Source organism: Talpa europaea, assembly GCF_964194135.1.
Source record: "Talpa europaea genome assembly, chromosome: 1".
NCBI classification, from domain to species: Eukaryota; Metazoa; Chordata; class Mammalia; order Eulipotyphla; family Talpidae; genus Talpa; species Talpa europaea.
The window spans coordinates 92,118,417-92,190,505 of record NC_140073.1 but is presented as its reverse complement, the minus strand read 5'-3'; the positions used below and the strand labels follow the sequence as shown (position 1 = coordinate 92,190,505).

The 72,089-nt window shown below is 43.3% G+C and overlaps 1 protein-coding gene and 1 pseudogene across 2 annotated transcripts; one reads left to right on the top strand and one right to left on the bottom strand.

Annotated features, from left to right (window-relative positions):
• Positions 1-29,549: 29,549 nt before the first annotated feature.
• Positions 29,550-29,974, bottom strand: LOC311185238 (immunoglobulin alpha Fc receptor-like; the record flags this gene model as incomplete). Its single annotated transcript, XM_084255782.1, is given in 3 exon segments — positions 29,550-29,640; positions 29,827-29,950; positions 29,953-29,974. Coding segments are annotated over 3 exon segments (237 nt in total).
• A 7,454-nt stretch (positions 29,975-37,428) lies between these two features.
• LOC311185161 (methylmalonic aciduria and homocystinuria type D homolog, mitochondrial-like) lies at positions 37,429-46,798 on the top strand (annotated as a pseudogene). Its single transcript has 5 exons — positions 37,429-37,509; positions 39,983-40,088; positions 41,109-41,239; positions 45,339-45,425; positions 46,606-46,798. The product of its transcript is annotated as a methylmalonic aciduria and homocystinuria type D homolog, mitochondrial-like (transcript).
• The last annotated feature ends 25,291 nt before the right edge of the window (positions 46,799-72,089 follow it).

Sequence of the window (72,089 nt, the reverse complement as noted above, 5' to 3'; positions counted from 1 at the left end):
GGGCCCTGAGGGCGCACCCGGGTCGGGGGTCCCCTCTGTCCCGCGGGCTGTTTTCACTCCCACGGGTTTAGGGTGGAGTTTGGGGTGCACCGTTGTAAATTTTGCGGGCCAGGAAAGGGCAGAGCCGTGCCCGGCTGTGTGCAGCTGCGGGGGATAGGGAGGGGGGTCCTGCTTCCGCCCCAAGGGGAAGCCCCACTTCACACCAGTGTGACTGAAGGCCGGAGCGCAGGTGCCCCCGAGCATATAAGGATATCGCGGGCGGCGCCTCCTCGGCCCGCTGCCCCCAAGTGATGTTCAGGGGTCCGTGTCTTTGGGGAGCATCTCCCCTTACTCCCTCTGTCAGGTGTTAGGCCTGCAGAGTCCTGTCTCCTGTAATCTCCCCCTGTCGGGGAGCCCCAGACGGCAGCAGGTTCCCCTCTAGCTTAAGCCTCCAAAGAAAGGGCTGGAGAAACAGCCGCTCCAGCTCCCAAGGCCACACGGTTGTGAGTGCCCTGGGGGTGGGAGTTGGGGGGCAGAGCGGAGCTACAAAGGCGGTCACAGGCCTGGAGGACCCCCTGGCATCTGCGCCTTCACACAAGGCCTGCCGGCCCCATCTTTCAAGGCCCTCCCTGCACATTTCACTTCTGCGCTGCTTCTCCCCCTCCTCCCCGCTGCCCTCACTGCACCCCCAAGGCCCTCCCTGTCCCCTGCTCTTTCCTTTCCCTATCCCCAATGTCACAAACTGAAAGTGCAGCTGATTCGCAAGCCCCACTTCCAAGTGGGGACCCTCCTATCATTGGATGTCTCCGCTGGCGCGGCTCCTCTCCCCAACAGTGCAGACAACTCGCTGACTTCATGATTTTGGGGGCCTGGAGGCCTTGGTGGAAATGATGGTGGGTACCTGAGGCTGCTGGTACCCAAAACTCAGCCCTGACCCTGAGCACAGCATCGCCCTCCTCTCTGGGAGCTCTGTCCTGTACTCCCCCAGGTGTGTCAACCACTCTTTCCTGCACGCCCCGTCCCAATAGCTCTGTGAGTGCTCCCTGAGTCCAGAGCTGCCCCAACTCTGATTCCAGACCCCGCCCGGGCAGGAGGGAGCCTCTAGCTGGGAGCCGAGACTTTCGCGCAGGGGAGCAGCTCCCTTTGGCAGAAGCTGCACAGCCGCAGAGCAGTGAATCTGAGAGCCCCGCGTGCCAGGTCATGCTGGGTGAGAGCGGGAAGGGGAACCGGGCCTGCAGAATTCCTGAGGTGCAGCATCAGGTCACTGGGAAGAGACACGGAGTGGCCCCAAAGCAGGACGGCAGGAGATCTGTAGAATTGTTGTGATCTCTATAAAAACCTCTTCCTAAGAGAAATACTCTGTACCTCCAGCTGGAGCCATTTCTCTTTTGCCTAAAAACACTCATATAATCGATCTGTTACATATTTTCTGTTTCAGGCTAATTAACAGCGCCCCTTATGTTCACCAAACTCAGGGTGACCAGGAAGCTCGGGTAAGTGACACTCAGATGTGAGAGCTTTGATTAGGACACATAAATGGAAAATGAATCTCTCTGTGTTAATAAAAACTATGATCAATGTTGTCATCACCTCTAAAGACAATCTAATTCCTGGCTCCACTACACAAGTATTGCTTTCTCATTTTGAGCTGGCAGCAAAATATTTTATCACAAAACTGCAATGAAATAAAATAAAGTGCATACAGGAAGTGAGTCCCACCTGGATGTGTTACTTTTTCCTGTTATGGAACATTCATAAAACAGGGCATTAAAAAAAAAAACACCTTGGTGTTATTTTTCTAAAAAGACACATTAGATGTGTTTGGGGAAGATGAAGAAAGAATATTCCAGAGATAAAGCCTGCTTATCATGTTATAGAGAACAAGTTGTTATAAGGCCACTGTGGAGCTACCACAAAAGGTCACGAAAGTGTGTTAATGCCCCCATCTTTCCTACTGCCTGTGGGGTCTCCACTGAAAGAACCAGGGTTTGACCTCTGGGTGAGACAGAAAGTGAAAGCCACAGTTGAACTATCAACTATGATCTTTGCCAGAACACTGAATTTATACTGACCTGTGACAGCTTGAGCTGGACATGGGAATGTCATTCTATTCTGTTCCATTCTTTTTTTTTTTCTTTTTCTTTTTGTAAAGGCAAGGAACTAGTCACAGGGAGGAGCTTTCAGTTATATAAAATTTTGTTTTATGAAATATCCTGGCCCCATTCATTATTTTATCCTTCTCCTCCCGTAGGTGTAGACAACTTTCTTGTTTCTGGAAGCTGGAAGGGCCCAGACATTGAAGTAGTGTTTTGTTTTCACTGTTTTATTTTTAATTGAAGCTGTGGATTAAACAGAATAAATTTCTAAATTTAAAAATGAAGAAAAGGGGGAAAAGTTGTTTATTTGGGTTTAAAAGCTAGCCAGAGCACAGGTTCAGGCTAGAAACCCAAACCCCCTCACTGAAGAAAAATGAGGTGACCTTAATTAACGTTACCTCCAAACACTGCTGCTCTGCCCTTGCCTGATTGACTAGCAGGAGGCCATGTTTCATCCTAAAATGTTTTTCTATAACCACATGGAATTCTTAAGACTTTTTAAAAATTACTTTTCCCTGCCAAGGAACACGGAGGTAATTTTACCAATGGAGTTTTCATCAGCTTCTGTTACTGGTCCTGATAATGACAGGGAGTTGTGTATAGTATAGAAAATGTGAAGAGTAGAATAAAATAGAATGAACAGTATCAAAAAGTACTCTTATGACTTAGCACGTTTCCTTCCTAGTTTTTTCCCCAATATTTGCAATTGTGAAATACAATGCCTGTGTAGAAGGTAGGTAGTAGCTTGAGAATTATAAAATGAGCTTCCATTAAATAGGTCAAGGAATGTAAAGTCACATCATAGCATGATCTTCATAAGGAAGCCGCTATATGGCTGTCACTAAATTTTTTCTTTGCTCTTCACTACATATCTTAGGTATGTATCACTGCATGTATCATTAAAATATTATTTTAATTTTGTCTGATATTTAGTATTTAAATTAATCATGTTCTGTTTCTGTCTTGGATGTCACTCAACAGTGTGAAGGCAAGGCTAGTCCACATTTTGGATGCAGCTAGACTGTTTATTTACACTGCTGTATAATAGTCCACGTAATGCAGTTGTTTACATTGTGTTCTACTCACACGTAAGGGGTAAGCAGAGGATGTTTCATTAATATTGTCCTTCCTTGGAGGTACATCATTGAAAGAATTTTCCACTTTCAACATTTAACACTAATATAAGTACTTTCCACATCATTAAAAACTATTCAGTGTTATTGTATCTACTTTTTACATTTAATTTTGTATAGGGGGTTATTTTTATTTAGATAGTTTCAAATCATTTCACTGTAAAAAAAAAGTGTTAGTGAACATTTTTATACATAAAGATTTTTTATCTGAATTCGAAAGCATTTCCTTAGGTCATTTCCCAAAATAAAATTTCCATTAAAAACGTATTTTAAATTGAAAGTTCCCTGCAGAGGGGTTGTGAACTTATTTCTCAGGAATAATGAGGACAGATTTCCTCTGCTGCCATCATTTGTTCTGTCCCGCTTTCCTGGTCAAGCCTCCCACCCTCCCCCTGCTTCGCAGCACGGTCCTCACTTGTCTCAGCTCCCGCCATTGTCCAGCACGGCCTTCGGTGCTTTCAGTCCTCCAGCAGGTCCTTTATCAGCCTTTTGCTGTATTGGCCCTTTAAGGGCGCGCTCGCAGTTATGTCATCACTCTGAAACTCCCAGGATGCACCAGGCAGAACGTGAAAGGGTGCTCCAAGAGCGGCTCCCAGTGGCAAAATAAAGGAACAAGGCAAGCGAGTTTCGCCGCCTTGTGGACCGGGGTGGTATCGTGGGAAAATAGAGTCCAGAAACTCGAGCCAGACCGGAAGTGGCCGCGCCAAGAGCGGCTCCCTGCGGCGAAACAAAGGAGCGAGGCGAGCGAGTGTCGCTGCCTTGTGGACCGGGGTGGTATCGTGGGAAAAATCGAGTCCAGAATCGCAAGTGGGACCAGAAGTGTCCGCTCCAAGAGAGGCTCCCGGCGGCGAAATAAAGGAACAAGTCAAGCTAGTGTCGCCGCCTTGTGGACCGGGGTGGTATCGTGGGAAAATCGAGTCCAGAAACACAAGTCGGACCAGAAGTGGCCGCGCCAAGAGCGGCTCCCTATGGAGAAATAAAGGTGCGAGGCGAGCGAGTGTCGCCGCCTTGTGGACGGGGGTGGTATTGTGGGAAAATCGTGGCCCAAAATGTGAGTGGAACTGATAGCTCCCCGCGGCAAAATAAAGGGGCTAAAATAGTGAGTGTCGCCGCCTTGTGGGCCACAGTGGTATCGTGGGAAAATTGCAGCGCAAAACTGGAGCAGGACTGGAAGGGGCCACACCAAAAGCGGCTCCTGGTGGTGAAATAAAGGAGCGGGGCAAGCGAGTGCCGCCGCCTGGTGGACAGGGGTGGTATCGTGGGAAAATCGCGGCCTGAAATGCCGAGTGAGACCAGAAGTGGCCGCGCCAAGAGCGACTCCCAGTGGCGTCATGAAGACGCGGGTGTCGCCGCCTTGTGGCCCGCAGGGATAATGTGGGGGAAAACGCCGAATGATGACAGTGGGATGGGTAAGGTAAAGCGCCAGGAGGGGTGAGAAAGGTGGGAAATGGGAGGAGGAAGGAGGTAAAGGGGCAAAGCACAGACTAATGTACGGGGTGGACTGTGAATAAGATGCAGAAAAGTGTTTCAGGGCAATGGAAACAAAAGTGTTTCAGGGCCGCGAGGACCATGTGAAAAATAACAGTGGACAGCGCCACCTGGTGGCCATCAGTAGCGAGACAGCAAATCCCTGACAATTGGCCAAATGGGAGGATGGAAAGGCCCAGGTGGCCAAGCTCGGGTACCACGAGGGGGGTCTATGGGACAGAGTCAAGTGGGAACAACCATGACAGCCACGGGGAAGGAGAGGGCCCAGTGCAGAGGCAGGAGCAGCAGAGCGTGGTGAGAATTAGTGTCCAAAGCCTTGAAGAGCAAAACTGGACAAACTAAAATGTTAGACTAGGAAAAGCTGCCCTCACTATTCCTGAGAAATAAGTTCAAAACCCCTCTGCAGGGAACTTTGAATCTAAAATACTTGTATTTTTAATGGAAATAGTAATTACATTTTGGAAATGACCTAAGGAAATGTTTTCAAATTCAGATAAAAATCTTTATGTGTCAAAATGTTCACCAACACTTTATTTACAGTACAATGATTTGAAACTATCTAAATAAAAACACCCAATACATACAAAATTAAATGTAAAAACTAGATACAGTAACACTGAATAGTTTTTAATGATGTGAAGAGTACTTATATTGCAGTAAATGATGAAGTAGAATATAAAATTTTAGTGATGATGTAAGCATACTCTCCTTAACCCTTATGTGTGAGTAGAAAACAAAGTAAACAACTGTACATCGAGTGGAATATTATACAGCAGTGAAAATAAGTCTCAAGCTGCATCCAAAATGTGGACTAGTCTTGCCTTCATACTGTTGAGTGACATCCAAGACAGAAACAGAACATGATTAATTTAAATACTCATTATCAGACAAAATTAATATTTTAATGATACATGCAGTGATACATACCTAAGATATGTAGTGAAGAGCAAAAAAAAAATTTAGTGACAGCTATATAGCGGCTTCCTTATGGAGGAAGATCATGCTATGATGTGACTTTACATTCCTTGACCTATTTAATGGAAGCTCATTTTATAATTCTCAAGCTACTACCTACCTTCTACACAGGCATTGTATTTCACAATTGCAAATATTGGGGAAAAAACTAGGAAGGAAACGTGCTAAGTCATAAGAGTACTTTTTGATACTGTTCATTCTATTTTATTCTACTCTTCACATTTTCTATACTATACACAACTCCCTGTCATTATCAGGACCAGTAACAGAAGCTGATGAAAACTCCATTGGTAAAATTACCTCCTTGCTCCTTGGCAGGGAAAAGTAATTTTTAAAAAGTCTTAAGAATTCCATGTGGTTACAGAAAAACATTTTAGGATGAAACATGGCCTCCTGCTAGTCAAGCAGGCAAGGGCAGAGCAGCAGCATTGGGAATTAATGTCAAGGTCACCTCATTTTTCTTCAGTGAGGGGGTTTGGGTTTCTAGCCTGAACCTGTGCTCTGGCTAGCTTTTAAACCCAAATAAACAACTTTTGCCCCTTTTCTTCATTTTTAAATTAGAAATTTATTCTGTTTAATCCACAGCTGTATATAGCTTCAATTAAAAATAAAACAGTAAAAACAAAACACTACTTCAATGTCTGGGCCCTTTCAGCTTCCAGAAACAAGAAAGTTGTCTACACCTATGGGAGGAGCAGGACAAAATAATGAATGGGGCCAGGATATTTCATAAAACAAAATTTTATATAACTGAAAGCTCCTCCCTGTGACTAGTTCCTTGCCTTTACAAAAAGAAAAAAAAATAGAACAGAGAGGCCTCCCTGGTGGTGCAAGTAGTGAAGACGCTGCACTATAAAGCTATCACCAGCCACTCCAGCATGAGTTCAATCCTCATCTTAGGAGCTAACCCACATGGTGCCGCAGACCTCTCCTGTCTCCCCGCTGCTCCCCTTAGCAGTGTTTTTCAATCAGTCTGCCTGTTCTTTTTTTTTTTTTAAGATTTATTTATGCATACAAGAATGGGGGTACAGGCCAGAGATGTGGGGGTGAGAGGATTCACCAGAGACAGAGTGGGGAACAGAACAGGCAGATTACTGAAATACACTGCTGAGGGGAGTGCTGGGCCAGTCAGGAGAGGTCTGCTGCACCATGTGGGAAGCTCCCTTTCTGGGGAATGAACTCACACTGCAGCAACTGCAGACAGCTTTATAGGTTGTGACTTAACCCATTGCGCCACCAGGGAGGCCCCTAAATAAATAAATTAAAAAAAAAAAAAGAATAGAACAGAATAGAATGAAATTCCTGTGTCCAGCTCATGCTGTCACAGGTCAGTATAAATCCAGTGTCCTGGCAAACAAGAGCACAGTTGATTGTTCCACTGTGGCTTTCACTTTCTATCTAACCTAGAGCTCAAACCCTGGTTCATGCAGCAGAGACCCCACTGGCAGCAGGGAAGACGGTGGCATAAACACACTCATGTGCACTTGTGCAGCAGCTCCACAGTGGCGTTACTTTAGGGCAAGCTTGCAAACCATCCAAGGTCAGGAACATCAAGAAAGAAAGAAAAAGTCCCCTCTGGGAATAGCCAGGGGCATTTGAAGGAACCATACATACAAAGGCCAACAATATTTAAATCCCCATTTTAAAAAGGTTTTTTTTTTCCCCCCTCATTTCACTCTAAATGAATTTGTCAGCTGTCAAGGAAAGAATGTGCCTCATACACCGCGGACACCTTCGCAGTGTCTGCCCTCCCCTCAACACCCCCTTTTTTCACATGGTGAATTTCAACCGAGCAATTACAATAAATGTTAAGTCTAAGGCTCAACACATTTCAGCAATTTTGAAACCAAATGAACCAAATAAAATTTATATCATCACAAACATTTCCACTGAGACTGTGGGGACTCGTGAGCCTTCCACATGGACCTCAGAATTGTTAGGTTAACTGTTTTTCGAGAGGACATGGAATATGTTTGCCTCCATTTCCTGTTGAATTTCCATAATGTCACCAGGGCCTGCAAGGGCTGTGGCGGAGAAGCTTGAGCTGCCTCTCTCTTCCCGGTAAGGGGTCCCTGACACGCACCTGGGGGGTCGGGCAGGGCTACCTGGAAGCAGCTGAGACTGACCCTCGGGAGAGTCAGGCAGGCAGACGGGGGCGCGAGGAGAGCGCGCCCAGCGAGGCGCACACGGGCAGGATGAAGACAGGGGGCCAGCCCGGCCCAGGCAGAGGCGACGCGCCCTGGCTCGTGCCAGCCAGTGACCCGGCGGACACCGCCTCGGCGAGCACAGCCCCGGACCAGCGAGCCTGGCCTGGCGCGCAGCGGCGGGTGACCGGCCACGGAGGCTGCGGGCGTCGCAGACACGTGACCAGGCCTGGGCTGCCACCCGGCTCCACCTTTATTGCCCATTTCACGTTTCGACCTAAATCCCACCTCCGCCTCCTGCGCGCCCGCGCAGGGCTGTGCGGGGATGTCAGCGCCACTCAAGGGCCAGCGGACCCGCCCGAGGCGCGCGGGAGGAGCGCCCTGCTCGAGGCCGGTGAGGGCCGCTGGGGCAGCTCCCGGCGTCATAACAATGTGATAAACACGCTTCATTGCAGGGACAGCCTTCCATCTTCCCCAACACAGCTAGTGTGTCCTTTCAGAAAAATAACACCGCAGTGGTTTTTTTGATGCTTTTTCCACAATAGGGAAAAGTAACACGTCCAGGGGGGACTCGCTCCCTGTATGCAATTTATTTTATTTCATTGCAGTTTGGGGATAAAGTATTTCTCTCAAAATGAGAAGATACTTGTGTGGTGGAGCCAGGAATTAGATTATCTTCAGAGGCGATGACAACATTGATCACGGTTTTTATTAACACGGATTCTTTTTTTCATTTATGCGTCGTAATCAAAGCTCTCGCATCTGAGTGTCACTTACCCGAGCTTCCTGGTCACCCTGAGCTTCGTGAACATCAAGGGCGCTGTTAATTAGCCTGAAACAGAACATACGTCACGGAATCGATTATACGAGCGTTTTCAGGCAAAAGAGAAATGGCTCCAGCTGGAGGTACAGAGTTTTTCTCTTAGAAAAAGGTTTTTATAAAGATCACAACAATTCTACAGATCTCCCCCCCGTCCTGCTTGGGGGCCACTCCGTGTCTCTTCCCAGTGACCTGACGCTGCACCTCAGGAATCCTGCAGGCCCGGTTCCCCTTCCCACTCTCACCCAGCACGACCTGGCACGCGGGGCTCTCAGATTCGCTGCTCTCAGTTGTGCAGCTTCTGCCAAAGGGAGCTGCTCCCCTGCGCGAAAGTCTCGGCTCCCGGCTAGAGGCTCCCTCCTGCCCGGGCGGGGTCTGGAATCAGAGTTGGGGCAGCTCTGGACTCAGGGAGCACTCACAGAGCTACTGGGACGGGGCGTGCAGGAAACAGTGGTTGACACACCTGGGGGAGTACAGGACAGAGCTCCCAGAGAGGAGGGCGATGCTGTGCTCGGGGTCAGAGCTGAGTTTTGGGTACCAGCAGCCTCAGGTACCATCGTCTCTACCAAGGTCCCCAGGCCCCCAAAGTCATAAAGTCAGCGAGTTGTCTGCACTGTCGGGGCAAGGAGCCGCGCCAGCGAGCCGCGCCAGCTGAGACGTCCAAAAATAAAAGGGTCCCTGCTTGGAATTGGGGCCCGCAAATCAGCTGCACTTTCAGTTCATGACATTGGGGACAGAGAAAGAAAAGAGCAGGGGACAGGGAGGGCCTTGGGGGTGCAGTGAGGGCAGCAGGGAAGAGGGGGTGGAGAACAGCAGGAGTGAAGTGTGCAGGGAGGGCCTTGAAAGATGGGGCCGGCGGGCAGGCCTTGCATGAAGGTGGCGACACCAGTGGGGTCCTCCGGGCCTGAGACCACCAAACAACTGGAAACAGGTATTGAAGCTCCAATTTGCACACATCTATTTACAGCGGGGCCACAGTGGGGCGAAGTGGGGTGAAGTGGGACTTCCTCTCGGGGCGGAGGCGGGGACCCCCCCACCGCCGCAAGCTGCGCACTCCCGGGCACCGGCTCTGCCCTTCCGCGGCTGGGCCTGGGGCGGGAGGGGGCTCAGCCCGGAAAGTTTACAACGTGCGCCCCAAACTCCACCCTAAACCCGCGGGAGTGAAAACAGCCCACGGGACAGAGGGGAGCCCCGACCCGGGTGCGCCCTCAGGGCCAAATGAGCCCCAGAGCCCCCGGTGTCGGCGTCCAGCCCTCCCCGCGCCGGCCCGGCGGCCCCTGCGCACCGCGCCGCGGCCTGGCCTCGCCCGCCCCGTCCTGCTCGCCCGCCCCCGCCGCGAAGCCCCGGGCCAGGGCGCACAGGGCGCCTCCCCACCGGACGCTGGGGACCGGTCCCCGCCGCGACTTCACCCCAAGTCCTCCGAAGCTGGCGCGGCAGGAGCGAGGGGCGGCGGGCGCATGCGCAGCAGAGGGGCGCAGGTGCGCGCAGGTGCGGTGGGCGGGGCGAGCGCGGAGCCTCTCCCGGTGGCCACGCCCCCGCGGCCAGGCTGGACACTCGCGCTGGGGCGGGGCGGGGCGCCGTGGCTGCCGAGAGGCCTGTCCACCGACGCCGGGGCGGTAAGGGCGGGACGCGCCTGCTTGGATGTAAAACTTCAGGGCGCGTGAGCTCAGCCCGGAAACCCAAACCCCGCACTAAAAAGCGAGGCCACCTGGGCACTGAGGCTCCAGGTGCCGCTGCTCCGGGAGCCTGGGGGCGCCGGGAAGCCCATGCTGCCGCCCGGACCCCCGCGGAGTTCTCCGGGCGTAGAAACCTCAGCGGCTGCTTTTCATGGATACGGGCGGGCAGGGGGCAGGGCGTTCGGCCAGGGTTTTTCAGGAGCTTTAGCTGACCGGTTCTGGTCATAAAAGAGCGTGTGTACATTATAGAAAATTTGAAAAGTAGTAAAAGCCACAGTGAACAGTATTCGATTATGATTCTTCCATCAAAAGATACTTTCATGAGCTAGCTTATTTTATTCCCAGTATTTCCCAACACTTTAAATTGTGAGATATAGCACCTGTGTATAAGTGTAGATGGTACAAACGCAGAGTCTGAGAATTACAAAATGAACTCCCATTAACCAGGTCGAGAAATATCAAATCACATCATATCATAATCTTCTTCCTCCATAAGGAAGCACCAATATGACTTTCATTAAAATTATTTCCTTTGCTCTTCATTTTAATATATCATCTAAGTATGTATCACTAAATGCATAATTAAAACATGATTTCATTTTTGTCTAGTATTTAGAATTGAAATAAATCAAATCATGTTTACTGTATATCTTGACTCTTTTACTAAACAATATGTGGGCAAGATTAGTCCACATCATTGGATATTGCTAGAACTTAATTATTTTCACTGCTGTATAATATCCCACGTGATGCAATATAATTTTTCCATTTTATTCTACACACAAAAGGGTTCACGACATCATATTTCATTGATACTTTCCTTCTTTGGTGATATTACATTATCTCTAGAATTTTATATTGTACCTTCATTTAACGTTATACCAGAAGTATTTTTCACATCATTAAAAACTTCAGAATAATGGGCCTCCCCTGGTGGCACAGTGGTTGAGCGCTGGGCTGCGAAGCTGCCCGCAGCCTCTGCAGCGCCGGTTCGATCCCCGGCCACCAGGCGAGGGTCCCACATGGCGCGCAGACCTCTCCTGCCACCCGCTGCTCCCCTCAGCAGTGTCCTTTGGTCCTTCTGCCTGCTCTGCTCCCCGCTCTGGCTCTGGTGAATTCTCTCACCCTCCCGTGCTCCTGACTGTACCCAGTGCTTGTATAAATAAATAAATCTTAAAAAAAAAAAAAACTTCAGAATCTTGGTATCAATTGTTACATTTCTTTTGTGTATATACCGTAATTTATTTAACCAGAACCTAGGGTTTTCATTTCCATTTCCAATTATTTGCTACTATAAAGAAAATGCTGGTGAATGTTTTTATACATAAAGGTTTTTATCTGTATTTCCAAGCATTTCCTTAGGCCATGTCCCCCAAATAGAAAGATTTATCAAGCAGTATAAATATACTAAATTCACAGTTCTCTGCAGAAGAGATACTAATTCAATTTTTCTCAGGAACAAATGAGACTACTTATTTCACCTCATCCTTGCCAACATTTTATTATATATATATATATATATATATATATATATATATGCAGGCAGAGGCAGGAGCAGTGGTTACGCAGCAGTTGGATGCAGAAATTAGAGGCAAGGGAGGTTCTGGGAGGTCTACAGTCTGGTAGTTCTTTCCAGGATGTCTGCACACATCTTCCCAATGACTGTCTGCCAAGACTTGCCAAGAAAAGGTCTCCATGAGTCTGGGTCTCTAGATGTATGGAGCCTCAATTACATTCCTGGCCTTTTAAGCCTGATGCTTCCATTTTACAATTTCAGCTGTCTAACTGGAGCTGGTCAAATGCCAACCAGATTCTTCCATTTTATGATTCTTAATCATCTCAAAAGCAACCCCCAGCCTCTGCTGAGGTCAGGAGGCCTTGCTGGTGGTGGACCCAGGGGAGCCACAGCCAGTGCTGACTTTAGCAGGGCCTGGCGCTTGTCCTAGCAGGCGACACGGCTGGAGGTTGGGGCTGGCCTGCAGGCTTCAGGCCACTGGTCCTTAACCCGCCCATGCCCTGTGCTAGCAGCAGCCCCGGGGCTTCTGTTTCAGGGCCATTTGTCATGTGCTCTACTACTTCCTGCTCCGCCCCAGCCCAGGTCTGCGGTTCCTAACACACGGGACCGACCAACAATCACCCTTGGACAGGGGATGGATAAAGGAACCGCAGAATATATAATCAAGGGGCTGCTGCTCGGCCAAGAGAACTATGAAGTGATATCTTTGGGAAAAACATAGATGGGACTTCAGCTGATTCTGCTAAGTGAGATAAGTCAGAAAGTGAAAGACAATTACTGGGGAGTTTCACTTATTTGTGGAATAAAAATAAGCAAACAAACTAGTAAAACACACCAAAAATAACTTGAAGACTGAAAAACATGGCAGTTACCAGAGGGGAGGGAGAGAGGGATGGCTCCTGGCCCCAGAGCAGCTGTGGAGGGTTGTGATGACTGACAGATGAATGACATTTAGGGGGAAACCCAGGAAAAGGAAGGGGCGAGTGTTCTTTCTCTTTTCAAGAAGGTCGCAAACTCCTATTAACCTGCCCCAACTGACCTTTCCACTGTGATGTTCTTGCAAAGTTTGCTGACATGGTCCCAGCTGCACAGCCCCAGGGAGGGTGACCAGCTTCTCCACAGCTGCCCAATGTCCTGGGCTGACATGAGCATTTAAGGGGGCAATGGGTGCTGCAGCTCTTGGGGGCACTGGGGATATGGATTGAGGTGGTGGTGGCCATGACATCTTCTTTGACCTCCCCCCTCCCCTCATAGAGACCACAACCATCACTAAAGTTTATGTTTTAATAATAATAATGAAAATTAATGATTACTATTATATTGTTTTAATGATAATAGCTAAGCCCATTATTATTACCACTATTACTGTTATAACATGATTTAAACATGGACATTTTTACCTTGATGCATTGTTTTTATATGCCTTCTCCCTACTTTTCCTAAGTGTCAAAATTAAATAAGTCTAAAATTCTCTCTCTCTCTGCCCCACTACAAACACTATAATCTTGAAGATAAATGAGTCAGAGAGAAAAATCCCAAACCAAACAATCCCCCCCAAACCTAAACAAATCCCTCTCCAAAATGTCATCCAAGCTTGTTGAGTTCTTTCTTCCTTCTTTTCTAGCTGTAGACTATTTCCCGGTTTGGAGTGTCACAGATTTTCAATTTTTTTTCAAAAGCAAAAAAAATGAATAAAATTTAATACTCATAAAAATCAATACAAGTCCTGTGAATACATATTTCAATATCAACAAAAACAAACACCATCAACTCAAAACTGACGAACTTGACTGTTATGATCTATCCACTTACCTATTTACTCAATTAACAGAGACCTATTTATTTAGCAGAATACAAATGCATTTCAATATCCTTGGTTTGATGGAAGGAGGCAGCCAATTGCAACTATAGTTCCCAATCACGGGCGATTTGACCTCTCAGGAGGTATTTGACAATATTTGGAGACTATTTTGCTTGTCAGAACCGGGATGGAGACCAGAGATGCTGACAACACACTCCAGTACACGGGGCGCCACCGCCTGAGCCCCCCAAGCAACCTCCACTTCAAAATGTCAACACTGTTGAGCTCCAGTATCCTGGCCCAGGCGGTCTGTGAAACAGAGGCACTTAGGAGGTACCGGGGAGCTCAGGAAAACTGTTGGTTTCCTGAAGCCCAACCCAGACCTGTTCCTCCAGGACCGCGGAGGACATAGCCCAGGTAACTTCAGTGTGACCTTCCTATTAAGGTTCAGAAGCACCTTTGGTAAATTAGCAGGTCATTCCAACCTGGTCAGGAAGACCCACCCACCCAGCTCCCCTCGGCCAATCACAGAGCTCAGACAAGCAGAGCAATTCCTTTTATTGGAGGTTCCTCTGCAGGGAATCCTCCCAGGCTGCAGGCCAGCCGCAGCCAGGGAGGCGAGTTCTGAGTCCAGCATCTGTTTCTCGCTCCTCTGTCCAGTAGTTACCGGGAGTCTCTGCCATAAAACTTCTCAAGTGTTAAAGGTTGATGTGGGCTTTTTTTTTTTTTTTGGGGGGGGGGAGGCCTGTTTTAAATATATATTAATGATCACCAAGAGACATGAATTTCAGAAAATTCTCTTAGTGTTAGTAAGTATTCACGTCAGCATCTATCTGTGGGACATGTAGAATAACTAAGCGTTATAAAGAATACTCCACACTCTTACTTAGGTCGTTATCCAATTGCTCTAATTCAATATAATATCCTTTCTGGTTTGAGACTTTTAGATTCTTTTAGGTCCTCAAGCCAAGCTCTTTCTTCAAAAGGACGAGAAACATTTGGAGGGTGCAGCTGCCAGGGACTCCACATATAATTTTGTTTCCTAATGTTAATCTCACGTGTGTCGGGGCGGTATGGTTTCTACCCCATGATGCCCACCTGGCTCTAGGAGACACACGGAGTCACAGCAGGTAAATGATATCGGAAGGTCCTGGTCTCCTGAGACCAGACGTGTCCCTGTGATCTCACTAACTTCACTGGGGCTCCCTGTCCTGCCGTTCGTCTTCCACCTGCGCTCTGGAATCGCCTTTCTTCTCAATCCTGGGCCCCAAACACACATGTGACGCGCTCACCAGGAGGCTGAAGGAGAATGTGTGCCCCTGGGAACTGTAGGTTTGTATCCCCCCACCCTTCAAATATCTGTGGTGAGGGAGCATCCGGGAAGGCGGAGACCTGTGGGTGTGGCACCCAGGCTGCAGCTAATGCTGCCTCTCAGCCGAGCCTTTGCTTTCATTCTGCTGTTGGACAGCGCCTCTGGGGCATGTTCTGGCCCCTCACCCTGTTCACCCTTAGCCCCATTTTAGACAAACTGGCTCTGCCTTCCCTCCAGGCAAAGCCACCTGCAGGGCACTGGAGTCCCACAGGGGTTGGCTCCATGGGAACTCATTTGCAAGCATTCAAGGGTTGCTTTCAAACCCTGCATATACCCAGAGGCATATATCCAGGCCCTGGACAGCCACACCCGCCATGCCCTGCATCTGGCTTACCTGCTCATCTCGGTGGGAGCACCTGCTTCTCCACCTCCTTGCAGCGGTGGGCAAGGGATGGCCTGAACAGAACACAGTCCGCTGTGGCCACACAGCGGTCCTTGGGGAGGAGCGTTTGTGCTCCTGGCTGCGATAGGGCGCAGAGGTGCAGTGCAGGGAACTCTAGACACAGTGGAACTCCAGGTGCTGCATGGCAGGGAGGGTTGGAGGGAAAGGCCAGGTGAGCAAACGCTGTCTCAACAGCCTCCAGTCAGGGGTTGGGGCAGGTAAGAGAAGGTGCCCCGTCTCGGTGGGTATTTCTTTATGGAGTGCAGTTTTCAGCTGAGTGTGATCTCTGACACTCCAGCCCCCTCCCTCGCATATCACTGCAGGCTCAGTGGAGCGCACAGGGCCGCGATGGAGACGTTTCCCTCTATTTGAAGACCCTACCTTGGCTTATGAAAAGACCAACAGTCATATTTGGTCAAGGAATGCAATATTCAGATGTTTGTGAGACTGTGTGGAACTGGTCTCCTTCAAGGGTGTACTGGTTGTTGCTATGACACCTTTTCAAAGTGAGTTAAGGTTTTGGGGGGACCCATCACAGAGCCTGAATGGCGAGTCTCAGGCTTCTTTTGCTAGTAAGACCAAGACCTAAACCACCACCAAGAGCCAGGGTGGCTAACTCAAGCCTGATTCCTTTTATGCTTTGATAGATTTGGGGTTTACTTCTGCTCTGTCTCTTGTTACCACAATCATCACCCCCTACCATCATCACCCCACTTCCTCATAAAGGGGGGATGGGGACACATTACGTCCAAGTGTACTATGACGCAGTTGCATTGCAGGTACTTACAGCTCTTATCTCTGACCAGACTTCCCGTGGAGGTCAGCTGGTTTGGGGAGCTCTGTGCCTCTCTCTCTTACTTTCAGCTCTTCAGCTGGTAGCAGCTGTGGCCTGCTGAAGTTGGGGAGCTCTGAGAAACGTTCAGGAGGCAGGGTTAGATCATGAATAGAGACACCAGGCTCCCCCTCACTGAGCAATCACAGAAAGATGGGGCCACAGCCAGCCCATGGTCATGTTCTGTCTCTCAGTCTGGTGGATTTTTCTATATTTATGTGAAACCCTACTTTGTGGGTCCAAGTCATCTTTTTTAAAAAAATGTTCCCTATGACGAGTGCCCAGAAATAGGTTTTTGGGCACTTCTGTGGCTCAGAGTATAGAGCTGGGCAACAAAGTCGGGTCCTCTGCAATCACCCGTATTCCCCAATCTCCAGGCTGAAGCCGGATGTACCCAGCCAGCATGGACATCCAGGCGCTGCTGAGAGAAGTGAAGGACAGCAACCCCTGGCTAAAGGTCAAGTGGAGTGACATCGAATGGGGTGACGTTGGGACAGCCAGGTACTCATGCTGTGACTTCCTCTCCTGAACGCCTGAGATCAGGGCAGCATTCGCCACCTCGTGGGGCCTGAGGAATGTGGAGGCCTGTGACCTCGGTCTTGGAGGGCTGGGGCGCATGTTCATTAGTGTAGAAGTTAGTCCTGGCATTCAGGCCCTGAGCTACAATAAATCCTTCAAAAGCTGCATACCCATTCGATGCCAATGCCTGTTCTTTCTTATGAGGGTACTAAAAGGTAAAGTCCTTTTTAAGGTAAAAGTTAAGGTAACATGGGTTTATAATGTTAATTAGGTATCCAGTATAAAGATACACACATTAAGATCTGCAGATATGACATCACACCACTAACAACTACACTCCTCTCTTCTCTTTCTTTCTCCCTGGCTCTCCCTCCTATCCCTTTGTCATGGAAATCAGCCTTTCCCTACATTTGTCACAACCCACTGCTGGTAAGTCACAGGGGACTTTAAAAGGTAACTCGGTGACCATACCTGAGGGGAGAAATCACGTATGGTCCCCAAATTAACAATGATGTAAGAAATAAGTATATCATGAAACTGTCAGTAGCTTAAAATAACAGTAATTTGGTATCCCCAATTACTGCGCACAGACCCCCAGGCACCCGACAAATTGAATAATCTCACTCCTCAATGAATAGTTCCACCAAGCTTAGCAGAAAGCTGCATTACCCCTTTTTGAGAAGGTTAATATGGAGAAGTGAAAACCTCATTTATGAAATCAACGTTAATGATTCAGGGTGAGAGCGTCCCCCGTGGCGCAGTGGGTTGAGCACAGCGCTGTTAAGCTGTCCGCAGCCTCCTCAGTGCTGGTTTGATTCCCACCCAGCCCAGGGATATTCCCACATGGCGTGGCAGACTCTCCTGTTGCACCCACTGCTCCCCTCACCAGTGTCTTTCTGTCATCTGCCTGTTCTGCTCCCTGCTCTGTCTCTGGTGAGTCCTCTCACCCTCCCGCGCCTCTGGCCTGTACCCCAGTGCTTGTATAAATAAATGAAAATCTTTAAAAAAATGATTCAGGGTGAAATTATTACAGATTATAACATACAGATATTAACTATAGTTAATCATTTAAGTGGAAGGCTTAAATGACAAAAAAAATTCTTTACTTCTTGATTCAGGATTACATTTTATTCAGTGAAGCTTACACCCAACAGTTCTTATTTGCTGTTTTATAATCCTAAGGATATAAAACCCCATGTTCTAAACTTTTAGGTCAGACAAAGATGTCTTTTTTAAATCTAATTTTTTTAGAGGCTGAACACTCTTTTTTTTAAAGATTTATTCATTATTTCATATAAGAGCTGGGGTACAGGCCAGAGGCACGGGAGGGTGAAAGGACTCACCAGAGACAGAGCAGGAAGCAGAACAGGCAGATGACAGAAATACACTGCTGAGGGGAATAGCGGGCACAACAGGAGAGGTCTGCTGCACCATATGGGATTCTCGCCGGCTGGTGGGGATCGAACTGGCACTGCAGAGGCTGTGGACAGCTTCACAGCCCTGCTCTCAACCCGCTGTGCCACCAGGTAGGGCCCTGGCTGAACATTATTTTAAAAATATCCTTTTTTGAGGTGATGATGGTTTATGTACTATATGATGAGGGGTGCATGGCACCCCACCACACTCACCACCAGAGTACCCACAGTCCCCCACTCTAACTCACTGGGCCCCCTGCCCACCTTTGCTCTCTGCCCCACCAACCTCCCTCTCCAGTAGCCTCAGTGCTACATCAGACTTAAAGGGTTTGTTTGGTTTAGTTTGGTCATTCCTTTTGGTCTCTATATTCCACATATGAGTGAAACCATCTGGCCTTTGTCTTTAAACTTCTAGCTTATCTCACTTAGCATCATCCCCTCCAGCTGCATCCACACTGTCACAAATGGCAAGAGTTGTTCTTCTTTACAGCCGAGTAGTATTCCACAGTGTATCCACATCACATCCTCATCCCCTTCTCTGTCCTTGGGCACTTAGGTTGTTTCCTTAACTTGGCTGCTGTAAATAGTGCTGCCATGAGCAATGGAGTACAGAGATCCCTTCGAGTTAGTGGTTTTGTATTCTTGGACAGAATCCTAGGAATAGAATTGCTGGATCATTTGGTAGATCTATTTTTAAGATCTTGAGAAAACCCATACTATTTAAAGCTTAGTCTTTTCTTCCCCCAACAATTTTCTTACATCGTTGTTCATTTTGAACAATATTTGATTCCTCCCCTCAGTGTAATCCCAATAAATCTCCCATCACCACCTCTCTTCCCTCCCCTGCTTTGAAACCTCTTTTTCCCCTGATGTATGTCTCAGATCTATGGTTTGCCTGCTAGTTTTGTCTGTAAGCTTAGCCTTAAAGAAAAACTTGCCTGCAGCAAAGGCCAACCAAGAATACTGTACACTGCAAAGCTCTCCTTTCTCTATGAAGAAAAAATACGGACCTTCTCAGACAAACAGAAACTCCAGAAATTCATTACAACTAAACCCCCACTCCAAAAAATTCTACAAGTCCTAAAGCCAAAACCAACAGAGGAATGATCAAGAAGTACAGAATAAAGCAAGGAATAAAATCACAAAAAAGACAAACAAAATGGCAAATATAGATGCCAACATATCAATATTAACTCTAAATGTAAATGGATTAAACTTATCAATAAAAAGACACAGAATAGCACACTGGATTAAAAAACAAAATCCATCCTTCTGCTGTCTCCAGGAAACACATTTAATCACAAAAGATAAACACAGACTGAAAGTAAAAGGCTGGAAAACAATCCTACAAGCAAATGGACCAAAAAAGAAGGCAGGAACAGCTATACTTATATCAGATGAAATAGACTTCAAATTAAAAAAAGTAAAAAGAGACAAAATGGTCGCTACATTATGATCAAGGGGACAATACATCAGGAAGATATAACACTCATCAACATATACTCACCAAATGAAGGAGTGCCAAAATATATTAGACAAAATATATCAGCTCTGAAAACAGACATTAAAAAAAATACATATATAGTGGGAGACTTCAAGACTCTCACCAATGGACAGATAAATGGGACAAAAAATAAATAAAGACACTATAACCCTGAATAAAGACATAGAACTCATGGACTTAACAGACATCTATAGGACACTGCACCCAAAAAAATCCGAGTACACATTTTTCTCAAGTGCACATGGACCATTCTCCACAATAGATCACATACTAGACTACAAGACAAATCAATAGATAAATGAAGATCAAAATCATTCCAACTATCTTCTCTGATTATAAAGGCATCAAACTAGAAATAAATCATGAAAAGAAAACAAGGAACCCTCCTACTTCATGGAGATTGAAATCCACACTACTGGAAAACCACTGGACTAATGAGGAGAGCAAAGAAAAAATTAAAAAATACTTTGAACAACAAGGAGGACACCACTTTCCAGAATGTATGGGATGCAGGAAAAGCAGCAATAAGAGGAAAATATATGGCAATACAGGCTCACATCAAGAAACAAGAAATAACTCAAAGAAACAACCTAATCTCACATCTCAAAGAGCTAGAAAAAGAACAACAAAAAAACCCTAAAGCCAGTAGAAGAGAGAAAATAATAAAAATCTAAGCAGAAATAAACACAATAGAAATTTTTAAAAAATCCAAAAGATCAATGAAACCAAAAGTTGGTTCTTTGAAAAAAATAAACTAGACAAAACTCTAGCCAGGCTCACAAAGAAAAAAATGGGAGAAAACACATATAAATAGGATCATAAATGAGAGAGGAGAAATCACAACAGACTCAGTAGAAATCAAAAGAATAACCAGAGAGTACTATGAGCACTTATATGCAAGCAAATTCAGCAATCTAGAAGAGATGGACAAATTCCTAGAATGATATAATCATCCAAATCTGGACAAAGAAGAAATAGAACACCTGAACAGACCAATTATAAGCAGCAAAATTGAAGCAGTAATCAAAGCACTCCCCAAAAACAAAAGCCTAGGTCCAGATGGCTTCACAAATGAATTCTACCAAACATTCAGCAGTGAATTAGTGCCTATCCTACACAAACTCTTTCAAAAAGTTAAAAAAAGAAGGAATACTACCAAATACGTTCTACGAAGCCAACATTACACTAATACCAAAACCCAACAAAGAGAGCACAAAAAAAGAAAATTACAGGCTAACCTCCCTAATGAATACTGATGCAAAAATCCTCAACAAAATCCTTGCCAACAGAATCCAACAATGCATCAAAGGGATAATATACCACAATCAAGTGGGATTCATACCAGGGGCACAAGGATGGTTCAACATACGAAAATCGATCAGTGTAATCCAACACATCAACAAAAGGAAAAATAAAAACCAAATGATCATATCAATAGATGCTGAGAAAGCATTCAACAAAGTCCAACATCCATTTATGATGAAGGCCCTTGAAATTCTCGGGATAGAAAGAACATACCTTAACATGATAAAAGCCACATACGACAAACCCACAGCCAATATTATTCTCAATGGTGAAAAGCTGAAGGCCTTTCCTTTAAGATCAGGAACAAGACAAGGATATCCTCTCTCACCACTGCTCTTCAATATAATACTGGAGGTCTTAGCCAGGGCAATAAGACAAGAGAAAGACATACAGGAATCCAGATAGGGAAGGAAGAAGTAAAACTATCACTATTTGCAGATGATATGATAATATATGTAGGGAACCCTAAAAACTCCACAGAAAAACTACTCAAAATAACCAACCAGTTCAATAAAGTAGCAGGATACAAAATCAACACACAAAAATCAGTAGGCTTGCTATACACAAACAATCAATCTGAAGAAGAAGAAATCAAGAAAACCACCCCTTTTATAATTGAAACAAAAAAAATCAAACACTTGGGAATAAACCTAACAAAAGAGGTGAAAGACCTATACAAAGAAAATTATAAAACACTGTTAAAAGAAATAGAAGAAGACACAAAAAATGGAAAAACATCCCCTGCTCATGGATTGGAAGAATTAACATTATTAAAATGTCCATCCTACCAAAAGCAATATACAGATTCAATGCTATTCCAATAAAAATCTCCATGACATTCTTCAAAGAAATAGAACAAATACTGATGAAATTCATATGGAACCACAAAAAAACATGCATAGCCAAAGCCCTACTGATGAAAACAAGGGAGAAAGGAGGTATCACACTTCCAAACTTCAAGCTATACTACAAAGCCATAATAATTAAAAGTTTGGTATTGGAACAAAAACAAACACACATACCAATGGAACCAAATAGAGGGCCCAGATAATAAAACCACTTATATGGACAACTGATCTTTGACAAAGGAGCAAAGAATATGCAATGGAACATGGACAGTTTGTTTAATAAATGATGCAGGGAAAACTGGACCACCACATTCAAAAAAATGAAACTAGACCACTACCTTTCACCATACACAAAAATCAACTCAAAATGGATAAAAGAACTGGACATAAGACCTGAAACCACAAAATAAATAGAAGAAAATATAGGTAAACCACTACAAGACATATATCACAATAACATCTTTAAAGACTCATCATCCAAAGCAAAGAAAGTCAAGGAAAAGATAAACACCTGGAATTACATCAAACTGAAAAGCTTCTGCACAGGAAAAGAGACATTAACCAAAACGGAGAGACACCCCACTGATTGGGAAAAAATCTTTGCACTCCATTCAACTGATAAGGGACTGATGACAAAGATATACAAAGAGCTCACGGGACTCAACAAAAACAAGATAAACAATCCCGTCAAGAAATGGGCAGAAGAACTTAAAAGACATTTCTCCAAAGAGGAAATGCAAATGGCCAACAGGCATATGAAAAAAATGTTCAACATCCCTTATAATCAGGGAAATGCAAATCACAACCACATTGAGATACCACCTTACACCAGTAAGAATGGCACATATCAAAAAAAACAAGCAACAACAATTGTTGGTGAGGATGTGGTGAAAAAGGAACTCTCCTACATTGCTGGTGGGAGTGCAAACAGGTTCAACCACTATGGAAAGCTGTGTGGAGTTTCCTCAATCTATTAAAAATGGAGCTACCATAGAACCCGGCAATTCCACTCCTAGGGATCTACCCAAAGGACACAAAAACATTGATTCAAAAGAACACCTGTACCCCTATGTTTATTGCAGCTCTATTTACAATATGTAAAACCTGGAAACAACCCAAATGCCCAAAAACAGATGACTGGATCAAGAAGATGTGGCATATATACACCATGGAATATTATTCAGCAATCAAAAAAGATAAACTCATGCCATTCACAGCAACGTGGATGGAGCTAGAAGGAATTATGCTCGGTGAAATAAGCCAGAAGGAAAAAGAAAAATATCGGATGGTTTTACTTATAGCAGGAATATAGGGGAACCAAATAAGACATCAGTGTAAAAAAATAATAACAGTACAAAACACAACAAAGCAAAAATGGACAATTATAAATCAGAGACATCCTGCAGGGGAGGAGGTGAGAGAGGGATGGGGGGGAGGGAGGAGCACAGGGGACTGAGGTCATGGTGCACGGGTGCATTGGTGAAGGAAACTATGGGGACTACACCTGAGGGGGTGGGAGGAAGCAAATATTGTTTAAAAATGAATAATGATGTAAAAAATAAAAAAATAATATAAAAATAAATAAAAATTAAAAAAAAAGAATAACTTGCCCGGCACACAACTGACAGTGGCCACTTCTCATCCCTCTCTGCAGACGCATCTGCGCTGGGTCTGACCACCACGTCTTGTAGCCAATCATTCCTGGCATTCTGACTGTTGTCAAGACAGTTCCTTCTCTTTAGAATTTCTTTTTGGGAACTGTTCTGTTTAGGTATACATCTCCTTTTGTTTATTTCTCATTTTATTTGCTTTATCTTTTAATGCTGCTTAGGATTCAGAAATTTTGGGGAAAAAATTTAGTCTTTATATACTGTTTCTTTCCCATGTTCTATATTGTCTCGTCCTATCTCCCATAAAAACATACAGGTTGAAAAATCTGGGTTAGACCTTTCCACTAAATATATTAAATACATTTTGGCTGAAACTTATAAATGGTCCAGCAAAAGTCATATAATTGTATCTATAACCACAAGAAGAGTCAATGGCCTGATCTGGCATAGCCTCGAAGAAGCCAACCGAGTCTTGAAACCAACGTCCATAGGACTGTAATGCCTGTGGCTTGTATTGTAGCTCCCTTTGTGCAGAAATTAAAGTCTTAGGGAATTTGGGGACGAAACAGCAGAATTGATTGAGGATGGTGATTTGCCAACTCTGGGCAATATTTTCATTGTTGCAACTAGGGGGCGCTCCAGGCATCCACCTGTGTAGATACCAGGGAGGCTGCTGAACACCCATTCTACGAGCCGCTCAACCCCCACAAAGAATGACCCAGCCCCCAATTTCAATGATGCCGAATTGGGAACCTTCATCATAAACAGGAGGTGGTGACCATTACATCTGAGAAGAGAGAGGCAAGAACTGGAACCTTCCATCACACGCAAGGGGCAGCCTGCAGAGGACCATTCTAGCAGAAACGATGTGGGTGCACCTGCCATCCTGGATCTCGGCCTTCTGGGGTCTCCCTGAGAACGCGCCCAGATCTTGCTCTGGGACCCGGGCAGCCCCCAATCTCCTCTGGCCCCGTAGTTCCCAGTGGGGGAAGGGGAGTCTCTGCCTCCCAGTCTCCAGAAACACTTTTGGGGGCCATCACTGGGGCCAGGGGTGCCACTGACATCTGCTGCAATTAAACATCCTACAGGTGACAGGCCAGAGAATTACCTGGCCGCCAATGCCATCCGCTGAGGCTGGTCCTCTGCCAGAAAACATCCCCCGTGAGTGCTGCATCGCAGGACGGGCAGGGCTACAAGTCCAGGGCGGGTCTCCCAACCGGCCTGGCCTCAGACACTCCTTGAGAGCCGGCATGAGGGCTCCTGTCAGTCAGAGAGATTTTAAAGCAAAGCTTGGAAACATGCAGAGGGAGAGAGAGTTTACAAAGAAACACCTGAACAAAAGTTCTGGGCCTGGCCCTGGGGACCTCACGAGCCCCGCCCTCAGCTCCCGGCGCCCTGAAAGCTGGGGCCACAGCCTCAGGCGCCCGCGTGGCTCCTGCCCGCGCCCTTCACGTCCAGTCGCCGCGGGAGACGGAGAGAAGACCCGGCTTGGAGCCCGCGGGGCCCCGCGCCTGGTTCCCTCCCCGGGCCCGCGAGCCCCCCGGGCCCCGCGCCCCGGCCGCCCGCGCCGCCCCACGCGCCCTCCGCAGACCCAAGACCAGGCGCGAGTCGCGGGCCGAGTAGCTCCAGCGCGCCCAGGCCCGCGCCCCCGCGGCCTCACCTGGACGCAGGTGGAGTCGGACTGCGGACTCTCCGCCCAGGCGCCGCGGCCGCAGGAGGCGGAGCTGGAGAAGCCAAGGGCGCCTTGCTCCGCCCCGCCACGCCCCCAGCGCCCCCGCCGGGCTCCGCGATGACGCCTGCGCGCCCCGACACCCGGGCCCCGCGCCGCGCCCGTGGCGCCCCCAGCACGCCCGCTGGGGTGATTTTGTTCCCATCAATCCACAAGCTTGCTTTCCCTTTTCTCCACACCTTCACCAAATCTTGTTATTTCCTTTTTTTTTTTTTTTAAGATTTATTTATTTATTCATACAAGCACTGGGTACAGTCAGAAGCGCGGGAGGGTGAGAGAATCCACCAGAGCCAGAGCGGGGAGCAGAGCAGGCAGAAGGACCGAAGTACACTGCTGAGGGGAGCAGCGGGCGGCAGGAGAGGTCTGCGCGTTGTGTGGGACCCTCGCCAAGGGCCGGGGATGGAACCCGCGCTACAGAGGCTGCGGGCAGCTTCGCAGCCCAGCGCTCAACTGCTGCGCCACCGGGGAGGCCCTATTTCCTAACTTTTTAATAATCTCCATTCTAAGCAGTGTGAGGTGAAATCTCATCGTGTCTTTGATTTGTATTTCCCTCTTGATAAGTGATAAAACATCTTTTCATAAATATGTGGCCCATCTGGATCTTCTTTGGTGAAATGTCTATTAAACTCATTTGCCCATTTTTTAAATTGGGTTACATGTTTTCTGTTGTTGAATTAGATGAGTGGCTTTATATATTTGGCGCATTTACCCCTTCTCTGATGTATGGTGGGTAAATGTCTTCTCCCAGCCATTCTGACCATGGTCAAACGGTTTTGCATGATTAGATTTTTTTTTCTCTATTTCTGGACATAAAGTGCACATTTCAAAATTTAGAAACTGACCCAGAAATGCATTCCAAGAAGGGCAGACAGTTGGCAGAGGACTTGGTTAGCCCACAGATGCAGTCAGAGACAGGGGTGGTGGGGAGCTGTTTACCTGCTTGCACTGTGTGAAAGCCCCATGGCAGCTTCACCCACCACATCCTGGGTGTCTCCGGCTCGTGGGCTCAGTCCCGCTTGTCTGGACACCAGCCTGGCACATGCCCCGGCATGCCTTCCCTACTCACTGCCCTGCTCTGTGTCAGTGAGTCCTGCCCTAGGGGTAGGTGGGACCTAGGGTCCACATGCGGTGGGCAGCACATCTCAAGATTCCTGTCTTCCAGGCCTGCACCTGAGCCAGAGGATCAGCACCCAGATGTGTGAGTCCTTCCTGCAAAGCCCCAGAGTCACCCTTCTAGGTTCAGATCAAGGTTCCCCCTGAGAACAATGAGAGGAGCAGGGGCTCTGGCTGGTAAGGAAGGCCAGAGGCCAGAGGCTGGTGGGGATTAGTTTGGGAAGGGCCTGATCTGGAACTCCAGACTCTGATTCCCTTCCAGAGACATTCCCCAAACCCACCACCTGGGCTGAGCCCAATTTCAAGATCCCCGGGGGAAAGCCAGTGGCCCTTTGGTGCCAGGGAGCTCACGAGGCCATGGAGTACCAGCTGCACTTCCAGGGACAGCTCTCCCTGTGCGACCCCTTCAGTGCGACCCTGCGGCTGCCTCTGCCGCTGAACGCCAGTGAACTTACTAGAAAGAGGGAGGCTTTCACTCGGACACATAGTAAATCCAAGTAAATAAGACCCCCTTCCCCTGTGCGCTGGACTGGACAGTCAATGACGGGTAAGATCGGGGGCAGACTAGAAATGGCACTGGCTAGCCGCATGTCTGCGACTCCTGACGACCTAAGATAGGCGCAGTCCCCGAGGGGCTTCATTATGATAATCTTTGGTGTTCAAATCAGACAAATGTCTAAAGGCCTGTAAGCCTAATCCAGGCGTTAAGCCCGCAGTCAAAAACCCCTTCTTTTGGCTGAGAACATGGCTGCTGCAGAGCGTCGCCTACAAACAAGCCTGATGGAGTCACCAACAAAACGGTTTAACTATTAACCAGTTGGTCATTGTTCCTGCATAAGAAGCAACATAGCAACCAGTCTATAATTATACTATTTTCTTACCTACTTGACTTTTTCTATATATGTGTGAAATCAGTTTCAGGAAATGCATGATGAAGAAAATAGTGTGTGGTAAAAGCAGTTTCAGAATAATCATAATGCTTCTCACATGAGTCAATATCACAAAAATTAAATGCTTACGTAGAAAAAACATTGTTCGTGATCACGAAAAGTAAAATATAACAGTAGTTAAATATTAATACTTTCTGATTATTAGCGGTATTGGAAAAGAAACAAGAAAAACTAACTAAAGAAATGCTGTTCTGTGTAAGCAAAAATAATTGTGTAGATTTAGATTCCTGTAATCAGAACCTTGCGATTGTTTAGTGTACCATGCCATGGAACATCGATCACATGTACCTGAATGAGGAAGTAGATGTCTTATGTATTACTAAACATCTCATGCTGAGAAAAAATTAACTTGTATGAAATCATCCATTGTAAAAAAAAAGGTATAAAAGTGTATGGTGATTTTGAGCACATTACATTCAGATCTTCACTCTTGAAGTGTGTCTGTTTGTCATTTTTTACCGAATCCTTGACCGCCTAGCTCAGTCTCTCATCCCTGGGTCAGCCTTGCTAATCTACCACTGCGCCGGTCGGTGGCACGACCCAGCCCACCTGAAGTGAGGGTCAGAGCCAGGTTCGACATCCCAGCCATGCGCCTCAGGCACCTCGGGGAAGTACAGCTGCGGAGGGGGGCAGGGGGCTCTGGACAGAGCCCAGTGACCCGCTGGATCTGGTGATGACAGGTAACCATACTCTCCCCCTGCTGCCCACGCAGCTCCCAGCCTGACCTGGTGACAGCTCCCCGGCCTGAATTAGACAATGCTAGTTGTGCACGTGGCTTGCTCGCTTTCCTGGGGCTTGTCTCGCTTTCCTGGGGCTTGCTCGCTTTCCTGGGGCTTGTCTCGAGAAAGTTGTCTCTGTCGCCAAAGATTTGCCATCAGCCAGGTTCTCTGGGCAGGTCTCCAGAAGGGATGTTTGCACGCAGAGGGGGTTGCTGTGGATGGGGGGCATGTGCTGGGTGGGGAGCTGGGGGAGGTCTCTGTGGAGAACATGGCAGAGGGAGGTCCGGGCCTGGGGAGGCCGCCAGAGCACTCCCAGGATGCGGCTGGGGCCTCTGGGCTTTGTCTCACCCTGGGCCCATGAGCACCGGCTGAGGGCCGTGCTGGGGAAGCACCAACCGGCTCCCCAGCGTATCTGCGATCCATCCAGACAAGACAGACCTGAGCTGAAGTCAGGACAAAGGGCTTGCTCAGGTGGCCACGAGGAGGCAAGCACAGCCAGGGAGAGACAGGCAGAACTGAGCTGAGTTGAGTGGGAGGCCGGACCCTCTGGGGTCAGGGCTCCCTGGGCAGAGGAAGGTGATTCTCAGTGCCAGCAAATATCAGGATGTCAGGAGGCCTGTGTCTGTGGCAGCACTGTTGCAGTAGGCAGAAGGTGGGGAGACCCCCCATGTCCACCCAAGTTCGGTCGACCAAGGGAACGGCGGGCTCCGGGGGACGAAGTGGGGTTCGCTGTGGAGAAGGGAGTCCTGTCACCTGAGACCTCCTGGATGAACCTTGGGGACATTCTGCTATGGGAAGCAAGCCAGGGAGGGAAGGACGACATGCATGTGCCTGGAGGCACAGTATCCATCATTAATTATTAGCAGTAATCGCTAATGGAATCTTAAGCATTAAGGTCTCAAGGAGGAGCAAAGCCGAGTTCTGAGTCAGAACTCCAGGAGCGGAAGGGTAAAGAACAGTGAGCAGGTGACTGGAGAATGCTTCGCGCTACTTTTTTTTTTTTTTTTTTTTTTTAAAGATTTATTTATTTATTTATACAAGCACTGGGTACAGTCAGAAGCGCGGGAGGGTGAGAGAATTCACCAGAGCCAGAGCAGGGAGCAGAGCAGGCAGAAGGACCGAAGTACGCTGCTGAGGGGAGCAGCGGGCGGCAGGAGAGGTCTGCGCGCCATGTGGGACCCTCCTCTGGTGGCCGGGGAGCAGCCAGGGATCGAACTGGCGCTGCAGAGGCTGCGGGCAGCTTCGCAACCCAGCGCTCAACCGCTGCGCCACTGGGGAGGCCCAACTTCGCGCTACTTTTAAGGCAGGAGATGAACAAAGCCCAGACTACACAGCAAGGGTTTTATCGCCAATGTCCAGGCAGGTGGGGGGCAAATATATCGGCTTCACATGATACAATAATATTCAATTGGCTTGAAAACAAGCTCAGTGACCCTGAACGACTGTTGGCAACTCTCTGCCCTTTGCATTCTCCATTGGGTTTGTCAGGACTCCAGACATGCTGAGTCACGTCTGCTTCGGGGCCCAGGGTCCACAGTGGCTTCAGAGCTCTATGCTGCCTGGTGTGTCTGTTTACTCTGGTGTTTGCCGTCTGCCTCGCCTGGCACCCACAGGCGGGTGCCACTATTTGGCCAGTAGGGCCAAGAGAGCCACGAGGACCAGCCCCGACGTGCCCATTCGGATCAGATTTTCCACAATGTAATCTTGGTCCATGGTGCGCGGCCAAGGGACACAAATCACAGAAGATAAACAATCATTGGTTGTGCTCAAATCCGCCTCCAGGAGGACGCCGGAGGTGGGCTGGGGAGCACCACCCAGTGACCATGAGGGCTGGGGCATGCCTACTTATGGCCACGAGCGCTGGGGAGCGCCTACCTGTGACCACAGTACTGGGGGGCACCTACCTGTGACCACGAGCTCCAGGGCATCGCTGGGGGCCAACCACACGTAAGGGGTGTTGTTGTACCAACCGTAGCAGCTGAAGTTCCCTGAGAAGCCGGTGTCCACGGGCTCCAGGGTGAAGAGGCTTGGTGTCCATCATGCCGCATGGGGGCACAGCGAGCGCGTTATCTGAGGTCAGCGAGAACTGGTCAAACATGCTGTGCTCCAAGCAGCACTGGAAGGGGATGGTTTCTCCCAGCTTCCCCACAAGGCACTGGCCCTGGGCCAGGAGGGGCTTTTCGTATGAGCCCGGAAAAGAAGGGGTGAGCTTCAGCACGGTGCTCTGGCTGCATTTATCCCCCTGCTCGCGCGGGGTCCGTACTCCGACGGTCGGTGCTGACGTTCAGCGTCCCAGAGGAGTGGGAGCCAAGCACATTACAGATGGGGTGCGCCAGTAACAGCCTGTGGGGCTTAGATGGGGCCCCACCTTAGAGCGAGAGCAGCGCTGGTCTCTCACGCCAGAAGAGCCACCTTGTAAGTTACAAGGTGGGGGTCCAGGGGCCAGAAGGTCCAGGGGGTAGAGGCTCCCCGCCGTCCGGGCTCCGCTTTGCGGGGATCTGGCGCCCCCTACCGACAATTCCGCGCCGTCAATTTTTGTTTCTGCCCGCGCCTGCGCAGTCGGGTGGGCGGGGCTTTTGGCGCACCTTGGGGCTGCACCTGGCGGCTTCTCAGCTCTGCTGGGTCAGGTGCGGGCTCTTCCCCATCAGGGATGCGGGTTGCCCGCGGCTCGCGCAGCTTGGGGTGTCTGGGTGGGGTGATTTGCTTTTCCTGGCAGCGGGCGCGGTCACCCGTCTGCCTGTGGCTAGAGGGGGGTGTATTCCGGGAGACGCGCCCTCGCGCCCCCTGCCCACCGCGTCTTCGGGGCGCACGCTGTGCGCGGAGGACGGAGGTGACGCCCGCGCCATACGCAGCGCGCGCAGGTCCTTTTTTCGACTCTGGGCCTCCGTGTTGCGTCGCGATCGAGTTTTGGGGTGGAAAGGGTTCTCAAGTTTGCATGGACTCTCTGGCGCTTCCCTTGGCTTCCATCGCGCGGTGGGCGGGTCTGTCCCCTTCCCCCCTCCCGGGTCTCTGGACCCCGCCTCTGGCCTCGCGTGCTCCCGGCTGGCAGGGAGCCAGAGCTGGGGAAGGAAGGCCTGTGTCTGAGGGCGCGCTGAGGAGGGCAGCCCCTCGCACCTGCCCACCCCGTCCTGCTCGAGGGCCGGGGCTCGTAGACAAGAAAGTAACAAAGGGGGAGATGGGCGAGTGTCGGCCAGGGCCAGGGGGTGCTAAGACGGTTCGGCAAGTCCTGGTGATGCAGCAGCTGGTGATCTGGGGGGGCCCGGGCAGGGTACGTGCGCCCCTGTTCTGTTTGGAGTCCCCCTGGCGTGTCCTCGTCGCAGGCTGGGCGGGGGCCTGGAGCGGCCGCGCGGCCTCTGCTGAGGGCGGTCGGGGCAGAGAAGCCCCGGTCGGGGGCGGCCCTGGAACGGGCTGGCAGCCGCTGCCTGCCCAGGGAGGGGGTGGTGGTCAGAAGGCCCCGCACCGTCCCTGGGGGCAGGAGGACGCCGCCCTGAGCTGCTGCTCTCTACCAGGATTCCAAGGGCGGTGCTGTCTCTCCTACAGCTGAGGTTGTGGCCAGCTTCACAATGAGAACTGGGGGGGCATTTCACGTCACCTTCTTGGGCCTCCCGCGGGGCGGGCTGTGGGGTGGTTACGCGCGGCGCTCCCTAGCCCGGCCAGCCCCTGCAGGACAGTCCACCCACGCCGGCCAGGAGCAGCCCACAGGGCACAGCAGGCCTCCCCGGTCTCCCTCTGCCCCCCTCGGCCGTGGATTTCAGTCCATCTGCCAGTTCTGCTCCCCACTCTGTCTCTGGTGAACCCTCTCACACCCCCGCACCTCTGGCCTGCACCTCAGCTCTTGCATGCATAAAGAAAGAAATCTTAAAAAGTCCAGGAGGAAACGCGTCACTCGAGAAGCGTTGGCTCTTGAGACTGAGGTTTGGGTCTGACCTGCCGGAGCGCACCTGATGCGGTTTCCAGGGACCGGTCCCTCAGATGCGAAAGACCATGTTGGTCTCCCCCATCTCTCGCAATTCCCCCCTCGTTTGACAGGTTTGTTTTCTCCCACTCCACAGAGCTGAGCAAAGCAACCTGGAGCTCACCCATCTCGCCGATCCCTTCCCCCGCCCCTTGCCCGCCCTCATCCCTTCATCGTCCCCTTCTTTCCCCTTTGCCTGCAGACCCCTGCCCTGTGCCCAAGAGCTGGACCGTGGTCTGTCAGACACGAGTCTGCTGCCCTCCCCCTTTGTTCACAAATTCAACCACTTTCCTTGCTCCCACACTCGGTTTCCTTTCGTGGGCTGAGGGAAACTGAGGCTGGCGTGAGTCCCAATGGGGCAGGCCAGAGCCAGGAGCTGGATGCCTCTTGGGCTCTGCCAGCCCCCACTCTGACTTCCCGGGGATGGAGCAGCTGCCTGCCGCCTCGCTCCAGGCCACCCCGTGTCGCCTGGGCATCCCTGGTGGCTTCCTGACCCCTGTGCTCAGAGCCAGTGCTCTCTCTCCAGGGGGCGGGAGAGTCCCAGCAGCTGTGGGGTTTTTCCTCCCGGGGAACAAGCCAAGTCCTTCTCAGGAGAGGCCCAGCTCTGCTCTGCCCCCTGGATTCACCTAGGAGGAGATGGACCCCGGGTGGAAACCGCGGTCCCCTGGCCTTTGGTGTCAGTTCCCCAGGGTGCATGCCCACAGAGCCCCTCACCTGCACACATTTGGGAGGGAGTCTGTGAGTCTCCCTCAATTTGGGGCTCCTTTGGAGTGTCAGGCCTGGGTGAGTGGGAATTGGGAAACATTTGGTATTTTCGTTGGATATCTGGTATTTGGAGTTTCCTATTCATTTTTGGAAGCCAGAGATGTGGTTAAAATTGTGAGAGGTGCCTCATCCTCCCACGCATCTGGCCTGTACTCCAGTTCTTGTATAGATAAACAAACAAACAAACAAATAAATAAAAATAAATAAATAAATAAATAAATCTTTAAAAGAAAAAAATTGAGAGGTGTGCTGCATTTGTTTCCTCTGAAAGCCCCTTGGGGACAGTATTAACTGAGTTGGGGACCTGCAGCTACCAACCCATGTCTAAGAAGCAGCTCCTGTCACTGTTTCCCTGCAGGAGCCCAGGAACAGCTGACAGTGGGGAACAGACAGGTGCTTTCCTAAGACAAAAGCCAGGCAGTAAGGGCTCCTTTTTCACACGGGCTGGCTCAGGCATGAGTTCCTGTTGGCTCTCCTCTTCTATATTCTCCCCCTCACATCCAGGGTCAGTTCAGGTGCTTTGGCTCTAGGCAACCTAGGATGACCCTGACTCTGTGGACACTGGCAGGTGGCTGGAAAGGCTGGGTTGTCCCCATGAGAGCAGTGGGCCTGGACCAGGGCTTCTACTTACCTTACTTGGTCCTCACTTTGTGCAAATAGCTTTGTGAATCTGAACGTTGTGCCTGTGTAAGGAATTCAAACAAGTCTCTGGAATCAGGTGTGGGTTATTTAAAATTTTGGTATTTGTCTTATTTTTATGTGTTTAGTCAGACAGCTAATTCAGTATCTACTAGTCACTGTGAAAATGGGATGTAAAGTAAGCTGAAGAGAGTGTTCTCCACTTGAAGGAGGCCTTTTCTTCCTCTGAATTCGCTGGCCTCTTCTGATCACACTCAGGGACTTGGGATCAGGCTCAGTTGGTTTTGTCAAAATTACTTTGGACTTTCTAGTCACCTGTAAAGGAAGCTTTCCAGTAGGTTGGACAATTTCTAAACTTCTTATTGGTCCTTAAAAGTGGCAGAAACCTCAATTCAAGTAAAAATTTGGTCGCCTGTCATTTGGTTGATACAAGGAAATTTTGTGGAACTTCAGTAGAGCTCCTGAGACACTGCACAAAGTTTCTTCCTTTCCTCCCAGCAAAGGCATTAGATGAATTTGTCCTATTTGGTTTACCCAGTAAAGTAAAACCAGAAGGACAGCCTTGTCGCTTGGAAAAATGGACAAAACTTTGGCATGTACAGATATGTTAACATTGGTTTTCCAACACGTGAATAAACCTCTCAGGCCCTGATAGGCATGTAAATTGACAGTGGTGATTGTTATCTTGTAATACTGTATACTTCAATTGTTTAATATCTACAGAAATTGTTTCTGCAGAAGGAGAAAAGGCCTCAACAGATTCCTATTGATGGAATTTGATGGGTTAAAAATTTTTTTTTTCCTACAAAGGACTGAATAGACTGTTGGAGATACACCTGATTTTTACTAAGTTTTGACACAATCTTGGTAATTTTGTTGCATTTTGTTCTGATTCAACAAAGTTTTCTTGTTTTGACTGACCAGAACCTGTAGCAATGTTAAATTACTTTTTTTTCTTTTTTCAGCAGAGCTAACTTGTGTTTGCGTTTTCTCTCCCCTTGATACCAACACAGCATGAAAAGAGTGGTAGTAATTTTTACTACTCATGTCAGTGTCTGCTTTTGCATAACTTCCATAGGGATTTTGCCTGCTTAAAACAAAAACAATTGGAGAATGGGTGTCATTGTGTGGCTTTGAGAGGTGTTTTTCCAAGAAGCTGAAGCAGAGCTGGACCAAGAAGGGGAGAACCCGCTGCTTTGTCCACAGGGCTCCAGAGGACCCCCCCTCCCCCCCAAGGGAGGTAAGGAAGCTGCCTCCATGGGCAGGACTGGACAACCCGGAAAAAACAAAAGCCCTGGTACCCTCGAGAAGAGGAAGCCCAGGTGGAGTGTGGAGACACCAACTTTGTTCTTGACGCCTATGTGGACCGGACATCAAGAGTTCGCTCTGATCCTATCTAGAGTGTTTCGACAGAACCAGCTGCAATTGCTGTTTAGTTATTCTGCCCTGTGAGTGTATGCAAAAATAGGTAATATGGTTTAAAAGTAGATTTAGTTTGCAAACTTTTGCTATGCTGTTAAAACAATTTGGGATCAAGGTTGAGAGAACTTGTTTTTAGAGAAGTTGAACCAATTTTAAGATTTTTTTTTCCTTTTGCTTTGGATAATGGACTTTTTTCCAGTAATGGAAAAGTGTCATACAGGACGTTCATGGACAATGCTGCTGACTAATTGTTGCTTTTGTTACATACACTGTAACCCTGAAAAAAGACTGTCTCCTAAGACTACATCCTGAGATCTGTGGCACCATAGATATGGTAGAATAAAAATTCAAAGGGGAGATTATAACATGTGGTCCCCAGAAAAGGGGACCAGGCTCCCTGTCCTCCCCACCCCCAAAAGGAGGCTAGAGCTGAGCAGGGAGAGAAGAAGCTGCAGAGGAGATGGAGGAAGGAAGGAAACAGGATGCAGAGCCAGGAAAGAAGCAGGATGCAGAGCCAGAAGACCTGGAGGAGGCACATGGGGCTGAGAGACACGGGAAGAAACTGCGCTTGCCTTTTGGTGGTGGACTAGGTGACACAGATGTGGGTGAGAGACCCATGGGGAGGTGACAATGGCAGTTTTTGTCTTGATTTTGCTCTTTACCTCCCAGACTTATCTGGTTGTTTCTGATCTTTTTCTGTGGGTCCCCACTGGAAGATGCCTTAGACTTGTGGTAGGCTTTGGGGCCTTGCTCTGGGCCAATCCTGCTTGGGTGGACTTTTACCCACAAGGGGACGGGTAACTTTGGGTGCTTGATTTAGAAACTATATTCTTTGCCTCTCCTGTATTGTTTTTTAATTGTATTAAAGTTCCTTTTCATTCAAGTCTCACATATTTTGTGTTGATGCGGCAGATGGCAGAACTAATTAGAGCAGGCAGGTTTGCGGATTCTGGGATGCCCCTCTCCCTGCCCTGTAACAGAACTAGGCGCAGGCCACGGGGCGGGCCAGTGGCCGGGGGTCTGCAAACCCTGAGAGGCCTGCTTGGTCGCCATCTTATGAGCTGTAGCTCTGCCTTCCTGCCCTAGGTCAGAGCTGCTGGGTCCCTAGGTCAGAGCCCAATCTTAGGAGGTGCCTTTGGAATCCATCCTGAGCTTGCAGCTAGATCTCTCCGGGTGGGTGGGCTGTGCCACAAGGTGTGGCCAGGAACACTGGCCTGGGGGCCAAGGACTGATGCAGGACAAGGCACCACAGAAGCTGCTCAGCCACTATCTTCATGACCCTTGCCCTGGCCCCCAGCAGCTGAGCAGTGCCTGGGGGCAGACTCCTGACCCCTGATGCCACCTGCCCTATCAAGGAGTACATTTTCTAGCTTCACCCCTCCCTTCCCTGTTTGTCCAAAGGGAAACTAAACAAGTGAGATCCTTACAAACTTAAAAAGCGGGCCTCCCTGGTGGCTCAGGGACTAAAGACTGCGCTGTGAAGCTCTCCCCAGCCACTACAGTGTGAGTTCAATCCCCCACCAGCCAGGGAGCTACCCATATGGTGCAGCTGACCTCTCCCACCTCCCTGCTGCTCCCTTCAGCTGTGTATTTCAGGCAATCCGCCTGTTCTGCTCCCACCTCTGTGTCTGTTGAGTCCTCTAACCTCCCTGCCCACCTCTGATCTGCACCCCAGCTCTGGTATGCATAAAGGAAATAAATCTTAAAAAAAAAAATCGCATGCACACAAAAGGCAACCTGAACACAAAAGGGATCAAGTGTTCACACACACCCTGTGTCTGACCAGGGCTTCATCTGCAACACTGACACAGACACACACACACACAAGAGCAACGAAGCCAATGGCCCCCCCATCTCTGTAGACATGGGCAGACACTTTGCCATCCCTATTCTAGGAAGGATAAAATGAACCGCAGGAGAGGAGCCCTGTGCTGTGAGAGGGCCCAAGAGAGAACACTCTATAACTCCTGAAATGCAACTGTGGGTGGGCCCCATGGACAACAGCTGAGCAGACCCCACATGCCTCCCAGTGTGAACACGGGCCTGGGAAACAAGGATGCCCAGCCCAGAAGCACAGGAGGGGGTGCCAGATCATAGCCGGAGTGACCTCTGCCCCCCAGGGTGGGGGGGTTCTGGCTCTTTTGGACCCCTTCCTGACTTGGGGCAGCTCTTAGGCTTTAGTGGCCCTGCTTTGGGACAACCCTATTGGGCTGGGCCTTTCCCTGGGGGGGGGGGTGCAGGGAACTCTGGGTGCTGAATTTGGAAACCATATCTGTCCCATTTTCTTCATTGCACACTAATTGTAGTAAAGTTCCTTTTCATGAAAGGCCTCATGCACTAGTGGATGTCTTGTCTCAATGAGCTGGATGGCAGAACCTACTGAGAACGGGCAGGTTTGGGGGTGATGGGGTGTCCTCACCCTGCCCCCCCAACACTTTGTCGGAAAGCAAGTGAGAATGACAAAGACAAATACCCTCCGTTGACTTAGCAGGTGAGGGGGGAAAAAGTAAAATTCCTAGGAAAAAGAAGGGACTCTAAGAAGCCAGTGAGGTTGCTGAGAGTCAGAGGAAAGGGGAGAGCGGACAGGCCATTGGCAAAAATGTAGGGGACTAACAGGTATTGGGAAGGAAAGGTCAGGAAAATAGATTGAGGGTGGGGGGTGTGCTATTACAGAGTGATCCTGGGTGGGAGGGGTCTCTGAGGAGTGATGACTTGACAACGATGTGGATGAAGCGAAACAGTGGGCACTTCAAGCAGAAGGAATCTCCCGTGCAAAAGTCTGACACGGAAAATGTGGTTATTGTCAGTGAAGTTCATAGGGCCTATGTGTGTATGGGGGGGGGCAGGGAGAGTGCAAGGAAAGCTGAGATACCGCCCTGTGTTAGTCATGGTGATTGGGTAACCCGCCATAGACATGGTAATTTGATTTTCCCTTTGGTGGACACCACCTAGGTAGTCAGCCCCAAGTCTGGGGAAACGAAGTGATCAGGAGCCATGAGGAAAATAAATAAATGCACAGACATGAAATCCAAAACGTAAGAGTTAAGCAGAAAAGACCCCCATCGGGCCTCCCTGGGGGCGCAGGGGTTAAAGAAAGCGCCATCAAGCTCTTGCCAGCCACTGCAGCAAGAGATGGATCCCCTCCCCCGCCGGCCAGGAGCAGCATATAAGGGGGCAGCAGACCTCTCCTGTCTCACCCGCTGCTCCCCCTCACCAGGTATAAATAAATAAACCTTTAATAAAAAAAGTTGGTTTCTTCAGTCATATCGGCTCCTACTCTGTATCAATTACTTGATATACCCCATACAGGTCTGTTCATTCTCTCTATACTATTTCCTGATCAGTTAGACTTTTGACTTCCTCCACAGACTTTTGAAAATTCCTAAATTAGTATATCTATTTCTGACATTTCTAGTTCTGTATATCTATCTGCCTGCTAAATGTTTTTATCTAAATGTCTCATAAGTTCCCACACTTTACAAGTCTAATACTGATTAGTTTTTTTTTCTCTCAAAACCTGTTTTTTACTCCCATATTATCAGTAATATAAATGACTTAGCCATTCTCACACTGTGCGAAGATAAAATTACAGTCCTACCCTTGACTTCTCTCTCCATCATACCGCCAAATGACAAAATAGCATTGCTTCTATCTGTTAAGTAGCTGTTAAATCATTTGTGTCTTTTCAGCTTTTACAAATAGTACTAGAGTTCAAGGCCACCTTCCCTAGCATGGATTCTTAGAGGTATTATAATGGACTGTGGAAATAGAAGAAATCTGAATCCAAAGTTTAGCTCTGCAGTTTACTTAATTTTGTGATCTCGAGATGGTTACTTAACCTTTCAGAACCTTTATATCTTTATATGTAAAATGGGGATGATCATACCCTCTAGCCCATAAAATAGCTATGAAGATTAAGTGTAAAAATGTATACTTAAGTAGAGTTAGTGATCTGTAAATACTGGTTGTTACTGTCACCTGCTTCTCTTCATTTCCTACTACCACAGAAATACTACCAATTGTGTTTTATATCTGATCTTGTTATTCCTCACTACTTATAGACTAAAGTAAAAATTTCTTAGTGACAAATAGCTTCCAACAATTTGGTTCCTTATCTTTCTCAACTTACCTCTCACTACTTCCTACTCTTTTGCACTCTACACAGCATATTTTGGGATTTTTTTGTTGTTGTTCATTTGTTTTTTAATTGCATCTTTCTCTTTGGCCATTGCATACCTTTCCACTATTATTATCTCTTCATATCTCTTGGACAATTTCCTCCTGATTTCCTAATCTGTATTCCACCTTTTCTTTACCTATCAGACATATGTATTAACAAGTAGGACAAATATAATATTAACTTTTTCCTGTCTTCTCCCAGAAAAGCTAGTTTCTTCCCCATCTCTACTGCCAGAAAGTATTCTACAGTTTTTTTGTATTAAATTGTATTTTATTCATGCTGTTTTTCTTACATTAGTTCTGAAATGCCTATACATCTGATTTAACATTGTATTGGCTGCTTTTGTCATAGTATCTGATGTAGGTGCCCAACAAATTTCAATTGAATGAAAGCCTCTAAGCACTTCTTGTCAGAGAAGCTGTATGTGAAATCATGTTATTTCTGTAAATTAGTGTTAATATCCCCATTTTCCAGATTACAAAACAAAGGGAAGGCTATTTAGATATTATTATAAAATATTAGAGGAGATAACAGTAAAACATAGTTACGGCATTTTAGTTTCTTAGGCAACTGCTGTTTATAGGAAGTATATTTCTACATTCATCTTTTGTTTTGTCAAAATATTTCTTAATTTTCAAATCTTCTATTTATCAGAGGTTGAGTTTATAAGAAAACGCTTACCCTAGCACCATTAGATTAGTATGATAATAAAGGGCCTCCCCAGTGGCTCAGCGGTTGAGCAATGGGTTGCGAAGCTGCCCATAGCCTCTGCAACCCGGTTCGATCCCCGGCTGCTCCCCGGCCTCCAGAGGAGTGTCCCACATGGCATGCAGACCTCTCCTGCTACCCGCTGCTCCCCTCAGCAGTGTGCTTCGGTCCTTCTGCCTGCTCTGCTCCCCGCTCTGGCTCTGGTGAATTCTCTCACCCACCCGCACTTCTGACTGTACCCAGTGCTTGTATAAATAAATAAAAATAAATCTTTAAAAAAAAAAGATTAGTATGATAATAAAATCTTTGTAGGGAAGACAAGTTTCTAACAGGCAAGATTTTATTTGTGCTCAGATTTTGTTTACTTATGTTTCTTATTCCCTGTAGAATAATGATGCACCTATTGAACAAGAAATCAACAGTGCAGAAACTTACTTTGAAAGTGCCAAAGTGGAGTGTGCAATCCAAACATGTCCAGAATTGCTACAAAGAGGTAGGCTGTACTTCAGATATTTTTACACTGATGTGTATTAGATGGTATCAGTAGTTTTGTAATGTGTTGACTAATACACTTAGGAATCATGATGCTCTTTAACTTGATATTTTAACATGTCTGGCTGGAGATGATTAAATGAGGGAGATAAAGACTTTCAAATGTTTCCCGACATCTGACTTCATGCTGCCTTAGATAGGAACATGGAATTTTTAGTAATTTTTTTCCTAAAGTTTAAGGCATTTTACTTCTGGGTGATTGTTACAGCTATAATTTCGTGAGCTAATATACAATACTGAAAAAAATCTTAATAAACTTTTTTATGTGACTTTTTTTATTTCATCATTGTTCATTTTTGCATAGTATTTGATTTCTCCCCTCAGGTATAGTCCCCATAAATCTCCCACCCCACCCACGAACCCTCACCAGAGTTCTTTGTGCTCTCCCCTCCCGTCTTGATCCCTCTCCCTCCCACTCCCCTGCTGTATAGCTCAGATCTATAGTTTGCCTACAAGTTTTGTCATTTTTTTTTGACACTTTGTTCAGTTTTCCTATAACCCTCTGATAAGTGAAACCATCCAATAATATCTACACAATTGAATAATACTCAGCAATCAAAAAAGATAGACTCATGCCATTCGCAGCAACAGGGATAGAGTTGGAAGGGATCTGCTCAGTGGAATATTATAAGTCAGGAGAGAAAAAAACATCGGATGGTTTCACTTACAGGGAGAATATAGGGAAACTGAACAAAGTGTCAAAAGCAATAAACGTTTTAATCACAAGAACTATAACTTATAAAATGATCTTCAGTTTGTAGAAAGTACTTCAGTTCATCCAACAAGAACAGAACTAAATCAAAACTAAGTTCATTTTACCCTTTTCAAACATAATAAAATAAAATCTAACTTGGTACCAGAATAACATAATCATTTGTCTAAAGAATTTTTTATGCACTCTTTCTTTTTTAAAAAACCAAATTGTTTTCTCCCTGAGGTTGGTATTCTTAGTTCTTTGTAGATTTTGAATCACTGTTTCCAGAAGTGGCCACCAACAAACTGATGATTCTAACTGTGACACAGAAAACTAATAATGACATGACTGTTTGGAGTGAGGAAGTGGAAAATGAAAGAGAGCTGCTCCTAGAAAAGGTAATTCTTTCAATTACAGACAATTTAACTGTATAACCTTAGTGCAGTTTTAAATGAACCAATGTACTAAAATGGTGAGGTGTCTTTTTTTAGCCTTTATTCCTTTTCTACTGATACCTTTTATTACTGAAAGATATATGCTTTCGAAGACTAAAAAATACCAGTGGTTTTTTTAGTGTCTTTGAAAAACTTAGATTCAGCCTAATACTTGATTTTTTTGAATCTATATCTATTGCAAGAAATTTGGGAAATACAGTAAAAAATAACAAAAAAGTAATACGAACTCATTATACACCTTTCTTTCCTTCTCATCTTCTGTATCTTTTTCTTTAAATCATGTCGTGTCAAGTAAAAAATGAAAATTTCCCAGCCTTATTCAGAAAGTAAAGAGTAACAGTATATAACATAGTATAGTATATAGTATTTTAACATGAATATATCTTTTTACACCTTTCCATAACATTATATATAGATAATATTTCATTCTTTGTAAATCTGCATTAGTATTACATTGTATGGACAAACCATAAATGTTTACATTATTAAAAATTTCCTCAATAATTAATAAGTTGTAAATCAATCTTTTGCTAATGTAGGCACTGAATATATTTATACATGTATTTTTGTGCACACACTTTTACTTTTGCATATTCCTAAAACAGGGAATTGCTAAATCAAGAGGTACATGTATTTAAAATGTTCATAGATGCTGCTGGTTTGCCCACTGAAAAGACTGATACAATTTCATTTTTACCAACTGAGAAATTATACATGATTAAAATATTTTATTTAAAAATTATATAATTATTTCTCCAAGAGTTTGATACTGTGTTACATCAATTTCATTGTCTTAAAGATAAGATAGAAAGGGTTATTCTTTTGCCTGTATGACAGGTTACAAATAATTCACTTGAGTACCTAGCTAATTATACTGGAAAAATTCCTTTTACTAATTTCTATGCAGGAAAATGTTAGGAATTATTTTACATTTTCTTTCAAATTGGATGTATTGTTCTCTCATTTTGCAAAAATACATTAGAAATTACATATGCAACAGAGTATTTTATGATAATGACTTCATACTTAACTCACAGCTTTACTTACAAGTTTTATGTAGATAACAATCATGAGTAAGTTATATACTGGTTAACAAGCAAGTTACAATGAGGCATAAGATTGTCTCTGATTTTAAAGAGACCTGAATTTAGAGTCGAAATTTATTTATTTATTTATTTATTTATTTATTTATTTTTTTTTTTTTTATGGAGGCATGTTTTTCATTTATTTGTTTGTTTGTTTTGTTTATACAAGCACTGGGTACAGTCAGAAGCGCGGGAGGGTGAGAGAATTCACCAGAGCCAGAGCGGGGAGCAGAGCAGGCAGAAGGACCGAAGTACACTGCTGCGGGGAGCAGAGGGCGGCAGGAGAGGTCTGCGCGCCATGTGGGACCCTCCTCTGCTGGCTGGGGAGCAGCCGGGGATCGAACCGGCGCCGCAGAGGCTGCGGGCAGCTTCGCAACCCAGCGCTCAACCGCTGCGCCACCGGGGAGGCCCCTAGAGTCGAAATTTAAATAGACATAAATCTATAAACATTTTCTGTTTGCATATTATAATTAACATTGCGTATTATATTAATATATAATATAAATATTTCTATTTACATTTTAAGATAATATATAGTAAATGCATATTTACCACTGCCATTTAGTTGCTTGAGAGCTCTCACATACATATTTCATTACTGGTCCTAACTTTTGATCAGTTTTAGATTCAGAACCTCATTTGATACTAACTGTACTATAGTTGTAGGTAAGTTTTCTGTGACCAGTTTCAGGGCTTTGAAATGGCAACATAATTTGCCATGTTATTTTTTTTAAAGATTTATTTATTTTTATACAAGGCCAGGGTACAGGCCAGATGCACAGGAGGGTGAGAAGATTCACCAGAGACAGAGCTAGGAACAGAACAGGCAGACTGACCGAAATACACTGCTGAGGGGAGCAGCTGACGAGATAGGAGTGGTCTGCTTCTCCATGTGGGATTCTTACTGGCGGGCCCAGATCAAACCCACGCTGCAGAGACTGCGGATAGCTTCACAGTGCGGCGCTCACCGCTTGTGCCACCATGGAGGCCCAGCTATGTTATTTTTTAATTTTATAATGACTATGACTCTTATTTTGCATTCTATTTAAGAGCTGACATGCCAAGGAGATACATTATGTCTTAAGGTTTAAATCTATTCTCGTTTTTTCCCAGCAGATGTCAGTATTTGCTGTTGATAAACAGAAACTTTTAAAAGAAAAACTTGTTTTTTTACAATTGTTTGGGATTCTTCTTTGCAAACATTTAATTGCATTGTTTGCTCTCCTTATAGTTTTGTGTATGACAGTTTAATTTGTTCATGAAATTGGTATCTTTTGTAAACCATACTCAGTAGTTTTCTTATTTTAAGCACTGTGAAGGTTAATGAAATACCGCTATAAGTGTATATATTAAGTATGAATATAACCTAAAGAATATAGCATTATCTTAATACTTTTCATTAGTTTATAAGCTTAAGTTAAATACCTCCATAGCAGAGTTAGCAAATTTTTCCTGTAAAGAGCCAGATAGTAAGTAAATGGGTTCATCCATAGGGTCTTAGCTACTCCACTTTACCCTCATACTGTAAGGTAAGTAAGGATGACATGCAATTGAACAGACAAGGCAGTGTTCCAATAAATTACTTACACAAACAGGTAGTCAGCCAGGCCTGGCTCTTGGTCTTCAGCTTACTAACCGCTTAGTTAGGATATGACCCTTCTGGACTTTGGAGGTTCTCAACTGAATTCCAGAGGTGCTCTGAGAGGTCTCTTTACTCTGGGTGGGCCAGCATTCCATGTTATCTAGCACTGTAGAACCTCTAAAAATCACTGTTCAGCTCTCAGCACTGCAGCTGACATGTGCTATAATTCTTGTTGGAATCTCGCCTTGTGTGTGCACAGTTCAGCCCTTGTTATGGAACCAGGGTGAATTGCTCTGCAGACTATTTGGAATATATCACCCCACAAATTCCAGCTGCATCAGCACTCCAGAACTCTTGCTTTCTATCTGTACTCAGCCTACTGATACTACACTGTGTGGACTCCACTTCTTTGCCCTGCAACAGGAAAGTGTCCTCAGGCAGAAAGCTAGAGCAAATATGTGGGTCACCTCATTTGTTTCCATTCTTTAAAGATTGCAGTTTTGTCCGACTGTTGTTGAAAATCTAAAAACAGTCATCACATATATTTTAGGCAGTTTTTTGTTTTCAACAGATGATAAGTTTGATACCTGTTACTCTTATGACTGGAAAGGAAATTATGTCCCTGTTTTTGAACATGTATGGTCTTTCCTTTATTTTTTTAACATTCTAATGTGATTCCAATACTTGTACTTTTTTTTTTTTTTACTGCATAGAGTTCTCATAAAGCTAACAAAAGCATCATAGAAATTAGGATGGTAAAGTCTAATACTGACAGGTGGTATATAATGATTATATATTGTACAAAAGATAGAGAGGGCTATGTAGTCACAAGTATCCTGTAAAACTTATACCTTTTTTATCCATTCTGTTGCTTTTATGTGCCTTTTTAGAAGTATTTCATGAGTATGTGAGTATACAGATACGTTTTTGAAGGACACACAATGTATTTTTAAACAACTTTCATTCAAAATAATGATGATTTATGTCTGTTCATGAACATTTTGTATTCCCTTTGTTACCTTATTTCTAATAGCTCCATAACAATACGAAATAACAGCTATAGTTTATAATATATGACAAATTTGGGAGTTAATAGAACAGAAATGATTGAAAATAGTCCCTAAAACTAGAAATAATTTACAAGAAAAAAACAAAGCAATTTAGACTTTTTGAAAGAAATAAAAGTATTGTAGGAACCATTAATCTTTTGGACTGTTGAAAATAATCTTATGGATTTACAGTCTTAATTTATCACTACTGTTAATTTTTTATTCATCTTAATTAAGTTCTTTATCTAAAGCAAAAGATATTTTAAATAAATAAAATCTGTAGTGATACAATGTTGATCATATTATTTGTATCTTTTTCTGTGCAGTTCATCAGTGGTGCTATGGAAATCTGCTACGCTCTTTGAGCTGAAGGCTATTGGGCTGACCTCATTGACCCATCATCTGGATTAGCAGTGAGTAATTAAATACATTTTGAAAACCAGATTATATGATTTGAAAGAAGTGATTTTTTAAATTATAAAATGTCTATAATTATACCTTGGTAAAAATAGAGCATTTAAGACATTTTTAAAAACCTCAGAATTTTACCCAAAGAAGTAACACTTGCAGTCACTGCAGTGTTGCAGTCATACTTTGAGGGACCTTTATCGTTCAGTTAAGTTTCTTCATCATTTTAAATTGTTTTTATTAAATACAGTTAATGATTTTCATCCTCCCTAGTAGATTTATTTATATTGAATTAGTTTACTAGTAGTTGACAGCTGGCAATCAATAGTTTCTTTAAGGAAGAAACAATTATTTTTAGAATTAGCAAATATGATGGGGTCTCTCCTGATGGTGCAGGCGGTTGAGCGCTGTGCTATGAAGCTCTCCGCAGCCTCTGTAGCGCTAGTTGGATCCCAGCCGGCTGGCAAGAGTCCCACATCGTGCAGCAGACCTCTCCTCTCTCTCCTGCTGCTCCCCTCAGCAGTCTATTTCGTTAGTCTGCCTGTTCTGTTCCCTGCTCTGTCTCTGGTGAATCCTTTAATTCTCCCATGCATCTGACTTGTACCACAGTTCTTGTATATATAAATAAATAAAATATTAAAAAAAACTTATTTGTTAAAAAAAAAAGAAAATATGATGGCAAAACATGTCTAGAAAAAGTAACTGCCAATTAACAAAGTATTATTTTGAAGAAAATAGCTAAACCACTTGGGTAGTTGCTTTTAAAATTCTGGGTATATCTTTAATTTATAAACTAATAAAAACATTTTTAATCTTAAAATAGGAATATATGCTATTTTTTTCTCACAGTCAAGTAAAATATAGTATAAACTAGAAATGAAACATTTACTCTGGTTTTAGTTTCCTTATCTTACAACTCATGAAGCTGAGCCGTAGATTTCTAGCTGAAGTTTATCCCACCCTTAATGGTCATGCAGTATTGCTCATTTGGTTTTAGATGACATGAAATTTGCTAGATCATTCATTTTGCATTTCCTGAAAACACAGGTATTAAGGGGAACAGAGGTGGTATTAGGGCAACTTAGGTGTTGATGTGCCCTTTTTTATTTTTTGTGTTCAGTTGGCATAAGAAGTATTACTCTTTCTTGCTGATGAAAATATGACTTCAATTTTTATTTCCTCCAGTTTTTTGGACCATATACAAACAACACTCTTTGAAACAGATGAACGCTATCGACATTTAGGATGCTTTGCTGATGATCTTGGCTGCTGTAAAGTGATTCGTCATAGTCTCTGGGGTACCCATGTGTTTGTAGGAAGTATATTCACTAATGCAACACCAGACAGCCATATTATGAAGAAATTAAGTGGAAACTAGCAGTAACATCAATTTATTTGATATTCTGTTTGTATATATCATCTGGGTTGATCTATAAACACATCAAAGACTTCAGTGTTTAAAATTATTTCTAGGTATTTATTTCACATTACGAATTTCAACATTTATGAATTTCAACATTTATGAATTTGGCAAGTGGTTAGTGATTTTTAAATCTCAAATGGTCATTATGTTATCATTAAATATGCATTGAACCAATATATATTGTACAGAAAAAGATAATCAACATGTAACCAGGGTATGATCTCATATTGTTATTTCTCCCCTTTAATGGAAAAACCTGTTTTAATTATTTTTTCCCAAAAATAAATCACACATTTTGTCATGATATGTGTTTTTTCATTGTAGTATTTTTAAAATATAGTTCTTAAAAATTCCCAAGTAAAGAAACAGTAATTCCAAAGGGCACCTGCACCCCTATGTTTATAGCAGCACTATTTACAATAGCTAAGCTATGGAAGCAACCCAAATGCCCAAAAATAGATGACTGGATCAAGAAGATGTGGTACATACACACCAAGGAATATTACTCAGCAATCAAAAAAGATAAACGCATGCAGTTTGCAGCAACATGGATGGAGCTAGAAGGGATCATACTCAGCGAAATAAGTCAGAAAGAAAAAGAAAAATACCGGATGGTCTCACTCATAGCAAGAATTTAGAAAACCTAAATAAGAGACCGGGAAGACTAATCAATACAAAGTAAAAATCAAAATCAACAAGCAACTATAAACTCAAGACACACTACGGGGGGGAGGGGGAGGAGAGAGGGGCGGGGAAAGGAAGGACTACAGTCAAAATAAAGGGGGAGGTGCAATTGTATGGGGAATATAACCAAAATGAAAATGCATACATTGTGCAAAGATGAAAGAAGATGTAAGAATTATATAAAATAAAATATTTAAATAAAAAAATTCCCAAGTAATTATAATATTTTTCAGTGTTTTTAATAAATGTAATTGCTATTTCTAGATACAGTGTAGTTTGACTTTTCTGATTTTCTTTTTTCTTTATCTGTTAAGTGATCTGTACCAGTTTGAATATTAGTTTGAAATAATGTATGTGCAGGAAAAAAAAGAATTAGAAATACTACATCTTTGGGCATGAAAGTGTATGAGTCTCGTTCATACTAAAAATATAATTTTTTAATACTATTGTTTGTTTTTTTAAAGATTTATTTATTTATTTATACAAGCACTGGGTACAGTTGGAAGTGCAGGAGGGTGAGAGAATTCACCAGAGCCAGAGCGGGGAGCAGAGCAGGCAGGAGGACCAAAGTACACTGCTGAGGGGAGCAACGGGCAGCAGGAGAGGTCTGTGCTCCATGTGGGACCCTCTTCCGGTGGCCGGGGAGCAGCCGGGGATCGAACTGGCGCTACAGAGGCTGCGGGCAGCTTCGCAACCCAGTGCTCAACCGCTGAGCCACCGGGGAGGCCCTAAAAAATATAATTCCTAACTCCTGGGTTACGATAGATAAATGTCACTTATTTTCAGACAAAACATCAGCTCTAAATTGTATTTCTCCTATTTTGGTAAACTCTGATACTTTCAGAAATGCCTCTCATGACAGAACTTATTTTTACAGCATTTTTTAACTCAAAAAAAAAAATCTTTCATTTGTGAGGCTTGTGCAAAATAGGAACAGAAAAAAATTTCAGGAGAACCAACTATCTGCTACCAATTGAATTAATTAAAATGAATGTTTTCCTGTATTTTTAAAAGTTAAATGCCAGTTTTTAAAAAGAATATATAAAGATAATCACATTTTTCATTAAGTTCACAATTTGACTTAAAACTCTTTCCTTAGTTAATATGTAGCTTGATAATAAATGTGGCTTATGATTCAAAGTGTTGAGAGTTACAAATTTTTCATTATGAAAAGATGAAATAGTGATTCCATAGCATTTTGAAACGAACTTATTGAGGGGGGGAGGGTGTGTGTGTGTGTGTGTGTGTGTGCACAAAAAAGTACACATATTGTAAAACACAATAAATTTTCATGCATGGAACCAGCACCCAGATCAAAACTGAGTATTATTGGTACCTCAGAGGCTTATCTTGCTCCCTTCCAGGCACTTTCTCCCTTCCCTTGCCCTTCCCCTCCCCAAGGGTAATCACAATCCTGATTTCTAACAACATAAATTGATTATATCATTTCTTTTGATGCTTTATATCTAAGAAACCATATAATATGTTCACTTTCGTATCTGGCTTCATTATGTGAGATTAATCCTTATTTTCTATAATTATAGATTCTTATTTGCATAGTTTTGACCTTTGGAGTAATTCTGTTGGGTCACTTTTGCCCCTCCGGAAATTTGGCAATGTCTGGAGATATTTTTGATTACTACAACTTGGGAGGTGGGAGATTCTATAGGCATCTAATAAGTGATGATGTTAAATATACCACAATGCAAAGGACAGCTCCCACAACACACTGCTTACTCAGCCATTTCCTCCCTCCCTGCTTGCACTATTCTTTGAAATGTGTTCCCTTGAAATGCCAACCTTTCTTTGACATTCTGAAGTGCTATCTACTGGTTATAGGTAGCTATGGCTAGGTATTGTATTCTAGGATGTAATGGGGCTTATGTCATCTTATTTTCTAAGAGGATTTCCAGAAACAGTATGAAAAGCAATAACTGCCAGTTAAGTTTTTTTTTTTCTTCCCTGAAATGTTATGGCAAGTAATAGTTGCATCATATTCACTTAATCAGGACCAGGTGAAGAAAATTCATAAAATTACTCATCTTAAACATAAATTTGTTACCTTTTCAAGTATGGCTAAGCTATTGAAATTGATATTAGACCTGTTACTGAAAAATTTGTCTTTATTAGTAAAATTACTATTTTGAGAAGAACTGAGGAATTATGATACAGAAGTTAAATGTTGAGAAAGAATATTTCAGATCATATGATCCACATCCCTCTTACAAAGACAAAATGGGAAGCATAACACAAACTTGCATCAGGTCACACAACTAATGTTAAGACCCGCGCAGGAATGTGACTGTAATTCAAATGTGTGTGTGTGTGTCTGTGTTTATACATGTTTAAATATACATGTAAATATGCATATATAGCCACACATGTAATTTACTGGCTCTTCATGGTCATAAGTTTACTAAGTTATTAAAAACATCAAAAAGTTGCAGAAAATGAAGCTGAAAGAAATTTTCAGGTTAACTGTTAGCTGACACATTTCATAGATAAGCTTAAGAATTCATGACAATTTCTTTAAAAATTTGCTGAAACATCTGAAAGTATAAGTATAAGAGCTATATATTTCAGATGATAGTTCTCTGCCTTCAAGTTTGAAACCTTCGTTCTTGGACATCTCTTTTAACAACACAATCCTTGCATTTGAATTCTGCTTTTGTCCCAACTCTATTCCTCTTCTTGTGATTGGTTCCCTTGCTCCAAAGCACTGTGCAAACCAGATTATTCCTTGTGGGATCTGTTTGGTGCATTGTAAAATGTTTAACAACGTCCTTGGCCTCTACTCTACATGACAATAAGCAGCCCTTGCTCATGACAAAATGTCTTCAAACATTGCCTGTTTCCTGCAGGGGAAAAAATACTTACCTGAAAAAAATGTGACCAGATGTTCTGTATTTTATCAGACAATCCTATCCCCAGTTGAGAAGCACTAAAGAAGGCATTGTCTGATTTTAACCTTAATGATATATTTGAACATCCTGAGAGGACATTTAAAGTTCTCATGATTTGGTCCCTCCCATATCAATAGATTGATTCCATTAGACTGATGAGGTTTAGGCATCATTATTTTTTTTAGGTTTCCCAGATGTTTCAGAAGTACAGTCAGGACTAAAACCATCAGTCTGTTTTAAAACTTAGTAAAAGACAAAACCTTATGATCTCACTTGTGGTATATAGAGAAACAAATGAGCTAAATAAAACAAAACTAAACTTAATCTGTAAGGTAGGTTAGTGGTTACCAGAAGGAAAGGGGGTAGATGAATTGAGACAAAAGATATAATGATGTGAAGGACTGAACTGGACTTTAAGCAGTGAAATTAATGTAGTATACACACAATTCAGTGATGCACCTGAAACGTACAGTGTTTAATGCATTATTCAGTCAAAACAAGACTCAGTAGTAGATTAAAGAGGCATATAAGGAAATAAAAGGAGGGTATGATAATGGAGTTAATATATTAAGGAACTATTAGGAACAAAAATGAAGGATTTAATATTCTGTATTGAATAACCTATTTGGACTCAAATCAATGTAAGCATCTTTGAACCCCACTTTCTATGAAGCTTTTCATAACTCTAAAACTCATTGATCTTTTCATTTGTATAGCACTTGGCTTACACCAAACCATTTTGCACTTTGGTTATATACTTGTAAAAAATTATTTTTGGTTTTTGGGTTTTTTTTTTTTTTGGTCTTAAATAATTCTTGCCATACCTAGAAAATAGTAGTCCAGTACCCTACTAAACTTAAGCACTAAATGTACAATAATTATCTTCTTTCTTGTTTTCCCATTACTAGCCGGGATGTTTCAAACTTTTTCACAGGTTTTTTTTGCCCTCCCCACTTTGAGTCAGTAGAATATATATAATAAGCTGTAGCTTAATTATCCACAAGATTCAGATTGAGGCTTTGAACATTTCACTTTCAGTCAAATTGGTAATTATGACCCTTAAAATTATGTTGTTACGTTTATGCTGTGTTGGTGTTGGCACAAGGAGAGACAAACCGACCAATGAAAAGAAAAACATAGTCTAAGAAACAGGCCTGCACTTAAGTGTCATTTTACTTACAATAAAGGGAACAACAGTACTGTGAGAAAAGGATGAGCTTTTCAATATATGCTTCTGGGTCAATTGGATATTCATTCATAAGAAAAGAATGTGTTCTTGCTTTTACACCATTTACAAAAATCACTACCAAATGGATTGCAAACTAAACATGAAAGATTACACAAAGCTTTTAGGGAGTAAAAAAGATCTTTGCTACCTTAAAGTAAGTAAGGATTTTACAAAACAAAACAAAACAAAACAAAACAACATGTCCCAATCCATACAAGGAGGAAAGAATTGTTAAATTTAAGAAGCTGCTCCCCTCAGCAGTGTACTTCGTCATTCTTCCCGTTCTGCTCCATGCTCTGGCTCTGGTGAATTCTCTCAACCAGCCACGCTTCTGACTGTACCTATCTATCTATCTATCTATCTATCTATCTATATATATATATATATATATATATATATATATCTCCAAAGAGGATTTGCATGCAAAATATATAAAGAACCATAATCTGTAAACAAAAAGCCAGCAGGAAAAAAAAAAGACTTAACATTTGCAAAAGTATCCAAATGGCCAATAAATATAACAAGGTGCACTACTCTAACCATTAAAAATGCAAACTAAATCCATAAAACCACACCACATGTTCCCAGAATGGCTAAAATGAAAAAGAAGATACTAAGTGTTAGCAGAGATGTCAAACAACTGCAGCTGTTGATGATGGAAATATAATGTGATAAACACTTTAGGAAACTGTTTAGCAGTCCTAAGGCTTAACATACTCTAAGGTCTAGCAATTGCACTCTGAACTATAGACATAACACATAAACCTTTTATGTATATACATTGTTGTGACATATACATGTACTGTCATGAAAAGTCTTTACCACTGCTACATCTACTAGCCAAAATCAGGGCACTGCTCAAATACCTATTACATTAGAAAAGATGTATTAATTGTGGCCTATTCCTATAATGTGATACCATAAATAATGAGAATGAGCGCTTTATTACTGAAAAAAATGATGACACTAATAACATGTGAAAGAAGCCAGACACAAAAAAGTGCATGGTATATAATTCCATTGATACAAAGTATATAAGATGAAGCTGCTACCCATGATGCTTTCCTTTGGGAGGGGAAAGATGGTCACTAGAAGGAAGGACAATTTGAGTGTAGACTACATGGCAATTTAGCTGTACAAACTTGAGTTGTACACTTATGTGCACATTTTTATTTGTATATTAAATAAGTTTTTTTTTAATAAAACCAAACACACTCTTAAAATTGGGTAGCATATTTTCTTTTTTTTTTAATGTATTTGTTTTTTTTTTTAATAGAGGCATGTTTTTATTTATTTATTTGTTTGTTTGTTTGTTTTGTTTATACATGCACTGGGTACAGTCAGAAGCGCGGGAGGGTGAGAGAATTCACCAGAGCCAGAGCGGGGAGCAGAGCAGGCAGAAGGACCGAAGTACACTGCTGAGGGGAGCAGCGGGCGGCAGGAGAGGTCTGCGCGCCATGTGGGACCCTCCTCCGGTGGCCGGGGAGCAGCCGGGGATCGAACCGGCACCGCAGAGGCCGCGGGCAGCTTCGCAACCCAGCGCTCAACCGCTGCGCCACCGGGGAGGCCCTGGGTAGCATATTTTCAAAGATAACTGATACCATAAAAAGATCCTTAAATTGAATCCACTTTTTAAAAAGTGGAATTAAAATTTATAGTTAACTCAGAATGTTTTGAAAATATTATGGCTTTTCCTTAAAGATGTAGTTATAAACTGCACATCGTAAAGCACCTAGTTCACAAAGCATTGCATTTTTCTTTTATCACTAAACATATTTCATTTTTTTAACATCAATTTTGTCAAAAACTGAAAGGTTTTTTCCAAGAGCCTCTTAATCCTTAGATAGTTCAATCTTTCTATTTTAAAGAGTTTCTGTTAATAGTTTCATCATATTCAATTATTTTAAGAAATGTTTTATTTTTTGCCAGATTTGCAATTTTACTTCAGTTTATGTACATGAAACACCACTTAGTAAATTTGCTTCCTTAAAATAAAAACACACCAAACAGAAAGATTGCAATGCTATAGTCTACTTTGAGATTATTACCCTAGATAAAAAGAGACTAATTGATTTAGTTTTGTTTGTGTAAAATGATATTAAAAGTTCCAACTTCTAGGTGCCTCCCTGGTGGTGCAAGGGGTTAGGAGGCAACCTATGAAGCTGTTGGCAGCTCCTGCAGCATGAGTTCCATCTTCCGGTTGGCCAGGGAGCAACCTACATGGCAAAGCAGACCTCTCCTGACTTGCCTGCCGCTCCCCTCAGCAGTGTACTTTGGTTCATCTGCCTGTTCTGTTCCCCTCTGTCTCTGGTGAATCCTCTCACCCCCACCTATACCTCTCTGGCCTGTACCCCAGCTCTTGTACGCATAAATAAATCTTTTTTTTAAAAAAAAGTTACAACTTCTTACATATTTTAGTATAAAAAACAATATTCCTGTGTATAAAGTGAGTGACAACGAAACAGAAGTAGATATTTGACTTTTTTAACACTTGTTTGTATTCATCACCTAAGCCATTTTGCTGTAAATTGAATTAGTTTTGAATAGTAAAAACCTTTCCTTGTCACAAACTTCATGAAAAAGCACGTGCCAAAAGTGTATCTTTGTTCCTGAAAAGTGGTCAATCAGTACCTTGTCACATAGGTATTCAGTAATAGCTACTGTGAAGTAGATACTAATTTTATGGGTGGTTCAGAACAGCAATCCAGACTTGAGGGGGTCAAACTGAAACTTTGTGTCCACTTTAAATTAAAAACCTTGCATAGAGAGCTCCCCAATTAATTTCAGATTAGTTCAACCTGTTTTACAATTGCAACGCAATTATAACGGTATATTTAATGAAATATACTGCCTCTTGCCCAAATATGAGTTATATACTTATACTAAAAAGTTACTGCATTTTATCTAAAATTCAAATTTATCTAGTGTCCTCTTATTTGCAAAATCTGGTGACACTGTGTAAATGACAACTTTGCTATCAAATAGCAGTTATTTTTAATGGTGAAATTTTAAAGGGACTTTTTTTTTTATAGAGGCATGTTTTATTTATTTGTTTGTTTGTTTTGTTTGTACATGCACTGGGTACAGTCAGAAGCGCAGTATATACTTATACTAAAAAGTTACTGCATTTTATCTAAAATTCAAATTTATCTAGCGTCCTCTTATTTGCAAAATCTGGTGACACTGTGTAAATGACAACTTTGCTATCAAATAGCAGTTATTTTTAATGGTGAAATTTTAAAGGGACTTTTTTTTTTTATAGAGGCATGTTTTATTTATTTATTTATTTGTTTGTTTTGTTTGTACATGCACTGGGTACAGTCAGAAGCGCAGGAGGGTGAGAGAATTCACCAGAGCCAGAGCAGGGAGTAGAGCAGGCAGAAGGACCGAAGTACACTGCTGAGGGGAGCAGCGGGCGGCAGGAGAGGTCTGCGCCCCATGTGGGACCCTCCTCCTTGGTGGCCGGGGAGCAGCCGGGGATTGAACCAGTGCCGCAGAGGCCGTGGGCAGCTTTGCAACCCAGCGCTCTACCGCTGCACCACCGGGGAGGCCCAAAATTTTAAAGGGACTTTAATAAAATGCCAAGCTAATTTTTTCAGACTAACAAATACTAATATTGAAAAGAGTTCAAGCTTTGAGCACCCTGAAAAAATCATCACTTTCAGATTCAACAAATATGTCTATGACTCATCATCAACTTTCCCCCCCAAGTTTTTTCCTTTGTGTATTCTACTGTTTCTTAATTGCTTTTTAAAATTTTTCTCCTATTTGTTTTAAAACTAAGCTAAATTCCCAACATTGGAATCAATATTTTTTAGAAGAGTTTTATTCTTTACATTTCTATTTGAGACAGGAGGACATGAGGTTCATTTGTCACTTGCTTTTGGAGCATGTGGCTTCATTTGTCCTTATTTAAAGTCTTGTTTTGTGTTTTTATATTGTAATAACATTGATTTACAACACTGGATATGACTGAGGGGAATAAGTTCACTCTTCCCCCCATGTACATCACTACACCCCACCTACCATTGGAGTACCCATATCCCTTTACCATGTACTTAAAGGCATTTTAAATAATGGGAAGTCCATGTCTAGTGTCACACCATCTTTACTGTTAATTACTGGATTTGGAATTGTTCAAACTGCATTAAGTCACTAGCAGGATCAAAAGCAAGATTTAGTTCTAGCACTGAGTAAATACGCTGGGAAAAAAGAAGGGAACCATGTTTATTGCAGTGTAACTAAGTTATAGTAATAAGATTTGTCCTATATTAATCCTGGATGAGTTAAAATACCTTCTCAGAGACAAGTGGTCACTCATGGGAAATAAATTAACTCTCCTGGGACACTGAGGTATAAATTAGTGACCTGGAAGAGGTAAATTAATTTCAAATGGATGAGCACTTGACTTTCAAATTGCTTTCTATTTATGGTTCCCTTAGAATCAAATGTAGATCAGCACATCGTAGTTTTATGATGAGAAGTACAAGACTCTACAATGAGTCAAGACAATATCTCCAAGTATTTTTATGCTAAAAATTATTTTAACATATTGGGGAGAAAACCAGAAAGTTGGTCAAGGAATCTATAATAGAGATACACATAAATTAAAATGACTTTCCAACACTTTATAGAATTTGTTATATATGTTTTGTTTACATAAACAAGTTCTTCCAAGCAAATAGAGGTGTGGCAATAAAGTAAAAAAAATGATTTTATTTAGGGCTATCAGAACTCCTGGTCCACCTCAATCCTGTTTTCTATTTTTAAATTTATTTTCACTACCAAGTTAAAGACTTTCTAGACTTTAATATGATAGCTACTTTTCCGGCATTGTCGTTACTATTGGGATAAATGTAGAGCACTGAGTTGAATTCCTTAAGTTTCATGTAAAAATCTATTTCATTTTACAATCATTTTTCATAGATTTCCACTGTCATTGGTATTCCATGGTTTGAGCAAAAGCAGCAGAAGGAGCTATTGGAAGTCCACTGCCTTTAGCTATTGCCCTTCTCACTGTACCCTTCATTTGGTAGTAACAACCTGATGCTAATAATGAGTATCCTTTCACATACATTTACACACACGCACACAAATACACACACGTATACATTGTGAGCAAAACAGCTTCTAGAGCAAAATTGCTACAAATATGATATACATTACCTAATGCAAAAATATCACATTAAAACCTGCTTTTGTACTTGGCACTTTGACAACCTTATTCACCCCTCTAGTAATAGATGTTTAAAAACATAGGTTGTCCAGGAATACAGGGGAACCAAATAAGACATCAGTGTAAAATAATAACAGTACAAAACACAACAAAGTAAAAACAGACAATTATAAACCAGAGACATACTGCAGGGGAGGAGGAGAGAGAGGGGTGCGAGGGAGGGAGGAGCACAGGGGACTGTGGTGATGCTGCATGGGTGCCTTGGGGAAGGAAATTCTATGGGGACTCAATCTGAGGGGGTGGGGGGAAGCAAATATTGTCTAAAAAATGTAAAAAATGTTAAATGTTAAAATAAAAAAATCTAAAAAAAAGTAAGAACATAGGTTGTCATAATACATTTGGTCAATAGGTGTCACCATCTAATAACCTACAAATTCCTCAATTTTGATAATTCTAGTTTTGCGAAGAATTTAAAGCCTCTACTTCTGTAAGTAATAATATCCCACTTTAACAATTCTTTTTTTTTTTTTAAAGAGGCACGTATTCTATTTATTTATTTGTTTGTTTGTTTGTTTATACATGTACTGGGTACAGTCAGAAGCGCGGGAGGGTGAGAGAATTCACCAGAGCCAGAGCGGGGAGCAGAGCAGGCAGAAGGACCGAAGCACACTGCTGAGGGGAGCAGCGGGCGGCAGGAGGGGTCTGCGCGCCATGTGGGACCCTCCTCAGGTGGCCGGGGAGCAGCCGGGGATTGAACCGGCACTGCAGAGGCTGCGGGCAGCTTCGCAACCCAGCGCTCAACCGCTGCGCCACCGGGGAGGCCCCCCCACTTTAACAATTCTAACTGTTTGAAATTTAAACTATTCTGCATTGCTTTTAGACAGGAGGTTCCTGTACATTGCTAATGGCTTTGTTTCTTCATCTTTCTTCTCCTACCAGATGCCATTACCTTAGTCTATAAAACTAATTATTTTAAAAATAGAAAATGAATGTCCAGTGTAGTAAGTCAAATTGTCCAGTAGTTATGCATATCCTTTTTTCCATATTTTATATGTGAATAACTGTACTACCCACCTAACACAGTGCAACCTGGAGACTTAAATTACAAAAGAAGGCTAGGGCAGGGCCTCCCTGGTGGCATAAGGGTTAAGTACAGCGCTGTGAAGCTATCCACAGCTTCTGCAGCACAAATTCTATCCCCTGCCAGGCAGGGAGCTACCCACATGGCGCAGCAGACCTTTCCTATCTCGCCCGCTGCTCCCCGCAGCAGTGTACTTTAGTCAATCTCTTTGTTCTGCTCCCCACTCTATCTCTGGTGAATCCTCTCACCCCCCCCCCCACCTCTGGCCTCTACCCCAGTTCTTGTATGCATAAATAAATAAATCTTTTGTTTTAAAAAAAATAATGGGGCAGCAGAGAGAACTGGTTGTGAAGTAGCCACATTTGTCCTTACCATCAAGAACCAAGAAATCCTAGAGTCATCAGGGAAAGCTGGCTTTAATCAAAAGATCTGATATAGCATCATATTTCAAATTAATTTTTACTTGTTAAGCAATAATTGGTGCCTCCTATTTCCAATAAAAGATACCATGTCTCTGAAATATTATGAAAGCAAAAAGTTAATAAGCATAAATTATTGGGTTTTGGAAATATATTAATATGTTATGATTTTTGAGTTATTAAAAATATATATTATGTGAAATATAGAGAAAATTAAATGTTAAAGAAATCAGCTAACTAAATTTTTTCATATTATTTGGAGGGATTTGGAACAACCCATTCAAAGTCCAAAATGTCTTTTGAAGGGCCTCCCTGGTGGCACAAAGGTTTAAGATGCAACCTATGAAGCTATCTGCAGTCTCCGCAGCACGAGTTCGATCCCCAGCTGGGCAGGGAGGTGACCCACATGGCGCAGCAGACCTCTCCTGACTTGCCTGCTTCTCCCCTCAGCAGTGTATTTCAGTCAGTCTGCCTGTTCTGTTCCCCACTCTGTCTCTGGTGATTCCTCTCACCCCCCACTCCTCTGGCCTGTACCCCAGTTCTTATATGCATAAATAAATAAATCTTTTTAAAAAAAAGTCTTTTGAATCATGAAAGAAAATTCAAAATTTATAGTCAATTTAGTATTAGAAAATTATATTCCAGGTCTTTGAAAAGTAAGATAAATGAGGTTAAACACATTTATTGAACTTCAAGATCATGGTAAATAAACAGATCTTTACACAAATAATTTATGGTCTTATAAGTAAAGAAAAGATAGAAATATTGGTGCTTTGGGGGTCTTTGAAATGTAGTGCTACCCATTATTTTTTAGATGAGAAATGCATCTTTAGAATTGTAAGTGATTTGTGCAAGATCTCATTAGAATCCGAATTTCCTGGGCCTTAGTCTGGTGAACTACAATATTTCTCTAATTGGGGACTTCTTATTCTGCCAAGTGGATTTGAAATTAATATTTTATTTTCTATTTAAAAGGAATTTTCAATATAGTGTGGGCTTTTTATAATATCAATTTGCAGTACATGATCATCTATTTGTAATGCAATGTTAGTTAGGAACCTAACTTAGGAATGGTAAAAATCTTTAACAGTGATAGCAGAGAAAGACAAGTACCTTTGATATAATAAAATACTGGACTTTCTCACTAATTATTAGATTTTATAATCATGTGTCTATTACTCTATGAAAGTGCCTTTATTGATGAAACTCCTTACTTAACAATAATGTTATAAATTTGAAACTCCTATAAGAATGCAACTCACAGCAGAATGGACAGATGAGAAAATAAGGAATCTTGAAAAGTTCTCAAGCATTCTATTATATACAGTAAGGTCTCTTTATTAAGAGGCTACCACAAACTCTTTTTTAGTTACTTCAATCATTGCTTACTATCACCATATAAATAATAAAATAACTGAATATCTAAATATTTTATAATTTACTGTTTCTCAAGCTCCATCCTTTTCCTTTACTTTTTACTTAATCATCTCCAATATATGTGGACTCTGCCTGAATTAGTAAAGTTTGGCTTTTTATTCTAATGCCTTTTGTATCTGCTCTAAGTCATAGAGCTTATGCTTCTGTCTAGAGCATTTAGAGGAGACAAAGCTTGAGCTGGCTCATTAATGGCAATAGGATTTGAACAGCAAAATAGGATATTCCAGACCCTAGAGATGTTGTGTGAACACCACAGCAGTGAGTAAGCTGGTTTGCCTAGAACTTCCTTCACATGCAAGGAAGGAAGATAAGACTAGAAAAATAGATTGGGTATGATTGAAAGGGATTTTCAGTTTCAGAATGAGCAATTTGTACTATGTGCTATAGCATCAGATGTTAAAAGTTTTTGAGAATACTTCTATTAAAGAATTCTATTAAATTAACATTTAAGGGCCTCCCTGGTGGTGCAAGGGGTTAAGACACAACCCATGAAGCTCTCTATAGCCTCTGCAGCACAAGTTCGATCCCCCAGCCAGCCTGGAAGCTACACACACGATGCAGCAGACCTTTCCTGACTTGCCTGCTGCTCCCCTCAGCAGTGTATTTCAGTCAATCTGCCTGTTCTGTTCCCCTTCTGTCTCTGGTGAATCCTCTCACCCCCACACCCAACCCACACACCTCTGGCCTGTACCCCAGCTCTTGTATGCATAAATAAATAAACCTTTTTTTTTTTTAAATCAACATGTAAAGACTAGGTCTTCTGATCTGGTCATACAGGGCATAATTTGAAGGAGAAAGATAACTAGGAGCAAGACTGCTGTTGTAATGGAGAACAAAAGTAATAATAGAGATCTAAACTAGGGTGAAGTAAATATTCCAAAGGAAGAACTAAAAGGAGTTGATGACTGACTGCTGTCTTTGCCTAGATCCCACATACTCTCCACATCCAGCAATCTAAACAAAAGACTACAGTTTTCAACTTGGATGGTTGAGGACAGTAGAAATAACTACCACCAATTCCATTGTGCTTACTGCATGCACAGCACTTTCCAAGTGCCTTACATTTAGTAATTCATTTAATCTTCATAACAACCCGATGAAATAGATTATTTCCACTGCACAGATGGAAAACTTGAAGCAAGGAGAGGTTAGATGCTGTGTTCATTTACACAGATAATGAGTGACAGCTAGGGTTTGGGATGCAAGCAATTGGACCCCAGAGTTTAATTCCTCTCCTGATGGACTTATTAAGAAGTATTAGTTTGTATGTTATAGCCCTCTTAAATTTATATAAGTTCAAGTTCAAAAGATAGTGAATAGCCAAGTGAGAACATCTAGCAGATACTTGGAGATGGGACTCCAGAATTCAGAGAATTAGTGAGGATTGAAGATATTGAACAGAAATTATGTGCATTCCACCAAACTAAATAGTTGAAACACTCCATTACTTGTTTGAGATTAGAATTTAACCCACTGGTTTTACACAGACTGGGGCAAATAATGCTGACACATTTCCCCAACAGAGCTCACAGGAATATTGTTCTGCTTATCTTTTGTTTTCTCATATATTCAAATAATTTGAGATTTATCATATATGCATTTTGGTTCTAGGAAATACATGGTTTATAATATTTTCTTGTTCATTTTGGAAGTTCCAACATGCTTAGGTTTCTGAAATTCTTTTTCTTTTTAAGATTTATCTATTTATGCATACAAGAACTGGGGTACAGGCCAGAGGTGCAGGGCAGGGGTTGAGCGGATTCACCAGAGACAGAGTGGGGAACAGAACAGGCAGACTGACTGAAATACACTGCTGAGGGTTGCAGCGGGTAAGACAGGAGAAGTCTGCTGCATCATGTGGGTAGCTCCCTGACCCGGGCCCCAACTCATGCTTCAGTGGCTGCGGATAGCTTCGTAGGTTGCATCTTAACCCCTGTGCTACCAGGGAGGCCTGATTTCTGAGATTCTTAAAGTTACACCATGTCATGAAATATCCCTGAGTTCAGATAGCTGGGTATTCATTGGGAAATCAAAGAGCTGAATGGCATCATGGTCAAAATAGAAGGGGCTGAGGCAGAAGGGACTTTGGAAAACTCCTGGGTTTAGATCTTCTGGCACATCTAAGTTTTCTGACCCTGGATAAGTTACTTTCTATCTCTGGCAAGACCCATCTCATGGGCAGGTGGTAAAGGCTTAGGAGAGATAACATGTGCAAGTCATTTGTTACCATTTTCTATGGAACATTACATTATAGCTGCAGCTATGATCTGATCTCTGAATATGTACAAATTTTGTGGACAGCTAAGCAATAGAAACTACCCAAAAATATTGGGTTGTCAGAAAAGTCATGATGCATGTTTGCTTGAAAAACATAGAAAAAAAGAAATATGTCATGACTTTTCTGACAACCCAATATATTGCCCTAAAAAGTACAATCCAAACTACTTTGAGAGTCGATGAGTTTGACACTTTAATATTTAATATAGCCACAACTTTGCAGAAGGAAAAACAACACCATCACAAACAACTCATAAGAGCCAAAACAAATAAACAGAGTACTCCTACTCACTGTTACTACATCGAGAGTGTATTAATTTTGGTAGTCATGGGAGTCACTGCTTTAGATTTAATCAGCTATTTCATGTCCAGAGACATTTGTAAGAAACTTTTTATTGGCATTTTAAATAGTTTTCCTTTAGTTAAGTGAGTAGTACTTCAAAACCACATATGCAAAACACTGGGTACAATGGAATCCACCTCAAAAAATTAGAAATACATGTATATATACATAAATATGTCTACATACACATACATATGCACAGACATTTGAGAAAATTAAAGATTTTTTTAAACACCAGTAACAGATATTGTATGATTAAGTCATATCCTTGTGCAAAATAGTTCCTTTTGTGGAGATTTTGCTAAATTGTAAAAGTTAAGCTACTTGTTCACATCTATTGTAATGACTATAAGTCAGTAAAGGATTAGAATTTAAAATTTCTTGCACAGACATCTGTTGAAATTTACATAAGTATAGTTATTTATTATTCACAAAAACACTATGAAGTAAGTAATGGTATCTCTAATTCATAAGGTGGGTATTGAAATTCAGGAAAACATAAGAAACTATTTAAGTTCACAAAGCTTGCAAGTAATGGACTGGGATCCCAAACACCAGTCAGTATTTTTGATATCAAAGTCCCCATATTTCGTATACCTTGCCTATGTAAATCATTGGTCAAGTTTCTTACTTTGGGAAATAATTTTTGTTTATTTTATTGGCAGGAAGGACTATTGATTATGGGGAAGTAATTCAAGTGTGAGTTAAAGTGATTTTTGGATATTTTTTTAGGAGCCAGAAGTCATAAATGGAGAGATTTGCTGATACAAGACTATGTAGCAGATAGCTCAGAGTAGGTTCTGCTACCTTTGGAAACTAAAAGTTAAACAAGACTTTGAAAACTTGGTGTTTTTTTTTTTAAGAGCACTATTTTTAGACTTACTAATAAAATTTAGATGAAAGTAAAATTCTTCATTTTAAATTCATGGTACATGAATAAAGTGGAATATGTTTATTCATGTGTAATTCATATATTATTCAATATAAGTACCTGTTTATTGGTTTAGTGAAGATCAAGAATTTGTAAATATCTTAAGCAGCATTTTACTTTTTGTAAAGCAATCATATGAATGAATTAAAAGAAACATTCTATAAGTAGCTTTAATAGTTCTAAATGGCTTGGGTGCCCTCAATAAAAATGATTTCATCATTTATGTGTATGAGTCCAAACATATCCAACTATGCAAAAGTTTGTCTTATTCCTGGTAGCATTTTAATTACATTAAACAATTAAGCTTAATATCACTGCAATTTTTTATAACTATTACAATTCTATTTATCTTATCTTGGCTAGTGTTCAAATTAGAAATATTACTGATGGGAGGGAGGGGTATGGTGGGGTAAGAACAAAAAGGGAAGGAAGCACAGTGGTCTATGGTAGTGGAATATGGGTGGGTTGATGGTAGGTGCATTATGGTGGTAATACCTGATGGGGGGTACCCCAATATTACCTCTGTTAAAAATAAATTAATTTTTAAAATGTCAGCAAATTTTGGTATGTAACTGTAATCTGGACATAGTTAAAAACTCTAATGAAAGTAATCTATGGGGCCTCCCAGGTGGTGCAAGGGGTTAAGACACAACCTATGAGGCTATCTGCAGCCACTGCAGCATGAGTTCGATCCCCAGCCAGGGAGCTACCCACATGGCACAGCAGACCTCTCCTGACTTGCCCACTGCTCCCCTCAGCAGTATATTTTAGTCAATCCTCCTGTTCTGTTCTCTACTCTGTCTCTAGTGAATCCTCTCATTCCCCATGCCTCTGGCCTGTACCCAAGTTCTTGTATGCATAAATTAAAAAAAAGTAATCTATGGTTTATAAGTGCTCAAATTTTTTTTGTTTCAATATAATTTCTGTATATGATCTGGGTTAGAAAATTATGTTCTTGGCATAATTACATAGTAATGGTGAAATTAAAAGCCAATATTGTTTAAAAATTATCTTACAGTTAAGTTTTTAATTTTGACTCAAACACTTTATGCTGATACATTTATTGCATTGCTAATAACATAAAAAAATATTTCTCAAGTAAAGGTAGACCAAGGAAAAAAATTGCTCAGTTGATTTAACATTAGAAAATCAATTAATATAATTCACCATTTAATAGATTAAAGGGAAAACCCATGTGATTATCTTTAGTACATGCAGAGAACTTGTCTAATAAAATTAAACATTCATTCATGATGAATATTTTTAATAAAAGAAAACTTCCTAAAGAAAAAAACTGGCTGTGTAAAATGACCCCCACCGTCCCTGTGATCTTACCTTCCACGTTGTATGGGTTTTGCTTCATCTCTATCAAGAACATCCTTACAAGCTCCTCTCAGCAAAAAACTCTAATGCAGAGCTACTAGGCAAGTAATTATGGGAAGCCTACATCAAGGCCTAGAAAAAAACTTAACATGGCCGCATCAGTTGACAACCTAACACAACATACCTGGGATGCAGCCCCTTCAGCTTAAAGGCTAATTATAGATTGAGTGATTTCAACAAAATGCACCTATTCTGTCTTTTTCAAAATCCCTCTGTAGGGTAAAGAAAATGTCAGGCTTTTCTGCCCTTCCGCCATCAGGATAGATGATGGATCTTTGTCCTGAATGCATGCCTGATGGCGGGCACCTGGAATAGGGTGTGGGCATAGGTAGATGGGATTCAGCTGAGTTAGGACTGTGCTTTTAAGGGCGGCGTCACGGGGGGACGCCAGCAGCACCAGTAGCAGCAGTAGAAGCCGAAGCAGAAGCTGAAAGAGAAGCCGAGAAGCAGCAGAACAAACGCTAGAGAGCCCAGATAGAGTGAAGACTTGCCAGCACCCCTGCCTGCCATATGCCTGGTGAACCCCAATAAAAGACCTGCAAAACCACTGAGGACTCTGACTCCTCCTTTACCCAGTCTGCATGGGATCAGAAAACCTGCACTGTGTCCTTCCTGCCCTTTACAATTGGCATAAGTCGGCAGGATCCATGCAGACTGGTATTGGAGCCCTCCGAAGACCTGGAGGGACTAAGGAGAACAGACTGTGTGTTTGCCTGTGACGACGCTGGAGGCGCCATGGCAGCACAGAAGATGGATACGGTCCGGAGCTGTGGGACGAGACCTCGCATGGAGGAGACGCCCGAGAGGACCAGGCAACGACAGCGGAAAGGACCAGCCAATGACCCCTGAGGCAGCAGGCTGCTGCTGACGCAGGGAGAGGCCAATGGACATGGACTGATAAACTTGGACTGACAATCCCGCCAGAAGGCGGGGGACCTTGGCAGGTTATGTTTTTGGTTTTTTTTTTTTTTTGAGAATCTGGGGGTGGCCAGTGGGCCTAGATGGCCAAAAGCAGCCTGTGCATGCCCAGCAGCCAGGTGGAGGAGAAAAGCCAACTAAGAAAGCAAAAGCTGGTACTGATGATAAGTTGAGAAGCCCTGAGTGGCTGTTAAGCAGCCTTAGTATGCTGAAGAACTGTGAGTCTCGTAAAATCACCTGTGGGTGATGCCCTGCTCATTCTTGAGTGAGGGTGAGGAGCTGAGGAACCTGTCCTTGGGGGACGGGTGGGGAACGTGGCTTGGGGTGGAGCCCAAGCCGAATGCAGAGTTTGGATCCCCGACCCATGTGATTGTGCAGTGGGTTGGCTTGAGTGCAGGGGTCTGCAAGTCGCATGGGTGGCCATGAAGGCTGAGTGTTGGAGTGACTGCAGACAGAAACTCTGAGGGTTGGCGATTACCCCCAACAGAATAAAATTGCCAATCCCAGAGCTAGTGCATCCTGGGGGTGGATGCTGTGTGTGCCTTGTAGCCGAGACAACAGCCAGAGAAGGCCAGGAAGCCTGATGGCTCCTGGTATGATATAGTTGATGCCGTGAGTGATTCCCCTCCCTTGTATGAGCAGTGCCTTCGGCAGCAGATTTGGTGGCTCATCTGCTGGTACCAATAATTGTCTTTTGCACTAGGTTGGGGCCCTGCCTGGACTTATTTGTGTTCTGTTGTATATATATTTGATGTATTTGCTTTTGTGGGCCATGGCTGCATTGTTTGCTTAGAAAATTGTATATATGTGTAGACTGTATGGCAGAAAACCCTGAGGGGGTGGACTGTAGGGTAAAGAAAATGTCAGGCTTTTCTGCCCTTCTGCCATCAGGATAGATGATGGCTCTTTGTCCTGAATGCATGCCTGATGGCGGGCACCTGGAATAGGGTGTGGGCAGAGGTAGATGGGATTCAGCTGAGTTAGGACTGTGCTTTTAAGGGCGGCGTCACGGGGGGACGCCAGCAGCACCAGTAGCAGCAGTAGAAGCTGAAGCAGAAGCCGAAAGAGAAGCCGAAAGAGAAGCCGAGAAGCAGCAGAACAAACGCCAGAGAGCCCAGATAGAGTGAAGACTTGCTGGGGGCTGGGAGGCCTGCCAGCCTCCCAGCCCCCCAGCCAGCACCCCTGCCTGCCATATGCCTGGTGAACCCCAATAAAAAGACCTGCAAAACCACTGAGGACTCTGACTCCTCCTTTACCCAGTCTGCATGGGATCAGAAAACCTGCACTGTGGCCAGTCCAGCCCCTTACACCCTCTGTTGCTTCCTTTTCCTCTGCCAGTTGTTTTAATCATTTTAGACTGGGCAATTTTGTGGAAAACCTAGGTAGGAGCACAATAAAATAAAATTCTCATATGCTTGAACAGTGAGGGAATATTGGAAACCAATTCTATTCCCCCATAGCCCTGTCAAGTGCCCCCTTAGTAGGCAACCTGGTAGAAATCCACCTGCCTAAATGGTGGCCGGCAAAGTAATTAGGGGCATGTGTGGCCCTTCATCATCTGCCTCCTGCCTGCCTTTTCAGTTCCATCTTCTACCTTCAGGCCACCCTACCTGCCTGCATTCCCAGTGTAACTGTATCTCAAAGCTTTTTCTTTGCATATTTACTCCCCTTTGCCTGGAATGCTTCTCCTACCTATCCATCAGGTATATTCACATTCTCAAATCATCATCTCCTTCAGGTCCTTTTTCCTGACCCTAAAATCCCCCTTCTATGAATACAATTCTCAATAAAAACTAGGGTTCCAGAGTTGATTTCATGAATGAGAAGATGTAGAGGCAGGAGGACATGGAGCAGGATCTCTATGACCCAAGCAGATGGAGTAAAGGAGGAGTCCTGGAGCCCTCAGTGGATTTTGCAGGCTTTTACTGGGATTTACCAGGTACACAGCAGGCCTCCAGCCCCCAGTCTTCACTCTGTCTGGGCTCTCCGGACTTCTCTCGTATTCTCTCTGCTTCTCTGCTCTTCTCATGGTTCTGCTGGCGTCCCTGTGACACAGCCTTTATAAGCTCAGTCTCTCAGCCCAGGTGTACCCACTTATGCATGCCCACATCCCACTCCAGGTGCCCACCAGCAGGCATGCATTCAGGACCACAGGGATCCATCATCAATACTAATGGCGAGAGGGAAGAATAGCCTGATACTTTTTATTTACCCTATAGGAGACATGGGTGGGTCTCTTTTAGGAGGGCTTCCCTAAAAAAATATAATATCCATTATCACCCAAAGGGAAATAAAAAATCTTTTCTCAACCTTGTAGGCACTTAGAAAAAAATATATATGTAGTGTACAGTTTTATTTTAGGTGTTCATTTAATAGGGCATAGATTTATTCACATGTGTATGTGTGACAGAGAAAGAGATTTTGTCAACAACCAAGAGTCCTTCTGAGAGTAATTTGAAAACTTGACCAAAGCAAACATTTCTTGGCCCTGGTATTAATAAACTCAAATTATAGCACTAAAACTTCACTGACCTAAACTCTCCATACAACTTTGTCATCCCTGTACTAATTAATCACTCTTCCAGACTGCACGGTTTTTTAATGTATGCCCAAAGAGCAGACTAACTTTAACTTCCAAGGCTTTGCTCATAACATAACCTCTGGGAGAGCAACCTGCCCACCTCTGTATTTCCAGTCCGCATCCTTTCCCACAAGAAATATCCATTTAACAAAGCATATCCTCTAAATAGTGGATACTGTTCTGCTGTACTTCAGTACCAACATTTGAATGAATCATTTCATTTAACAACTAATCCCACATTGCTTGCATTATGATGCAATTCTTTAAAGTAGTACTGCCTCCCCTCACAAAATATCATTAGTTTAAAATCAAAGATGCAGCATTTAATATTTATTTACATCCCGCTCCTTAACTAGCCCATTGTTAAATACATAATGATTACTCTACAAATACTTACTGAAAGGACATTCATTTCAGAGAATGTATAAGGACTAGGAAAGATGCAATTTTATTTTGATTGGTTGATTCAGTAATACATTCAACAAAAACAAAAAAATAGATTTTTTTAACTGTTTGCTTTTAATAAGTGAACATTACTTTAAAAACACAGAAAACCAGAATGTGAATGTTAAATGTAAACATAGAATTACAATGGATCTGGACTGAATAACCTTAGGACTCAAAGCTACTGTGTCGGCAAGATCATTGAATTAAAAGTTAGAAAAGATATAGTTTCATGCTGGATACCTCATAGGTTTGTTTGGGTAAATTGTGTAACCCCTTTGGATTTCTTTTTATACATTGCAAAATAAGAGTGTTGAACTTGGTCATTTTTTACCATTCCATACCAAAAAAAAATCATGACATTTGTCTTTGAAGGAAGAGATAAGAAAAAAAAAATCATAAAAAATATGAGAGGCATTGGTAAAAATATTGCCTCCTCTCCACAACAGGCAGAATAATAGTCCTGCCAAAAAGTCCACATTATAATCCCCAGAACAAATAAACAATGATGTAAAAATATAAAAAAATAAAAAATTTAAAATTAAATAAAATATTCCCAGAACATGTGAACATGGTATCTTACATGGCAAGCTGGAACTCAAGATTGTTAGCCAGCTGACTTAAAATAGAGTTTAGCCATTGGGATGGCCTAATCTACCCATCTGAGCCTTTAAATATGATAGGAGGAAATTAAAGAGTAGGTGTAGATGATGGAGGATCAGAAACACTCAACCCCCATTACAGCCTTTGAACAGGGGAGAGGGCCAATCAGATTGCAAGAAATGCAATCGACCTCTAGAAACTGGAAAAGACAAGGATGTAGATTGACCCCCGGAACCTCTGGAAGGAACTGGCCTGCCCAAACTTTGATTTTAGCCCATTTTGGATTTCTGACTTCAAGAAGATTATAAATTTGTATTGTTTTAAGTCACTGGGTTTGTGACCATTATATATAGCACCAATTGGAAACGAATACAACTCCCAACAAAAAAGATTTTTAATAAAAGAAAAAGCTATAAACTTTTCTGGTAATATGTCAACAAAATAAATCAGAAGCATGACATGTTTGCACTAGCAACAGTCTCTTTAGGGACTATCTGAAACCCTCATTTATTAAAAAGAAAGCAGAATAATTTAGCCACTTATATACTTTATGAAATACTGGCTTTCATCTTCCTGGTCTCATAAGATATATTTGTTTGAACATAAAAGTGTTACAGCATCACATTACCAACATATATTTTGCTATTGTCTAACAGTTTAAAAATGATTCCTACTAATAATCTGTTCTAGCTATAAGGACTAGTAACTTCAGGAACTCTGAAGATAATTAAATTGGAACTATTTACAACATTTTAGCCTACGGCCTTCATTTTAGAGACAAATGATTGAGTCCCGGAGGTGAAGAGATTTGTCCAAAGTTACACAGTTGCTAGCAGAAAGGAAAGGAAAATACAGCTCCTACTTGGTACACCAGGCCAGTATCACTGGTAGATGGAGTACGAGGGAGAGAGGAAGGAGAGGAGAATCTTGACAGGATGGAATCTAGCCACACATAGAAGTTTGGGTTTAATTTAAGTGCAATAGGAAGCCATGAAATTGATGTACATTTTTAAAGCTATAATTATAATAATATGGAGATGCAAATTAAGTCTTGTTGAACTACTAGAGTAAGAGATCAGTTGCAAGCTTTTTGCAATAGTTAAGGATAGAAATGACAACAGCTTGGCTGAGGATGATAGCCATGGTGATAAAGAAAAATGGAGGGCCTCCCCGGTGGCGCAGCGGTTGAGCGCTGGGTTGCGAAGCTGCCCGTGGCCTCTGCAGCGCCAGTTCGATCCCCGGCTGCTCCCTGGCCACCGAGGAGGGTCCCACATGGCGCGCAGACCTCTCCTGCCGCCCGCTGCTCCCCTCAGCAGTGCACCTTGGTCCTTCTGCCTGCTCCGCTCCCCGCTCTGGCGAATTCTCTCACCCTCCCGTGCTTCTGACTGTACCCAGTGCATGTATAAACAACAAACAAACAAACAAATAAATAAAACATGCCTCTATAAAAAATAAAAAAGAAAAATGGAGGCGTTCAGGATCTACCTTCAAATTATAATCAATAGAACTTGCTGATAGGTTGGAAGAGTGGGTAAGGAAAGGAGAGGAATCAAAGGTTATTTACAGATTTGGGGTTATGGTATCAATACTGAAATGGGAAAACTCAAAATAATAAAAGCAGTTCCACTGTGTTCTATCAAACTCAGCCAATCAAAAACTAATAAACATTTTTTGCATTCATTTATTGTCTATGTAAAAAGCTAAGAATGATATGCATCCCCTCCTCTTTTTTTTTTTTTTTAAGAGGCATATATTATTTGTTTGTTTGAGGCAGAAGGACCGAAGTACACTGCTGAGGGGAGCAGCGGGCGGCAGGAGAGGTCTGCGCACCATGTGGGACCCTCCTCCTCCGGTGGCTGGGGAGCAGCCGGGGATCGAACCGGCGCCACAGAGGCCGCGGGCAGCTTCGCCACCCAGCGCTCAACCACTGCGCCACCGGCGCATCCCCTCCTCTAAATGTATCTTGTGACTGAGAAAAGAACTGGTTGGGGGAGATGTTGGATAAAGGAATTCAAAGGCTTCTAGAAGGGAAGGCAGGACAGCTACTAACAAAATGCCACAAGAATGTAAATGCGAGTATTTCTTCCTGGACTAAGGAAGGAAAAAAGGTATAGAGGAGAAGAATCGTTTTACTATGTGTGTCTTTCAGAAAAGACAGATAGCATTGCAGACAGAAGGCAATGAGGAAGCTTACAGCATATCCAAAGAGGAGGAAAAATAGTTTGGTTTTGATTGTTTGATTTAGTCATTCAAAAGAGTATTTATTAAAAGTACATACCAAGTATTATATCACCAGCTGATTCACAGTTATTTGAAACGAAGCCCTTTCTCTCAGGAGGTTTACTGCTTGACAGGAGTGTTGAGTGAATTCAATGGGTAAATGGAACGGAGATATGAAAAAAAAATACCCATTAGAACCTTTTTTTCATTAATTCAATACATATTTTTTTATGTGTGTGTGTTTTTTAAAGATTAATTTTATTTATACAAGAGCTGGGGTACAGGCCAGAGTTGCAGGAAGGTGAGAGGATTCACCAGAGACAGAGCGGGGAGCAGAACAGGCAGACGGACGGAAAGCACTGCTGAAGGGAGAAGCAAGTAAGACAGAAGAGGTCTGCCACACCATGTGGTTATCTCCCTGGCCAGCCGGGAATCCAACCAGCGCGGAAGCTGCGGACAGCTTTACAGCGCAGCACTCTACCCTCTGCGCCATCAGGGAGGCCCAATGCATATTTATTGAGTACCTACTATTGCATTGTTTTAAACCTTGTACATTGTTCTAGGATGTATATCTTAGTATAAGTGTTGTGTCTGTGTACTAGGAAAGGATTAGGAAAG